This window comes from Mustela nivalis (genome assembly GCF_964662115.1).
Source record: "Mustela nivalis genome assembly, chromosome: 20".
Lineage (NCBI taxonomy): Eukaryota > Metazoa > Chordata > Mammalia > Carnivora > Mustelidae > Mustela > Mustela nivalis.
The window spans coordinates 27756787-27813815 of NC_139039.1; the positions used below are offsets into that span (position 1 = coordinate 27756787).

At 45.0% G+C, this 57029-nt stretch overlaps 2 protein-coding genes across 2 annotated transcripts in view; one reads left to right on the forward strand and one right to left on the reverse strand.

Annotated features, from left to right (window-relative positions):
• The window catches only part of ENPP6 (ectonucleotide pyrophosphatase/phosphodiesterase 6), a gene marked incomplete at its 3' end in the record, with an annotated part of 56633 nt that extends 55111 nt beyond the window's left edge, over window positions 1-1522 (forward strand). The window contains exon 3 of the mRNA XM_082715482.1: window positions 1311-1522. Coding sequence (XP_082571608.1) covers window positions 1311-1522 — 212 coding nt within the window. The remainder of the gene's footprint in view (window positions 1-1310) is intronic.
• Window positions 1523-3877: 2355 nt separating this feature from the next.
• Window positions 3878-54187, reverse strand: LOC309855316 (uncharacterized protein; the record flags this gene model as incomplete). Its single annotated transcript, XM_082715483.1, has 5 exons — window positions 3878-4053; window positions 21024-21135; window positions 52164-52606; window positions 52781-52921; window positions 54158-54187. 5 exons carry the CDS (start codon window positions 54185-54187, stop codon window positions 3982-3984), a joined length of 798 nt encoding a protein of 265 aa, XP_082571609.1. The 3' UTR covers window positions 3878-3981.
• Window positions 54188-57029: the final 2842 nt, after the last annotated feature.

The following is a 57029-nucleotide window of genomic DNA, read 5'->3' on the forward strand; positions in this document are numbered from 1 at the left end:
AGGAAGTGCTGACAGAGGTGGGCGCCTGCCTGGGTGATGAATTTCAGGGCAATGAGAAATCCAGTGCGAGTCCCAGGTTTTCAGCCCCCGTGGGGGCAACGCTGGCTATCCTGCCAGGAGTGGGGCCGCACCGAGGGCAGTGAGTTTGGAGGAAAAGATCATTTCCCCTTGACAGGTCTGCTTGGAGCAGTGACAGGTCATCCAAGAGAGACTGAAGTTCAAGATGGGGGGCGTGGGGGGGAGTGTAAGATGGCTGTAGATTCAGGAGTCACGCCCCACCCCAAGCCAGACTAGGCGCCCCTCCACGGTGCCCACAGGAGCCAGACTCCTTCAGTGGGGAGGCCCTCGGGCTGTGCTCAGATGAGCCGTCTGCTGGTCTCCCTTCCTCACTAGATCTTGGACTCTGGGAGACAGGGCCCAGCTGACGCATCAGGTCCCCTTGATGCCTAGGTCGATGCCTGGGGCAGAGCAGGTGCCCAGGGAGCGTCGCGGATTGCTGAATCCTCCGTGGTGATAGCTGAAGCAGGGGGAGTGGATGAAACGTCGGGGGGAGAGGAGGAGAAGCAGGATGGACAGACTGTTGGGAAATACACAAGCGTAGGAGGGACAGTACCGTCCACAAAACAGGCAGGTCAGACGCAGGACAGGGACAATGCAACTTCCCTGAAGTCCCTCAATGGGCGCTGCAAAGCAGAAAAGGAAACCAGCAAGGACCCACGGTAGTGACAGTCCGAGGGGACAGGACGGGAAAGGTCACCAATGACAAGATTTCTAGTGATTCGAGAGAGAATGCTGTCAGGAAGGAAATACCATGAATAAAGGCAGAACACTCCCCAGCTGTGGAGTGAGGAGGTGCCGTAACGCAGCTCACGGAGAAGCTGAGTCAGGGCAGACTTGTACAGGATCCAAAAGGGGGACCTGCACAGGCAGCCGTAGGAGGCAGAAGGAAGAGGGAAACCTGTGTGATCTCCTTGTGCTCCGACCGCCTGCGGCACTCCCAGCCCACACGACGCAATTTAGCTCTAATTACACACTCGGATCCTTCGCCGCTGCTGCTTGTGTCCTCTCCCCTCATTCCGATGGCAGAAAGACCGCAGGGACTTTCCGGAGTAAATTTTTCGATGAGATTTGGTAGTGGATGGTTTGCGTCCCGTGGGATCGGGGCCAAAGAGAATACAGCCACAGACATAAACACACAGGTACTAACTTTTAAAGGGACACTACTGCAAAAAAAAAAAAAAAAAAAAAAAAAAAAAGAGGCTATTCTTAAAGTCACACCTTGACGTCTCCGTTCCCTCTTTCTCTAACAGCAACACACCGCATTATACCGGAGCAAGGGAATTATCATCCCCCACCAGCCTTGCCGGCTAATTGCAAGCCGACCCCTGCTACTATTAGCTGCGAGTCAGCAGGGGAGGACAGGTGGCTCAGAGCAGTGGCAGCCCCGGTCAAGGCCAAGGTGTCTGCAGGCAGATCCTGTGTGCCGGCTGGGAACCCAGCGTGCACGCGCCCCACAGTTTGAGAAGAGGTACCCCTCTGCAGCAAGATTTTCCAGAAGGGGGTCAGGGAGCTCCCAGCAAGGCCAGGAAGGAAGCCCGACACCCGGAAGCTGACTCAGAAGGGACCTGCCCAGGCAGCTGCCAGCCTCCGCTAAGCTCGTCCTGCTCCGGACCCACATGGGAACAGCTGTGAGCAGGGTGCTCCCGCCGTCCCTGGGATGAACTCGAGATTCCTACGGAGCTGGCACCACAAGGTGGCTAAACACCACGTGTCTCTTTAAAAAGAAGGCAGGACGGAGGTGAAGAGCTCACCCTTGCCCCCCACTCACACGCTTCTGCACAAACCATCAACATGCCTCCATAGGTCATGCCAACCACAGCTTCTGCTGAATAAAACCTCGGGGCTTGCTCGCATGTATTTTGCAATCAGAGAAATCAGCTCTGCCCATTTAAGCACTTTTATTTCCTTAAGCTCGAAGATGCTTACATACACAGAAAAAAAGTGTACGATAAACATACCCATAATAAACTTGACCAAAGATTTTCCCACACGGAGATATTTTCAAAATGGATGCTAAACATATAAACGTTGGTTTTTTTCTTCAATAATGAGCTTGGCTCTCTCCAAGCTACTCTTGCTATAAGTTACATTTTCCAACAAGAAAAAGTGAACATGTGGAAATTACATGAACATTTTCGGGACGCTGGGGTCCATTTAATATAGTGAAGCAACAATTTATCAAATAGGACCCCAGAGTTCAGCCTTATGGCCCCTTTCACATATGCTCAACGACTCCCCCAAGTCAAGTCTATAGACTAAGAATGTGCATCATTAATTAAAGAACTGGAACGGTCTGCACCAACCTGAGAGCGCCCTGCAGGAGGACGAACTTGAACGTACACTGTAATTGCAAAGTGAACACTTGGGATGAGGAGTTTTCCGAATTAAGCACTTGAAACTAATGTGTATGATTCAACTTCTTGCTCACCTAGTGTACAGCAGGTGTGGGAATTAATTCTGTTATTTCCACCTCCTCTCATTTTAACTTGGCCAAATGTTCTGTATTGAATTATTCTACGGGTTTTAGATTAATCACCAAAGGGGGAAAAAAAAAATCAGGGTGAAGAGTTTCTTGCTAAATACTAAGGTTTCAGGGCTTGTCGGGAAACAACAAATCTATCCACGGCACATTTCCTATCCAGGAGACTCAGTCGAGTCTCAAAGATCTGAGATTTCAGTGTTGCCAAACTAGCCAAGAGTTGCCAAGTATTATACTAAATTCGTACGCACATTAAAAAATACTCCCTGTTTATAAACAATCTTCCATATGCGTTGGACAGAAAAGCGCTAAGTTACGATTCACTGGCTGACTTCCGCAATCTGTCATTAATTGCTATTTTCAAGTTAAAATTATCCCATTAAATTTATTTCCAGGGCTCTCTATCAAACCTGTTTATAAGCAAGCTTCCATTTCCCAATGAGATGTCAAATAATTTACCTAATGGTTCCATTTACATAGGATTTAACTTTCTATGTAAACATTTTAGAAAAGCAGGCCTCTCTTGTGCACAGCTTATTATTTTAAAACATATGTTCACTTTGTATAAAAAAGAACAAACTCAACTCTCCCTTTCCCGACCCCTCCTGGCCTCCTATAAACCCTAGGAATCTCCTATGAATTTTTTCAAGGGCTAGAGATTGTAAATTTCAGTTGAAGCTCTCAGAACACATAGAAATCCAGATTAAACCACACGCACGTGTACATGCACCATCTAAAGCTTCTATGTTGTATGTCTGGTCTCTACGTAGGCCTCAGCTGTTAGGGAATCTTGCTGTTGGCTCAGATTGCAAAGTCAATCAAACAGGGGGCAAAGGACACTAATCTAAACATATTTCCCGCGGGCTCATCTGAAGGTACCTTCCTTTGGATAACAAATAGCAAAGTCCAATCTAAGTGATCTATGACAGCGATGAACCAATTCATTCTCCCAAACACTTAAATGTGTTTCATGATGACCTTTCCACAAGTGTCTGGAAGAACGCAAAAACGCATTTATGAGAACCATCTGAACATGGAGAGCAATTGACAAATAATACTACATTTACGGAGAAATCATGAAAGTATGAGAGCCCGGTGGGATAAAAGTTTGTAGCAATGGAGTATCCCCCACCATGTGAAACACACTAATAAGCCTCCTGATGGTCCAGATTTAGGACAAATGAAGTATTAGGATCACTGTCACCAGACCAAAATAAAAAAACCTGTCAGGAAAAAAAAAAAAAAAAACCTGTCGGGTTTTATGGAGTATTGTAGTTAAAAATTCAGACCAGTTCCTGAGTTTCTTGCGTCTAGCATCATGCCCCAGAGTTCAATATACTTACTCTCCAGCGTGCGTCCTGGTCTCTGGTTTTGCGAGCGGTCTGTGACATGTACAGATGGTAATCATCTGCGGCTTCCTTCCAGTCCTGACGACTGCGGCTTCATTCTCCTGATTTCCTCCGGTGCCGGAGCCGTGGTTCTCTTCCAGGGTTACCGCATGTTAAGTGAAACTGCTGTCAACATTTTATTACGTTCAGCGTTTCAGGCTTCCCGATAGCTAACTCAAACATTGAAGACAGCCGTGCTCTGTATATTTTTCAATCTCCTTCTTCTCTTTCCCCTCCCCATGGAAGGGTGCTGCGTCCTCCCGAAGCCGCACAGAGGTTTAAAGTTTCCAGACCGCATTAAAATAAATACGAATGCAATTCATTTCTACCTTCAGACGTGCCTTTCCTTCCCCGGTGGCTCCGACAGCGTTGATTTTCCCACACTCTCCTGTCATGGGGAAGGGCTTGTCTGGGCAAGCGAGATAGCACTTGGGCAGGAGATTAAAAGCCCACACTGAAGTCATTAAGTCCCTGTGGGGTTGGGCCCTGAAACCACTCAACAGAGTCTCCGAACACTGTCACCTAGACTCCAAAAGCAACCAGTAAAGCGTAACAGCTAAGAAAATCTCATCTGGACATTTCCAGACCCTCGAACCTCCTGCATTTTGTATCACAAAATAGTGCTTCAGCTCAGAGTCAGGACGAGGAGGAATTGCCTTCCTTTCATTTCCTTGCACCCCGAAGCATGGGAACAGGGGGTCCTGACCGAGGTCTAGAACCCAGGTGACAAAGGCCCATGCAGCCCAGAACAGTCCCCAGCGTGTAACCATCCCTGACACCGCCTTCCCCCCTCAACACGGGCCTTCTTGCATCAACACTCGGTTACCCTCTCTGTAGCTTTTGACTGCAGTTCTGGAAAGTTCTTTACCATGTGTGTCTGAGAAACTAGCTGACACTCTACCCCCGAAATCACAGGTTCAAGCAACTATTTAGCCCTTCCGACTGCTAATAATTGACACCTTTGTTACTTACACCAAGGCGCTCTTCCATCAACTTATTAGCCAGGTTTAAGTATTTTTCTTTTTCTTTATTAACAGCAACTATTTAGCCCTTCCGACTGCTAATAATTGACACCTGTTACTTACACCAAGGCGCTCTTCCATCAACTTATTAGCCAGGTTTAAGTATTTTTCTTTTTCTTTATTAACAGAAATCCTCAAAAACCCACCTTGAACTTACACAGAAGAATCCTTCACGCCTTAAAGGACAATTCCTTCCAGGCTACCAGGTGTGGTCAGATCATCCCATCTAGAATAATTTCAATGTGGGTGTGACGCAACGCAGAGTCTTCCTTTCTCCCATTTGCCGCCTGATTAAAGCATGAAGGAGATTGTTGCAACATATTCTCCCTTGGACATTTTTAAAAGAAATCTCGTTACAGAATCTTGGGGATAAATAACAATTATTATAATTAGAAATCATAAAGAGTAATCAACAAAAATCTTCATCTGGGGGTTGGAAAAGATGACACTCTCCATTTGTTTATTTATTTATTTATTTTTTGGTCCTTGAAGATTCTGAATAAAGCTTTCAGCATAAGGAAATGCAGATATTCGGGGAAATCGGGTATAACTGAAAACATTAGGAAAGAAAATCCATCAGAAATCGGAGGGATCTGGAAAAAGAATTCATGGGGCAGTAAAACGAATAGGAAACAAATACCACCGGAAGGGCTTCTCCTTTGTGGCACATAAACAGAAACACTGGGCTGAACCCTCTCCGGGCCTCCTCCTGATCCAATCCTACCCCACCATTATCTTGATATGGATGACTCCAGCCCTGACTTTACTCTATGTCCCAAGTTCTAGTCTCCCATGGCCAATACGGACTTTGCCACCTAGGTGTCCCATGTATGGCTCAGGCTCAAGGTGCTTTAGCTTCAAAAAGTGTGGCTACCTGCACATTCCATATTTTTGATAAGCCCAGCCCCCGACTCTCCAGCGCCGGCACCATCTTCCTCTTGCAAAGTCCTATCAATGCTACCTCCAAAATTCTTCTTGTGTCTCTCTCCTATGACGCTACATCTTCTCTGACATCCCAGGCGGGACCCGCTAACCCCTACAGGCAGCAGGCTTGGCCTACTCTCCATTCCCACGACCAATCCCACCCCAAGGCAGAAACCTTTATTTTAACCTGAGCCATTTCCACCCTGGAATCCGACAGCAGGTAGCACAGACCGATGGTCCCTCTCAAAAGTTCCAGTTTTAATCAAACAGCTCCCAGTTCCCTGATCCCAGCCGGTCTCCAAACCTCAAATAGCAGGGCTTCACCTCTAGGCCTTGTTCCCAAGCTCCTATTTCGGCGACTGCCCAGAACATCAGGCTCCTCCTGGGTCTGGGACTCCTGCCAGTTTCCCACCTTGGCCCCGACAAACCTTTCTTCTGACTCTAGTTCAATACTGGGAATCTGCTAGCCCCTGCCACACCGTGTTCCTACCCAGAGCTAACTAGCTGTCAGAGGGCCTAGAGATAGCCAAACCTGTCAGAAACTGCTTGCCAGCTCTCAATGCAGTGTGAACTCTCACCACGCCAAGACCAGAGCCAGAAACCAGGTGCTCCACAGAACCCTATGTGCTCCGTCTGGGCCCTGACATGGGCTCTGGGATCCTGTTCCAGCTTTGGACACACCACAGGCTTTGGCTTATTTTGGCTCTGAATCGACACTTCTGGTTTTACCCGTTATATGGCTGTCTGGACATTTTGTGTTTCCGATCCTCATTCCTAACCTTCCTTCCCCCATAACTATGATAGCTCGCTCCCATCTGGGCATGTCTAGAACAAAGCAGCCAGCCAGCTGCCACTCTTCCAAGCAGCCACCTCCCAGCCTCAACACCTATGACCACCTCCCAGCCTCAACGCCTATGACCACCTCTTCCATTGCCAACTGAATAGCTAGCCTCCTTCTTTCTTCCTGGCTTACTTGACCTTGATCCATTGACCTCTTGACAGACAGACCTTGCGTGGGCCCTAAGGAAAGGGTTGTGGTAAATCCCATTCCTTTTGTCCAGTGACTGACAGGAGAGGGCATGCAACCTATTCTTGGCTAATGCAATATAAGAAGTCTTCTGAAAAGGATTTCTGTCCCAATGTTTTAGAAGTCATCAAGAAAAGGCCTTGTACCAGTCCTCTGCCTTGAACACACAGGAGCTATCTAGAGCTACAGCAGCCACCTTGAGATTAAAAGGCAACAACAGAATATGTAAGAGACAATACTTTAATGATGCTAGAAGAGAAAGACAGATGGGGCCTGCATTCTTGGCAGCATCATTGGTCTGCTTCTCTAGCTCTTCCCTGTCCATCCCGGGTTTCTTGTTATGTGAGTCAAATAAATTCCTATCCGTCTGAACTAGCATTTACCAGGTTTTCTGTGACGGATGACCAAACACCTTTCTGCTAATAGAAGAGACACATGAACTGTGTAACTTGCCAGGAAGACTGTGCTGAGTTTTGGTACCCTGGGGTCGGGGTGGTCAATATCTCCCCATTTCCTTCTCCTTTCTTCTCATTCAATCACTCCCCTCCCCAATTTGTTCTATACCAAAGGTAGTAGAGTCAGGAGGCATTTTGTACTTAGCACATACATGTGTTTTCTTTGAGATGTACAATACTCCTATGGTACATGAGTGACATCACCGGAAACAGTGGAGTGGGGAATACGGGCTAGACCCTCCATGAACAGCTGATAAAAACCGTCAGAGTCAACTTCACCCAAAATCTGGAAACTAATTAAATGTTTACCGCAACCAGGTGAACACAATCAAGAAAAGGGTGTCTAAGTATCTGTAGCAGAGATTTGTGGCATTTTAACTTACCCTAACCCCATGCCCCCAACCTAGCTCAGTGGTGGTCTTGAAGGCACAACCAACTTGCCTGGTGTGGGTTCCTGGTTCCAGAAGGAGTAGCGCAGACCTTCTTTCCAAATAATTATGGTTATTTGTTTCTGGATCTGTCTGGTGGCTCCCTATAGGACTGGTGCAAAGGGTTTATCTTTATTTCCCCTAATCCAGAGCTCTCCCTGGGTGAAGACGTGAGTACCCAAGAGGCATTAATCAAACATATTAAAGGCAAATGAATTTTCTGCTGCCACGAGAGGTAAGGGATACTCTTTGGAACAAATAACAGATGTACCAAAAAGCCTGGAAGAAAAGGCTGGGAATGAGACACTTTGGGAAATAAAGACTTTGAAAACTCTCACATATTGCTGGGAATTCAATAGCTCCTACACATGTCCAAGGCAGGGTATGCTCAGTAAAGACCAGAGAAGGCCCCGATCTCTCACTTCCACCTGACTTTTAGGCCATGAGCAAGCAGCAAGTGAAGGCTCAGGCAGAGTCGTAAACTGCTGAGTGGTGAAGGCAGGCCCCAGTACACAGCCTACTCTGTGGTTTTTTTCTTTTTAAAATTTATTCCTTCTTCTCCTTCTCCATCTCCTCCTCCTCCTACTTCTTCTTATTGTTATTATTACTATTACTATTATTTCTGTCTGCTTGAGGTGTTTAAGGAAATCTCTGTCAAATTGTTAGTTGATCACTAAGCTAAGACTTTAGTGACCTTATCTGACAAATAATGCAAACCTCACAAAAATTAGTGCAAAGAAGTCACTAAGCCACCAAAGGCAAGAACCACTTGTGAAGGAGAAATCTGGTTTCCAAAGTAGCCACACTACAGTACTTAAAACATCCAGTTTTTAACAAATAACTATAAGGCATGCAAAGATACAAGAAAGTATGGGCCCACATATGGGGAAAAAAAGAAATTAACAGAAACTGTCTCTGAGGAAGCCCGGATATTGAACTTACTAGACAGAATTTAAATTAATTATTCTATATATGCTCAAAAATCTAAAGAAACCTTACACAAAGAACTGAAGGAAATCAAGAAAACAGTGTCTCACCAAATATAAAATATCGATAAACAGAGACATATTATCATACACACACACGAAGCAGGGGAGGGAGGAATAAGGAGACAGAAGGAGAGAGAGCAACTGAAAATTCTGGAGTTGAGAAGTCTAACAATTGAAACTGAGGAGCTCAACAACAGATGTGAGCAAACAGAAGAAAGAACTAGTGAACTTAAAGTTAAATGAATTGAAGTTACCTAATCATAGCAGCACATAAAAAAAAATGCAGAAAAATAAACAGAGCCTAAGAAATTCAAAGAACACCACAAGCATACCAACATATGCATAATAGGTGACCCAGACAGAAAGGAGGAAAAGAGGTAGATAGAACATGTGGAGAAATGATGACTGTAACATTAATATACATACTCAAGAAGCTCCAGGGACTCCAAGTACGATAAACTCAGGACCACATTGAGACATACTGTAATCAAAGGACTGAAAAGCAGAGAGAATCTCAAAAGTAGAAAGAGAGAAAGGCTTGTCACACCCAAAGGGTCCATTCTAAGATTAACAGCCAGTTTCTTGTTAGAACCCACAGAAACCAGAAGAAGTTGATGGTTTGACATCTAGGTGTTATAAATGATACTATCAACTAAGAATTCTTTTTTTTTTTTTCTGACTAAGAATTCTATATTCAGCAAAACTATCCTTCAAAACTGACAAAGAAATTGAGATCCCAAAATAACAAAAACCGGGACAGCCTGTTGCTGGTAAACTACCCTACAAGAAATGCTACAGAATGTCTCATGATGAAATGAAAGGAGACTACAGTAACCTGATCTACATGAAGAAATAAAAACACTAGCAAAGGTAACTACATGGGTAAATATAAAAGTCAGTATTGGGGCACCTGGGTGGCTTAGTGGGTTAAGCCTCTGCCTTCGGCTCAGGTCACAATCTCCAGGTCCTGGGATCAAGCCCCACACCGGGCTATCTGCTCAGTGGGGAGCCTGATACCCCCCCCCACTCTCTCTGCCTGCCTCTCTGCCTACTTACAATCTCTCTGTCAAATAAATAAGTAAAATCTTTTAAAAAAAAAAGTCAATATTAATGTATACTTAACTTATTTCCTTTTTGGGTATATGATGTAAAAAAACAACTACATAAAACAATAATTATAATCTATATCGAGAAGCACACGTGGTATAAAGATGTAATTTGTGACAATAAAGCACGTATGCACAAGACAACAATACATCTGCATTAGGGTAAGAGGCCGAGTTCCTAAAGCAATGATGACAACAATCCCCAAGAGAAGACATCCTCTCCATTTCCACATCCTCTCCACTTCACTTGTTACCTGCTTGGTATTTATAGGCATTTGAGTTTCCAAGTCTTATGTTTGAAACTCCTCCTAGATTAATCACATCTCTGCTTGGAGACCCTAAGTGGTCTTCACTTCCTAGGACACAAAATTCAAACTTCTTGATCTGCCATCAAAGTTTTGGAATATGTGTCTCCTTTCCATTGTTTCTGGCTGGATCTCTAAAAACTCCATGTGGCACATTCTGTACCCCAGACAAATGGAACTGCTGACTACTCCTATTTCCAGTCTTCCCATGCCCATGCCCTCCCTGGCTTAAACTTTACTGAAGCTTTCCCAGGGCTGGACGGAAAGACCTTCTCCAGTAAAGCCCATCTAGCCAGGTTCCGGGGGCAATCCTTTGTCCACCCCCTGCCCGGAAGCCATCTCTCCCTCTTCTGGACCCCTCACCACTTCTGCGGTACTTCCCTAATGGTAAGCATTACTTTCTATTTTGTATTTAGCCGCAATGGTCTTAGTGTTCTTTTTAGATTGTCAGTCTTCTCAGTAGCTTACAAAGGTCACCTGATTGGTAATCTAAGGAACTTCATTAGCGACAGCCTTGGGGAGACTACTACGTTTTCTGTGTTTCCGCTTCATCGTTAAAATAAGTGAAACAACATCTGCTTTACGAGATTCTTGTGAGAATTTAATGATGTTATTTGTAATGTGTAAAGTTCATTTTACAGATGAACTTTATCTGTGAAGTTAACATTTTAGCCCGGGGTCAGAGTCCACATTTCAGTCACATTTATGTCTAATAAAATTTTTACTCAACACATAGTAGGTGAGGTGCCCAATAAATTTTTGTGGAATGAATGAGCTTGCTAACTCTGTGGTGAGATGAAGCTGAATAATTTAAAATAATTTAGAGACATTTTTATTAATGATTTTAGCATCCAATCCATAATCTCTACCAGAGGTTATCAACACAAGAATTGTTTTTTAATAGATGCAGTTAAATGACTCACCTTGACTTTTAACACAAGCAACAACTTATTTTACTACTAACATGACTTTTTTTTTGGTATCCCTCATGGTAAAAATTTTCTGAACCCATGATTATTTTTCACAATTCAATAATCAAGTTGTCAAACCAAAGTGAGAGAAGAAAGATAACTGCATTAGGTATAGTGAAAGTTACTCAGTTTTATTTTAAAAAAAAGAAAAGAAAAGACTTTAAATACAAGAAGATTAAATGAGTAAAACTGCTGATTTTAGAGTAAAATAAAGCAATTGTTCACCTCGGTTTCACTCACTACAAATGTCAGGCAACCTACAGAGAGAAATGAGTTCACAGGTTTGTTTTCTAAGAAATCCACTGTTGGTTTCCTGAAGACATTTTTCGGCATCAAAATGTTCAACTGGACCATGGGAATTCCCGAGGACAGGTTCAGAGGGTTCTTCCCCTCTGAAGGGGAAGGTACAAAGTCACCAAATTGCATACTGGTTTTGTTTTTATTAAAAAAAAAAAATGTATTAGCCTTTTTAGAGAAGAAATTGGAACTGGGGGTGCCTGGAAAGCTCAGTTAGTTATACGTCAGCCTTCGGCTCAGGTCATGATCCCAGGGTCCTGAGATCGAGCCCCACAAAGGGCTCCCTGCTCAGAAGGGAGTCTGCTTCTCCCTCTGCTCCTCTGTGCTCTCTCTGTCTGTCTCTCTCTCAAAAAAACAAATAAAATCTTATAATGAAAAAAAGAAAGAAATTGGAACTGGGTATGGATGAAATTAAAGAACAATTTTTTCTCAAAATGTCATGCCTATACTATGTAAAATTGATAATGACAATATGACTTTATATACCTATGTACCTATGTACATATAGACACACACTGCCATGTATCAACATATATTTATTTTTTAATTTAAAGATTTTATTTATTTATTTGAGAGACAATGGGAGCATAAGCAGAGGGAGGGGCAGAGGGACAAACAGACTCCCTACTGAGTGGGGAGCCTGACATGGGGCCTAACCCCAGGACTCCGAGACCACAGATCTGAGCCAAAACCAGCTGCTCAGCCAACTGAACTGCCCAGATGGCCCTCACAACATACATTTATTTTATATCTATAATATATATTATAGATATAGTATATTATATAATATATATTTTCATATAACATATAAATATATATATTAATAATGTTGATATATATTAACTGAGGAAGAACAAATGCATAGAACTAGGAGTCAACTTTAATTACAATTATGAGAAAATACACTGTCGTATGCGGAATGTGGAATGAATGGATTATGAAATAATGGATGGATTTTTTTCCTTTTTGAAAATTTCTCTCATGCTATTAGCCTTATAGTAATGAAACTTCAGACAAGAAAATATAGGATTTTTTTGGTTTGAGGGGGATTTTTTTTTCTAAAACAAAACAAAACAGAACATTTCTAAGCACTCAAGCTAGTACATTCAGTGATCTCCAATTTTGAATTTAAAAAATGACAGATGTATATTAGGTAAGGGACTTTAGGAAAATTACTTTTCTTCTGCTAATGTCACACATAGTTCTTAGTTTATTTGCATTGTTATTCTCTAAATTCTCCCTAAAATTTGAATTTAAGAAGTGTTAAAATAACTGACAAATTATGGTATTTTTTAATTTGGAACAGAAAAATTCCTTAGCACCAAGTTTAGAAACCACCAAGAATACTTGGGTTTGAAGTGAAACTCCAAATAAAACATTGGGTAGTTAATCATCTTCTTTTTAATACTAGTGTTTTTCTATTTAAGGAAAGGATTACAAGTTCGGGTTGCATTTTTTTTTTAATAACCCTCTCTAAGAACCAATTGCTTTTTTATAAATAAGAGAGAAGCACATGTGCTGATTATTTTAACATGTTTACTTTATTTGGTTTTCAGGTAGACAATTCTCACGAAATGTCTTTCCTCTCATTTGCTTGTGTGCTCTGCTCCCTCACTATCCTCAAGAAATCATAAAACGTCAGAGTGTTTTAGCCCCTGGATCACATTAATGTCCTATGCGTCTGTGTGTCACTAAACATTTAGTAATTTAATATACATCTTAACTCTAACAGCTAAACATAAAAGAAATGGCTAAAGTTTCACATACATTTTTCAGATTTTTTTTTTTTATCGTGAAAATCACTCAAAACCTTCCGGGTCTATGGACAACACACTTTGACATCACTGATATTTGCATACTTTGTCCATGTATATCCTTGGCTATGGCTATTGGCTGTCAAATTATATTTATTTTCCACATAAAATGAGGTATTTAAAAATATCTGTTAGTAATCGTGAAAGAATTCTGAAATACTAAGACAGAGACAGAGAGAAAGCTGTACAATGCTACTAACATATGGACAGCAAAAGAGTATTAAATGTTGAATTGGAATTCACCTTTATACCTACTTTTTTTCACAATATCTTTATCTTCCCCAAATTTTACATACTTGAAAATCCACTGAGTCTTCAGCCAAATGAGTTGCTTATGTTTTCTTTTTTTAAAAAGATTTTATTTATTTATTTGACAGAGAGACAGCGAGAGAGGGAACACAAGCCAGGGGAGTGGGAGAGGGAGAAGCAGACTTCCCGCTAAGTAGGGAGCCCAATGTGGGGCTCGATCCCAGGACCCTGGGATCATGACCAGAGCGGAAGGCAGACGCTTAATGACTGAGCCACCCAGGCGCCCTGCTTATGCTTTCTTAAGCCCTTATTTCACCTTGTTAATGAGACTATAGAAAAACATTAGAATTATTACACAACAATACAAGTTCCATGAAAGCAAGAACTTTGGCAATTCTGTTCACCACTATGTCTTGACCTCACGAGACTATACCTGGTATACCCTTGACACTCAATCCATGTTTGTCACATATTTGTTGCATTTGTAGAACTAAATCACAAAAAAATTGAATTTAGGAATTAAAGAATTGCAAATGAAAACGTAATCAATTTTGCCATCTACAACCACAAAAATTATTTTTCACGACTACTTTCTAAAGTTGAATCCCTTAAATTCTGAGCCTCTTCTAGAACCAGATAGAGCATCATTTTCATCAGTGTGGGCTCGCTCACCTTTGCTGACATGCAGAAGTTGCTGCAAAGCCCAACTCAGGGAGTGGGATCCCTCTGGTAAACTGTCATTTAACTCCACTTAATGACCAGCTACTCATCTGTAGGAACACAGGCCACGCCCACAGGTAAAAACTAGCTCACTCCACCTTGGTCTAAACAGACACAGGGCATCTGAGCCTCCTGGTGGATTTTCCGTCTAGCATTGGGAGAGCTCACACTGCCAAGGTGTCCTTAGAGGCTAGAAATATAAATGCACCTTCGTGCCTTTCGCTTTAGTCTCTGCGCACATTATTTGCAACCCCCCCCTTTGAAGTCCAAGACCTGGGCTCAGGGCTGAAGGTCTTCAGATGGCTCCAGGAAACGGTGTCACGTGGTGTCGTTGATTCGCTGCCCGGACCCCCGAGCACCCCACAGGAGGAACTCACGCACCTTCCCTCCCCTGAAATTACTCTCTGGGGCTGATCTGGCTCTCAAAAGAGCCGACCTCTCTGTCTGGAGTAAAAGTGAAACGAAATGCATGAGGAGATCTGCTGTAATGCTGGCTGGGATAACTCTGTGTCACCCTCACTCTGTGTCACCCCTGTGGCTAGTGCGGCTCCTCGGTCCCCACTACCCCCTGCCCGGCACCCTCCCACGGGACCCACCTCGCAGGGGTTCCCTCCATGACACTGATCCAGACAGCAGCTCCTTCTCCCTCCACGACTCTCCCAGGCTGGGAGGCCACTCTCCCCTCCTCTCGCTGTCCTGAGCTTCCCACGCCCGGGGTATAAGCCGTTCGTCTCCAGTCCCCAGTCCCAGACAGAGTCTTCCCTATCTGCTCGGGCGGCAGGAATCCTCCGCTTTGAATCCCCATAACACTTATTCCTGGGCAGGGAGGGGCTCCTTACTCCAGCTTCAACCCAAACATCCCTCTGCTTGTTTGTTGTCTATGTTGGGTTCCCGGGAGGTGTTAATTTGAAGAAGGGATGCTGTCATTAAAAAAATAAATACAAGCATAAAAATCCAGAACCATTGGTCTACAGGGCTAATTTTGGTAAACATCCAGTTACCAGATGATTTCGTGTTGAGTCCTGCCTTGCAAAACAAATAAGGAGGCTCCTGAAGGGCAGAATATACCTTATTCTTGGTAGGTTTCCCTTGGAAGGTAGCATAATGCTATGTACGGGTAAGTATTCTAAAATCAAAGCTGAGTAAATGAACTTTACTGCTAGAATATATAACACAGATATCTCCCTACCTTACCCTTAGGGGTGCCAGGAATTTCTAGATCTCAGTTTGATTGGCTGTCGCATAGAATGTATGTGTGTGTGCATGTACATACATATATATACATATATATAGTGAATGTGCAAGATACATAAAATCATTGAGCCATATACTTAATGCACTTCACGTCTTTCACTGCATTATGTTAGCCCTCAACTTTTAAGTAAATAAACACAACTTAAAAGTAAGAAAAGAACATAGCCACTCCACGGGCATTAATCGAATCCATACCGTATTCCAAACAAGGCACAACGTTCCACATTTATCGCCCAGTCAGTCCCTCTGGTGACTACACACAAGACGCTGAACATGCGTGTCTGAGACGATCGTGGTCCTTACCCTCTCAGGCTTTATAGTCACATGAGGAGGATAAACCCTTAAACACGCAATTGTAGTTGGCAATGATGTGCGTGCACTGAACCAGCAATGCCCCGACAGAAGCGACAGAAACATCCAATTTTGTAACTGGGAGACATTTGGGGCACCTGGGTAGCTCAGTCGGTTAAGGGTCTGCCTTCAGCTCACGTCATGATCCTGGGGTCCTGGGATCGAGTCCTGCATCAGGCTCCCTGCTCAGTGGGGAACTTGCTTCTCCCTCTGCCCCTTCCCTCACCCTACATGCTGCGCTCTCTCTCGCTCTCTCTCTCTCTCAAATAAATATTTTTAAAAATGGAGTTGTGAGGCCAAGTGGCCACCCCTGGGTCCAGGCACCTATATTCCAAGCTTTGATGAAATAAACATACTTGACTTGAAGAATATAGTTCCACAAGAGCAATTCCCAAACTCCAAACACTGTAAGGAGCTGAGCTTAGAAAAATAATAGCATTTCATAAATGGTGAGATATTCTTGGGATAAGGGCCTCAAAAGAGAAATGAATACTATCCTGAGTCTTTGGGAGGCTCAGAAAAATAACTTCTTCACTTCTTGCTTTTTTAAAAATGGTTTTCTATCAGCCATGTTTCTTTACTCTCCTACACAAGTCTCTGCCTCAAACAGTGTTTCAAGAAAGCAAAAGTTAAATTTTAATTTGCTTTATTTTAGACAAATCTGGCCAATGCACTGAATAATTAGTTTTAATCCCCCAATGAATATAAGCTTGTCCCGAACATCCTACAGAATTTAACATTAAATGACAGGGGCAGAACGTTTGACACTTCCCTAGAAGAAGAAAAAATTTACCCCCTAAAATTTCCCCAACACTTAAAACTGAGACATAAAATGGCAAGATCAAATGTGACAGGGCTGGCAGGACATGGGAAGCTGAAGCAGGAAGCTCTGTTATCCAGCCTCAAAGATAAGGTTTAGACAAGTGCTTTTCAACTACCCAGGAGGTTGTAGGAAGTAGCAAGAGGTGACAGTTACACAGGGCTTGAGTATCAGTTCTGGTTCAATCTCAGCTCTGTCACTAACTTGTGATGTGATCTTGAGCAAGTCTGCCCAACTCCCACACTTCTGGCCCTGATCACTATGGGGGGGGGGGGCACAGTCCTATCATAACAACATTAGCCAACACACAACAGCAAATAACGTAACAGTTATCACACACACACACACACACACACACACGACCACACTACTACAACCAAACACCATTGCCATCGTGGCACTAGAGCTGTGCTTGGGGTGGCTGGATAGGACGAATAGATGACAAGTCATAAGATGCACATTTCTGTGTGGAAATTTACCAACAGAAGTCAATTTCAACCTGCGAACCGGCTGGTGGAGCTGTGCCCCTGGCTGCGGTGTCCGCTCATTTTCAATCCCTCTTCCTGTCTTTAAAACCTACCCCTCAGCTGGGAGAGAAACTGACTGGGATTCGCCCTTTTGGTGACAACGATGTGGGGCCTTGACAAAAGCAAATATGGGGACTCACTAACCTTCTGAGTATTAATTTCCATTTTGCTCTTCTATAAAAATGGAAACCAAGAAATTAGTGCTATCGCTTGAATTTTTGTGTCTCCCCCTGCCAAAAAAAATTCCTATGTTGAAGACTTAACTCCCAGTGTAATGGTACTTGAGGAGCAGGATTTGGGGAGGTGATTAGGTTTAGATGGGGGACATGAGGGTGCGTCCCCTACAAGAAGATTTGTGTCCCTATTACAACAGGAAGAGACCAGAGCAGACGCTCTGTCCTCCATAAGAGGACACAAAGAGGACCGACATCTGCAAGCCAGGACGAGAGCCCTCACCCAGAGCCAACCATGCCAGCAGCTTGATCTTGGCCGTCCCAGGCTCCAGAACAGTGGGAAATTAAATTCTTGTTGTTTAAGCCGCGCAGTTTAATGGTATTTTGTTATCGCAGCCCATGAAGACTAATACAGAGATGATACAAAAAAAAAGAAATACATATAGAGTAATAAAAATGATTTTTTTAAGTAGCCATTGTTAACAGGAAAGATTCAAAGGGGAGGGGTCTGGCATTTAAAGGTGGCCAAGGACAGGCCATGTGCTGCCTCTCCTCTCTACCGGACACTCGGGGAGCACACACTACGGGCACTGCAGATGCCCTTACTTAATTCCTCTCACTTAATCCTTGCAGCTGCTCTAGGCAACAGTGCTCCTGTCCCCACGTGACAGGTGAAGGACGCGAGGAGCTGGGTCCCAGTAGAGAGCTCAGGGTCTTGCCAGGGCTGAGCTGCAGAGATCTGGGCCCACCTCTGCCGTGGGGAGGCAAGGGGGAAAAGTCTACCTTATGCCACCATCTTTGAAAACCTCGCACCACACGGGAAATGGGTACCTACCCCTGCTACGGCTTTATAGGTAAGGCATAGAGACTCAAGGAGACTCACGTGGACATTGAGCCTGCATCCTGACAGCCTTCCTCTCCACCCCATACCCAGCTTCTGGCTCTTTCCCCCTCTGCACCTCCACAACCACCGCCTCGCTTAGAATGGCCGTCAACTCTTGATGGACATGTCAACTGCCACCTTGCTGGTCTCTCTGCCTGCTGTCCAGCCCATCGCTTTTGCAGACCATACAACCAGGGCCGTCCTTATAAAATGCTCACAGATGGAAATGTCAGCCCTGGCGCAGAAGCCTCAAATGTTCCTCAAAGCCATGAAGAGAGGATTCAGATCCGTTGCGATCCAAGACACAAGGCCATGTTCATCAACCCGGCACCCTCCTGATCCTTTATGAGTCATTACATCAATTTCATTGGTCGGCATGGGTAATGATGAAAAAAAAAAAAAAAAGACAAAAAGAAGAAGAAGAAAGCAGAATATCAAATATCAGGGTAGCCTGCCTATTCTAAGAGCATTAGTCTTGTTTCAGCTATATGGGTCCTAGCACACGTGTGCACGGGGTCACAGCGCCTGTCTGCACGTGTGTGTGCAGATCCATGGGGCACGGTCTTTTGCTTTCTCTTCTTGCACGTTTCCAACTCTTCTGCACTCAGGGTGGGACCGGAACAGGTGCAGACCGTGTGAGAAACTCGGGAGACCGACCCTACATTTCTCCGGCCTGAGTTTTAAATGTCTCTTAAGAAGGAAACAGAAGACACTGGGGAGAAAGCAAATACTAAATTGAAAATAACAACTTTTTCATTTTGATACCCAGCAGCTGAGCTACTTTGTAACCTAGGTTGATGGCCTAGCACGCAGGTCTATATTTAACTGTGTCTTAGCCACGGACATTTGTGTCAGGAATTAACACAAAGCAGACATCTACAGTAGTCTCAGAACAGGGGAAAGGGGTTGTCAGAACAGCTGAAATAAATGACAAATGCCTTTATCTGAACTTCAACGAGACACATACAACTTCCTCTTTCCCCCGCCCCCCAAAATATCTATAAAGTGACTAAAGCCGGACCCAGCGAACTAGGATCCACACACCAAATCCAGTTCTGTGGCCCAGGATCCAAGACTTGTCTGTCCATCTTCAAGAGGCCGAAAAAAAATCGAAACCCTACAATTTCATTGCATGTGAGTATCATTTGAAATTCAAATTTTGGTGTCCCTAAACAGAGCCTTCTCGCACAGCCACGCTCACCAATCACATAGGTCTGTGGCATCACAGTGGCAGGACTGAGAAGCTATGACACAGACCATATGGCCCACAACACTGACAACATTTACTCTCTGGCCCTTTAGAGGACAAGTTCATCAATCCCTGAATTCACATTTGTTCCCATGAAGGCCCAGAAATGCTTCCGTCCTTAGAAATGCTTTTGCACTCAGACATAAAAACAACTTAATCTTCTATTTCATGGGCTTTCACGCCGAGTTCTGAGGAGTCCTCTAGGTCAGGGCAATGCTCCTGTGGGAGACATGTGGACAAGCTTCTGAGACTCTCCCTTCCCCTTCCAAAAAAGGGGCTTTTGCTTTCATCCTTATAAATTGGGATACCATGCGTCATTTTATTTGAAAAAGGGTTTTCTTGGGGGGTAAAGAGAAAAGGAGTTTGGAACTCACTGTAACCTATTTTATCTGAGAAATGACTGCAAACTCGAGCCAGTTTCAAAGGCCACGAATAAAAAAAAAACAAACATCGTGCATCTAAACCCCACAAACCAGGATAGCAAGCCCGTTAGCCCTCTGTCACGGGCCACAGCGTGGCACCCAACATGGTGTGTTATAGGAAGCCACAATTTCTGTCCTCAAGCGTTTCCCTCCACCTCAGCTTGACCCCACGGGCACACAGCGCTGTAGTATACTTTATTAAATATATAAAATTACAAAGCAATTTGGTTCACAGGTCCGTATTTTTGCCGCACGCCCATTTTCCTGGTGGTAGCCAAATCAAAAACTTTAAAGAAACTACAAACAGCGTTGCAGGGTACCTATAATTTATTTTTATAAGTAATGAATCATTAACAGGCTCTTCAGGAGATAATTAAAGGTAAACTGATAGCAGTTAACCGTAAGGCTCAGAGTTTTTGTGTTTGCTTTTTGAGTAAACCAAGAGTCTTCCATATGCCATTCCAAGCATCTGAAAAATCAGTTCAGTCGTGCAGTAAGGAACTAGTAAACTGATAGGGGCTAGGTCCCATCTAAATAAACTGGGCTAATACATTCTTGCAAAGACACAATCTCGCAGGAAGGCAAGAACAATAATTCCAAGGCGGGCTGCTTAAACACTCCAATCATTGAAGGCAGTGAGAACCACCAGGGAAACAGGGAATTACCTGTGCGTTACATTCTACTGACTGTATGTTGTAATGAGCTCAAAGAGATCGAGTGACTTCATTACCCATCTAGTAGTTGTGTTTTTTTTTTAAACAGGGTTTATATGAGGAAATTAATTACATAAGCCACACACCAGCAAAAACAGAGCATTTGCTGAAAGCGATGCCAGTATTCATAATTTCACAGGTGCATTTTTTCCCCTATGAAGGACGCTCTGAAGTTGCTATGCCTTCGTGGGAAACTAGATGGCCCGATAGACGTGTTTATCCTGCCCATGATTTTTCAAATCTTGATTAGCACAAAACCAACTCGAGTGCTTTTTTCACTGCTCATCCAGTAATAGCTTCTTAAAACAGAGTTCCTCTCCGCCATCCTCTGGTATATATTTCGGAATGCTTTAATGAGCTGTTTGTTTTTCCTGCTCCTGTTTTCTAAACCTCTTACCTGTTTAAAAAGTTGTGGTCCCCATCGCACCGTGGGTATCGTCAAATCATTACGTGTTACTCCTTCGACCCGTGCGAGGCTGTGTGTCAATGACAGCTTCCTAAAACTGGAACTAAATAAACGAATAAAAAGTTGTTCCAAAATAGTGAAGGAAGCAACTTCCAAGTGAATCTTACTTTAAAATAAGAAACAGGGAGCACCTGGGTGGCTCAGTTGGTTGGGCATCTGCCTTCGGCTCAGGTCATGATCTCAGAACCGTGGAATCAGACTCCCTGCTCAACAGACTCTCTCTCTGCTCCTCCCTACCCCGCTCTTACTTGTGCTCTCTCTTTCTCTCTCCCCCCACCCCTACACTAAATAAAAGAAAAGAAGAAACAGGTTGGACAGTTAGGGGGGCTGGGGAGGAACCAGGGAGCTGCAGGGTTCTGATGATCAGTGATGTTGCATTAAAAACTCTCTCCCACGGATCTGCACAGTGTCTCTAAGACATACTGCAATCACATTCCTAAGCATTTCTGTAACCCGATGACTAGATTAAGACCAAATCTCAGGGCACGGAAGCGGGGCATTCAGGCAATTTTGAAATATGCAGAGTAGACAAGCCCCACAGTACTCAAATTTCCACCAAAACTGCCATCTATAAAATCGTTTTTTTTTTAATTCGTTTAAGTTTTATTTAAGTCATGTCTACACCCAGCCCGAGATCAAGAGTCGCGGCTGAGCCAGCCGGGCAGGTGCCCCTTACGTTACAGTCATTTTTTTTTTTTTTTTTAAGATTTCATTCATTTATTTGACAGAGATCACAAGTAGGCAGAGAGGCAGACAGAGAGAGAGGAGGAAGCAGGCTCCCTTCCGAGCAGAGAGCCCGATGTGGGACTCGATCCCAGGACCCCGAGATCATGACCTGAGCCGAAGGCAGCGGCTCAACCCACTGAGCCACCCAGGCGCCCCCGTTACAGTCATTTTTAAAGGACTTCTAAGAAGCCAAGTGAAAACCACGGTAGTTTCATACAGTCAAAACACAACAAACAGCGTCCCGCCACCCACGCACTCACACAGGAGACCTCACACCTGTGCTAGGAAAGCATCACCGAGGGCTCCGCGCAGGGTCCAACCGCGCAGGGCCCGACTGGCCGCTTTTCTTTGCTCGCCCCCTGGTGGGGAAACCCAACCCGAGCCCGCCCGCGCAAGGGGAAACAAACAGCCGCGAAAATCCACTCTTCAGGTAACAAGAGTCGACTGTACAAGGACGAGGACAAAGCAAAGATATTTGAGACAAACACAGAGTTTTCCAAAGAGGGTAGGAAGCATTGTTTTCAATTGTCCATCCATTCTCAAAAAATTCCACCTTTCATACGCACTGCCTACCTCAAACGACAAAGGTATTAGAACATTGCAATCTAGGTACCAAAGACTTGATTCCAAAAAGCAAAATTATTTTTGCCATCCCTCCTTCCCCTTAACTTCCCCATCCCTAACACACACACACACACACACACACACACACACACACACACACGCGCCAGGAAAAAGAAAGGAATCTTTGCCTGTTGAGTCTTTCTGTACAACCAGCCTCCCCTGTTCTTCTAAGGATTTTTTTTTTTTTTAAGAAAAACAAGCAAAACCCCTTAGAGTGTTCACCAAAACTAGCTACGGACCCAATACCAATAGAATTGGGGTATCCTGAAAGTTTATCATTTCATAATTCATACCAAAAAGTTCTATGGATTCTATATTCATATAATCTGTATAATATATATGTGCCATTTCATCATATGTAACGTATAAGAATCAAAAGAACTCGGACATATTTCAAATTATTTCCATGTAATTATTATCATGAATTATCAGTGTATATTCATTATAATGCAACTAGTATACATTTTTGTAATGGCATGAAAGGTAAAGTCAAAAAGCTACAGTTCTATGTCTGGCTGCCATCACTAATTGACTCTGTATCCTTGGGATGAGACTTTCAGGCGTGAAAGTAACTTTCTCAACTGTAAAAGTAGGGACTGGAACAGAGAAATCCCCCCACGGTTTCCTGAGGCACCTCTGTTGGTTTTCTAAAGCCACATCTTCTGTTTCCCTTGTTCACAGTGCCCTCCAGTGGCTCCCAGGAAAAAAATCAAGTAATTAAAAATTTTTTTTTTTGCATATTCTTCTAAGACCCTTAAATTTAGTGGCAAAGACCCTTAAATTTTTAGATCCATGTGATGGTGTCCACTTGGCGAGGGGATGGTCAAACCTAGTCTAGATGTCACCACGATGGCGATTTTTTAGATGAGAGCACTGGCCCTCACTAACATCAGGTCTCATGGAAGGCTACACTTCCTAGATCCCATTGCCCTGGATGCAGCCACATGTCTGGGCTCACCAATGGCTTATGAACAGAACAGATGTCTATTGCTTCTGGGGTGAGGCCACGAACAGCCCTTGAACAACTTACTAGTTGTTCCCCTTCATAGAAAGCAGACTAGAGCCACATGATTGGGTCATGGACTTTGTATGAGAATGACATAAGGCTTAAGACTTTAGAGACACCAAGATGTTGGGATTGTCATATCATCATAAAATAGCCTACTGACCGACACAGACACTCTTCCTCTGCTGACCTCCAGTACCGCTGCCGCTGGGAGCCCCTAGATCACCACCATATTCACCACCTTAACGAACACGCAGCCTCAGAGGATAAAAACCAATCCCAACAAATTAAGATGAGTCCCAGCAATAAATATTAAAAGTCACTGGATCTCTAAACGGACAAAAGATTTGAACAGACATTTTCCCAGAATGGTATATAACTGACCAATAAGCCCACGGAAAGATGCTTGGCATCATTAGTTGCCAGGGAAACACAAACCACAATAAGATGCCATTTCGCACCCTCTAGGAGGGCTAAAATAAGAAGGATGCGCCATCACAAGTGCTGGTGAGGATGTGGAGAAAGGGGAATACGTAAGCACTGCGGGGAGAATGTGAGACGGTGCAGCCGTTCTGGAAAACGATCCAGCAGCTTCCTCAAAATTTTCAACACAGAGCTCCCGTGTGACCGAGAGCTTCCGCTTCCCGGTACCTGCTCCCCATCCACTCCAGCCCTAGCACGAGAAGATGCACAGTTCCTCCACTGCCCCTGTATCCCTGGGCCCTAAAGATGGATGCCTCTTCCACCCAGAACTTAAAGCTCCTTGGGGCTGAGCGCTCAGGCCCTTGCACTGTGCCAACACAGGCAATTGCTTATATTGGTTTGTTGAATGAATGAACGAACGTCTTCCACTGAAATTCAAAGCAAGCAGCTAGTGCTCAAGAGCCTGTGTGTTCTCCTTCCCTTACAGCAGCAGCATCAGGAGACGAAAAGAACTCGGGTTAGAGGCAGGAGTTTCATGATTATTCTGAGACACAATGGAAGGGATTCTAGAGCTCCCCCCCCCCCCAGCCTTGGCCTTTCATTCCCAAGTGCACGACAGAGACACCAGCTCCACACACCCTCCCGGCTCCGCGCTGTCTCGGGTCCAGAAGGAACAAACCGCCAGCCCACACAGGCCTGGGCTGGCCAATGGTTCAACAGCTTTCACCATGTCAAACCTCAGAGATCCAAACTGATTCAGATGAAACATTCAAAGCCTTCAGAAACCCATGGAATTCAATACTACACTATTTGGGGATCCTCCGAGACTGTGACAAGGAACTAACACAAAGACTGGTGAATGCTTTCCTGCTTAGGAGGTGCTCCCCCACCCCGTGAAGAAAAAAAATAACACTCTTGAACCCATTCTACAGAAGGAAAAGTTGAGACTGGACCAGATCAAATGGCTTGTGTCAGGAGGCTCCCAGGTTCTAAAGTGGAGGATCTTGGGACGACACATTCTCCCATTCTTTCAACCTGCTTGGGTTAAGCTCTTGTATGCCTGGGGTGGGAAAAAAAAATCCAGCAGAACGATCTTCTTCTGTGGCACTTACCTGGGGAAATCACTCCATGAGAGTGATTCAACAACCCCGTCACCCCAGTGGCATTATCAGAAAATACAGTCGGACAGGGTTGGATGATTCTGGACCCAAGTGCTCCACCAAGGAACCCTGAACGGAGTCTCGACACATCACATAAACACGGATCCCACTACAAAGCACAAAAGCTCCCATAAGATCAGAAAGCGATTTGGGGCCTTTAGTCTGGGCCTGACGTTTTGCAGGTGGTTATTAGCTGCAGCAAAATGAACTTTAGCTAAATTTTAAGAGATTTATTAAGAGCTAAACGCAGCAATGCTAAAGCTCACTGAACCATACCCACCAGAGGGGAGAAATTTTAGGAACACAGTCACCCTGGATGATCTGAATCTGGTAACAAATTAGCAAAATAATCTTAATGATGGACTAATCTTCCAAAGTCATTTCAGATGCGAAAGAGACAGTATGGCACAGCAAAAAGTTTTAAAGTAAGGGGGACCTATCATCTGCCTGGCAGAGGTGCAAGTACAAAGAGACAGAGTATTCCTTAATCATATGTACTGGTATTATGCATGACATTGACCTTGCCTTCATTTTCACTGAGGAAAGATTCAGGGGGAAAAAGTGTAATGACAGTAAAGGTAAGAATCAAGTCATGGGCTGGTAAAGACCGGCACAGTCTAGTTTTCTGGAGTTCTCAAAAATGGCATGAATTCTTAAACTCCCTAGATTGTTTCAACAGGGTCATCTCTGACAGGGATCAAAGAAGATTAAGTGTCCGAATGGGTAGGGATAGGTAAAGCCATTGTTCTCTAAAGCAAACAGAAATCAACAAGTTCCAGAATTGGGGGCGTTGTCTCCCAGAGAAGACTGGGGGCCGTACGACGTGAGCAGAGCAGCAGGAAACGGGCAGAGCCCAGACTCAGAGCTGGGGACAGGGTGCTTGGGGCTACTGAGAAAGTGACAACGAACTGGGTTAACACATTCTGTTCAATGTCCCTCTCGTTACACAGTACAGTTTTCATTGAATAGTGGATTCATTCTTCACTGTATCACCAGATTCTAACAACATGACAATATACCTAACAATGTATTTCTAGATCACTCTTTTCCCCATGATCATAAAACATTCACCTATTTCCAAATTTTCCATCTGGGTCCTCAAACGCTGATGTCCACGATCCACCCAATTATTAGCATTCTCAGGAACCGTGTGTGACCACCTGTTTCCTGACAGCGGCTGGAATTTGGCCATGTGAGCAAAGCGAGGTTCCAAGTTCAAGGCAGGAGCAGGGGGCCAGAAGTGAGTGCCGGCAAAGGAGCCAAGCTTCTGTCCTGTCGAATTTTTCCTTACACTTGGACAATTGTGGGTGTGTTTTTCACAGGACAACCTTTCTAACCTTCCATATCCTGCCCCTCCTGGAGACCTCTGACAGCAAACAACTCCCACTAAAATCCTGACCCAGAATCCCTGCACCCTCCTAAGGCCGCTCTCCAGTGTGATGGAAACAGGAGAAGGTACGGTCTTTACACTGAGAATAATTTAATTACATGCAACTGACAACAACAACAAACTAGTATTTTCTTTTCTTTTCTTTTCTTTTTTTTTAAGATTTTATTTATTTATTTGACAGGCAGAGATCACAAGTAGGCAGAGAGGCAGGCAGAGGGAGAGGAGGAAGCAGGCTCCCTGCTGAGCATAGAGCCAGATGAGGGGCTTGATCCCAGGACTCTGGGATCACGACCTGAGCCGAAGGCAGAGGCTTTAACCCACTGAGCCACCCAGGCGCCCCAAACTAGTATTTTCTAAAACCATAGACCTGCCTGTGACAAGAACCTTTCAAAAACTTTCTGCGCGGCTTTCTTATTCAGTGGCCCCCTATTACCATGACTTTCCCAAATACGTCCGTGGTGGATCTGGTGACACGGAAACCATGACAAATTTCCTGTGCTTGGAGGCGGAGCCTTAATGATTGCTTTTCAGGTGGGAGTGAAGCTCATGACTAATTTCTTTTCATTGAGCCACTGGCTTGTGCGGAAAGCTATATGCGTGCCACTCCGGCTCATTTCAACCAAGAGGGAAGCCTTTATGTCACCGGCAAACACTCTCATCTAACCTCCCGAGGAGGAATGACAAACGTCAGGCAGACCAGCCCTGCACACATGGAGAGAGCAGGGTTGGAAGTGAAGCCAGGGCCAAGGTCAGACACAACACAAGGTCACTGCTTCTGCCCAGCCCACCACTTGGACCTCCGCTAGACAACTTCCTTTCCCCCAAAGGACAAAGTCAACCACTCTAGCCCTGGGGAATTTAAGAAGCAACGTCCCTACCCATAGTTGTCATGTCTTGGTACATCTAGAAAGTACTCCAGCCAACGTAGAATCTAATACACTACATCTGCTTGCCTTTGTCCAAAGGGAGGAAAGCCCTTTTTTAATTCTAGTCAGAACATGAAGTTGTATTTGGCCCAATTTTCTACCATGTGCAACAAAAACAAGTTGGCCTTAAAGCAAATAAGAATGTGCCAGGTGACCCCAAATCCCTAATATTAGAATAGGGGTGAGATGAGTTCTCACACAGACATTGGGAAGAGCACCGCCTCCCTGAGGCACGGGGCCCAGAATCAGGTAAAAATCCACCAGCAACAATGGGAAAGGCAGTAAAAAGGACTTTGCCAGTCCCATCCACATCACTCATAATTGCATGAACAAACGGACATTAACTGTGCAGGTAAACAGGCCCAATCACGTCCAACTCTAGGATCAACTAAGACAACATGAAACACCTCGCACTGCCAACACACAGCAGGTGCTCAATAATTGTCCACTTGTCTTCTTATCTCTTTGGGTCAATAAATTCCTTGTCTCAGAGAGGAGAACGGCTCTGTTTCATTTCCAACATGACCCAGAAGATCTGCTTGTAAAGTTCATTACAATTAGAATTAGTTAGGTGTATTTGGTTGCAAGTAACGAAACCCCAAGTCAAGATGCCTTAAAATTAACATGGAGTTTATTGGCTCATATTATGCAAACTCCAGGGGTAGGGATGGAATCAGGAGGGGCACAACCCGGTGGCTCAGAGACCAATGTACATATATGAAATTTAAAATGTGTACTGCAACTTACCCTCGTGACTCATACTAGAACCAAAAACACAAGAGAATGAGGAACAAAAAGTAAATCTTGCTTGCAGATATTTCTCGCTATAAGTAACTTTCTAATTATATGTAACACTGGTGGGTTCTTGAGGTTGCAAAGATCTACACAGTGAGGAAGGCAATGAAGTGATAATGGACTAAAAGTTACACAAAAAGGAACAGGCTGCTCCCAGGTTTCCTCCTCTCTGCTCTCTGCTACTATCACAGCTCACGATCCCACAGCCGTCCGAAAGCATATGGCATATAAAGATTAATATTTGTAATATTTCATAACTCAGAAGCTGTATGCTTGAAGTTAAATTCAAAGTGCAGCAGATTAACTTAAATGGTTCACCAAAAAAAAAAAAAAAAAATATCCAGTAGTTTCATGATGCACTTTGTAAAATACCTTTCTTTTAATGAGTTTGAAAAATGATTGACAGGCATCAAATAGAGTATCTCTAACCAAAGAAAAAGATGATAGTTTTTAAAAGACTGAATACCATCTCTTTAGACAGGTAAAAAAAATAATAAAAGTTAATTTCTAAAATCTCTTGTGTCTCAGTGCTGGCAGGCAAAATATCTGTGGAGGAAATTAGTCAACTTTATAAATGCTATTTGAAACAGCCGAAATAAGCAAATTGCTGCTCTAATCTCCTGGTTGGCACCAAAGTCAAATTGCTTTCTCTTGTTTGCCTGTTTCAACTTCAATCTACTTGATGAAACTCATATGGGTAGAGCAGATTTTTATAGCATGCATATGACTCGCCATCGAGTTTTTAAAGTGTGTTCTTGGTTAAACACCAGAAAAAAAATTCCATCAAACTTAAGGTAAATCACAATACTTTCCTCTGAAGTTAGTAAGGACCCCAAAACAAAGAGATGAATAATTTCAAAGCAAACAGAAATACTTCATAGAATTTCACCTTTCCCGTTCTCTGAATGCTTGCTCATTTGATGAGGCATTTTCTAGGACGTTAGAGCCAGACTGAACAATAAAAGCATATATCTAGAAACTTCAATCTGTCACCACCGGGATTATGCCACTGAAGTGTATGGATTGACCCCACCACGTCTATTAATTTTACGAAAAGATCTTGTTGTTCAGCATATCCCCCAAATTTCTATCAATTTTTTAAAGGGGAAGAAAAAAAGCCAACGTAATGACTTCCCAGTTGCCATTAAAAGAAGGATCAAGTGTAAAGGGAGAGATGGAGAGTTGAAGGCAGAAAATACTCATGCAGGACAGAATGTGATTTTAGATTCTAAATACGAACCACAAGCCAAACCCATTGTATTTTCCTGGGGCTGTTTCTTCCTTCCACCTGCCCTATCTCTGTCAAGAGTTCTCCTCCAGCATGACCATCCAAGCTTATAACCTTGGGGGCAAAAGGAGCCAGTACCATTTCTGACTCCAGTCAGCTACCACACCAGCCGACAGCTCCTTGGAAATATCCTTCATCATCATCAGACGGGGCCTTGGGAAGTGCAGACACGCGACATTTGAGCGCTAAATGAAGTCCAAGAAGGACAAGTTTTCAGGTACTCCGCTTTAAAAGTCATCACTAAAAATACGCTCTTTGTCTGGATCCTCATTTAAACAAATGAACAGTAAACAATGTTTATGTGGGGCATCTGGGTGGCTCACTCGGTTAACCATCCGGTTCTTGGTTTCCGCTCAGGTCATGATCTCAAGGTCGTGAGATCGAGTCCCACATCGGGCTCCTCGCTGGGTGTGGAACCTGCTTAAGATTCTCTCTCCCCCTCCGTCTCTGCCTCTCCCCCTCTGCCTCTCTCCCTCCCCCTCTGCCTCTCCCCCTCTCCCTTTCTCAAAAGAAAAAAAAGAGAGAGAGAGGGAGAGAATGTTAATGTGACCAACTACAGACTTTTAAACACAAACTGGAGAGTTGATATTAAGGAACAATGGATAATACTTTAAAGCGTGATAATAGCATTGCAATTAAACTAAAAAAAGCATCTTTTAGAGTTACGTACATATGTATTTACCACGAAATTATATGATGTTTGGGATTTGCTTTCAAAATAACTTGTAAGGGGTGGGGCAGACGAAACAGGACAGGCCACATGTTGATTATCACGGAGACTGCGTTAATGGAAATTCACTAAAACGTTCCCTCTGTTTCTGCAGTATATGATTAACAGGTTTTCCAATAACAAAATGGGCTTTTCTCTTATTCAAGTGCAGTAAAATACAGAGATGGCCACCAAACTTTCCAGGTTCAAATGCTGGCTCTGCTACATAGCAGCATTCTCTCTCTCTCTCTCAAATAAATAAATAAAATCTTAAATAAAATAAAATGCATACATTTTTCTCTCTAAAGTTTATCTCACACCTCAAACAAATAGAGTTTTTGTTAACTAGTTGGTCGAGAAGAATTTCTTCCCTTTTTTTTTTTTTTACACTCACACAGTATAATATTTCTGTGGTTGTTGATTTGAGAAGCTGTTGAAGATTAACAAGAGGGCTGGCTGTTCCATTTAACTCTCTAAGGGGAGTTTTCATAAATAGTTGTAACTGAAATGTAACTAAAGGAACTACCCAGGGCCCCTCGCCCAGGAAAATAAAATAGGCTAAATGAAAGTTGAACATAGGTGAGAAATAACTTTGTTAAAATATAGGGAATATTGGGAATAATAAAAAATATTTTATTAGCTTTATGATGCAGGAAAAAAAGTAAAGCTTATTATGACAGTATGCCTGTTTAAATTCTGCTATTCTGGGGCACCTGGGTGGCTCAGTAAAGCCTCTGCCTTCAGCTCAGGTCATGATCCTGGGGTCCTGGGATCGAGCCCCGAACTGGGCTCCCTACACGATGGGGAGCCTGCCTCCCCCCTCCCTTTTCTTCTCCTACCACTCATGCTCGCGTTCTCTCTCCCAAATAAATACAATAAACTCTTTAAAAAATTTAAAAACCAAATTCTCCTATTCTGGCAAGTCTAAATGTATCATAAGACTGTTTTAACCTCAAAATTATTTAAAGTGGGTAACAGTTTAGAGGATGAACTAAACAAAACCATTACATAAGCCTGTCAGAGTTCTTTAACACTTCATGACTTCTCAAGTTCGCACGAACACAGCAAAATGTATCTTGTTAAAAACCACTTCTCGTGAAAAGTGTGGTAGCCGATTTTACAAGGTACATGGCTACACACGTCCTCATATCTGGGAAAAAGATCGAGACCCGAGGCTGCATTTAAAGGACAAGGTTGTTTTGTTGTTACATCTTTTTTAATGTAAGGTGTACACAACCCTTTACGATAGTTAAAATGCGCCGAAGACCAAAATCTTTGCCCTGGAGCATTTACCGTCTAGAGGCGCTAATGGAAAGAGCCGAGGAAAGCCCCAGCAAAGCTGTGGAAGTCACTGGAATTGAAAAGCCTGCTCAGCTAGCAAGTCTTCCTTCCAGCCAAAGCGGTCCCGCAGACCCACCTGGGGGCACTATATGCTTTGGGCGCCAGGCTGGCTCAGTGGGTTAAGCATCTGCGTTCAGCTCAGGTCATGATCCCAGGGTCCTAGGATTGAGCCCTGTGGGGAGTCTGCTTTTCCCTCTGCTCGTGCTCTCTCTTGTCTCTAATAAATAAATAAAACCTAAAAAGAAAAAGAGGACCCTTATTCAATTATTATGGTGAAATTGATATTGGAAGGAAAAATTGATTGAAAAGCTCTGAAGAGCATCTGAAGGTTCCAGGAGAACCAAAGAGGCCAGGTCAGAAGCAGGGGAGCGTGGGGGCAGAGGGACACCCTGGCAGGGGGAGAGCCCGGGGGGGAGGTCTGGGCTGTGGAGTCCAGTAGGTCAGAGCCTCAGCCCTGCCACTCTTGATCCGTGGGATAGCGGGTGACACACTCGCTGTCTCTGAATTTCAGCCTCTTGGAAAGCGGAGGGAAGCAGCAGCTGCTCAGTGAGTTTCTGTGCAGACTGAACACAGCCACATGTACAAATGGGTTACTTCTGAGTCTAACATACAGCAGGTTTGCAATAAAGAAAAGCTTTTTCCAACCTCATTCTTGAGCAACAGTGGCCTCTGCCGTGTCCACAAGGGCACAGGAATCCCCTCCAGGCTCGTAGTGTGTGGGGATGGAGGCGTGTTGGAAAAGCCATTTCACCGTCAGCTCGGGGATGGTAAAGACACCCTCGTCCAGAGCCTGGAAGCCTGGCGGGGAGGGAAGGGAGTCTGCGGAGCATCCTGTCCGGAAGGCAAAGCTGAGAGCCCCGGGACACACTGGCTAGGAGATGCTAACACCAGTCCGATCTTTCTACGCTTCCATTTCCTGTTGAGCCAAGGGCAGGCCAAGAGACCATGAATCCTGAGGTCCTGTCTGGATCTCATATCCTAAGCTCCAACTCTGTGACCCAGACCCCCAGCCTGCCTACAAACAGACCGCTGAGACAAGGGGGGCATCAAGCCTGACAGGGACAGGAGTGGGGGTGCGTTGTCAGCTGGGGAAGGGGGAGGGGGAGGCAGCCTGTGCCTGCGCAGGGGTCTGCCAGGGGCCCTGGAGGGCTGGGGGATGGGTACTGGCCAGCAGTGAGGAGTGGGCACTGCCAGGCCTCACCACCGTGACCTCCCTGCCTATTAGCCTCCCTCAACAGCCCCCCCGGCCCCCGACCCAACACCTGTGACATCACAGCAAGGAACACAGGAAGGGCTGAAGACCACTGACCTTGAAAGCAAGGTCACCCTCAACTCTCTTCAGAGTTATGGGTGACATGACCAGAAAGAAGAGAGGTACGATATCTGGGCAGATTAAGTCTGTTGTGCTCTGGCAGGAACAATCCCGTGCGATGCTTTCATCGGTACTTTGTACAAAAGCTCTCCTACCTGCTCGCACAGGTTCCTACCTATTACAGCACAGACGAAAATGAAGCCATTATCTGCATTCCACGAAGTACCATATGGTTACACACGGGCACCCGACCAAGGGAGGGCTCTAATGAAGCCTCTGTGGACAGTTCAAAAGCAAAATAAAGTCGTCACGCTGTATTGGATTAGCGTCAGGAAAGGAGGGCCAGGCAGGCAGCAGAACCCAGAGCAGAAAAAAATTCCTTGGTTTCATTTCTTTCTTTCTTTTTTTTTTTTTTTTTTTTTTTGTAACTTCTAGTTTTGGAGTTACCTTGAGCTTCTCAAAAACCACAACTGGAACTCGCCACATTTTACTCTACCGACAGCCTGCTATTCGATCCGCACACTTTGAAACCAAGTATGAAAAATTCAATCCTTGAGGTGCCTGGGTGGCTCAGTGGGTTAAAGCCGCTGCCTTCAGCTCAGGTCATGATCCCAGGGTCCTGGGATCGAGCCCCACATCAGGCTCTCTGCTCCACAGGGAGCCTGCTTCCCTCTCTCTCTGCCTGCCTCTCTGCCTACTTGTGATCTCTGCCTGTCAAATAAATAAATAAATAATCTTTTTTAAAAAAAATCCAATCCTTTGCAAGATCCAGAACCAGTGAGACGCTGTGAGACACCTCCTTATCAGAAAGGACCTTAATAATAGGGACTTCTGCAGAAACAGAAACTGAGGGACATGGTAAGCACAGGCACGTCAGTCTCCCGGACACTGCTTTAGTAATGAAATGAAAATAACCCGAAGTTTTCAGACTTTATTAACTTTGCAACTGGACCACACCTCAAAGTCAGAAGGATGAGGGAACAAAGCAAATCAGGTCTAACCACTAATACTGAGACTAATATTGAGTGGGGTTTAACTTTATTTTTTTAAGATTGTATTCTTTATTTGTCTCAGAGAGAGAGAGACCACAAGCAGGGGGAGCAGCAGAGGGAGAATAAGGCTCCCAGCTGAGCAGGGAGACTGAGGCAGGATTCGATCCCAGGACCCCAGGATCATGACCTGAGCCGAAGGCAGACACTTAACCGACTGAGCTACCCAGGCATCCTGGGGTTTACCTTTAATTCTGAAACTTATCATGCCACCAACTGCATTTCCTAAGCAGTCCTCACCTTCCGCTTTATTGTCAAACTGTTTCTAGACTATTTGCTTGCCCTGTTTAAGAGCATAACCCTCACACCTTCTCTTCCTAAGACAGTTCACACGGGGACAAAACCACAACCCTAAAGTAAGCAATGACATGGAGGAAGAAGTTGACTTTCCCACTTGTGACTGACCGTGGCAAAATTTCACAGCCATGCCTCCTTTAGTAAACATAAAAACCTCACTCTCTTTTAATTGTACTGGGCGTGTCAAAATTAAACATATTGATGAAAAGTGTCACAGCAATGGTATTTTTCAAAGAAAAATATTTATAGTAACCTTGATATATACATAGTTTTTCCTCATCACACAATTTTTTTTAAGATTTTATTTATTTATTTGACAGACAGAAATCACAAGTAGGCAGAGAGAGAGAGAGGAGGAAGCAGGCTCCCTGCTGAGCAGAGAGCCCAATGCGGGGCTCGATCCCAGGACCCTGGGATCATGACCTGAGTCGAAGGCAGAGGCTTTAACCCACTGAGCCACCCAGGCGCCCCCAACACGATGTTTTTAAAGGCTGTTGGGGATGTTTGCTCACCGCAAGAACAATGACAATCACTTCATCATCCACGTGTCCTGCTTGTTCTCAGACTCCCCAGCGAAGGAGAAACCCGGCCCAGCAGATGTATGTAAATGAGAGAAACAAGCTCTCACCTGGAAAAGTTGTTTTAATACGAAGAAGGCAATCACCACAGTAAATCTGTAAAGCCCAGCGGACACCTGAATCAGATCCCTTTCCAGAATTCCTCTTAGTCGTCTTCTCAAGAACATCAGTGAGAAAAGGTCTCCCCTCAAACTCACGAGTGTGACTTACTAACCAATAGTACGTTACCCAGATTCACCCAGCAGACAGCCTGAAAGGAATCAACTTTTCGAAAACCACCTGCATGAAGCCCGGAGGGTGTCCTCAAATTTAAAAAAAAATTAAAAAGCGACAGACGCCTGGGTGGCTCCGTCGGTTGAGCATGTGACTCGTGATTGTGGGTTGGGTCGCGATCTCGGGGTCGTGGGATGCTGCCTCCCGTTGGGCTCTTTCTCTCCTTCCGCCCCTCCCCCCGATCACTCACTCACGCTTTCTTAAATAAAAATTTAAATGTATTATTAAATTATTAATAATCATTATACATAATATGTAAACATGTATTATAATAACAAAACATTAATAATTATAATAAATAATTGTGAGTCATTATTAATTTATTAAATACAATTTAAATAAATAAGATTTTAAAAATAAATAAATAAAATAAAGAAATAAAAAGATGGCTTTATGTTTTAAAATCAGCTATAAATGTTGGGTCTTTATCCCTTGAAGTTTCCACCTCTGTGTATTAGAGGGTCCATTTTTTTCTACCGAATATGCAAGGCTCCAACTGAAAACTATTCCGAAGCACAAAGAAGTTGGTCTTTTCCCCTGGAGATCCCCAAATAAAACTACTATGTCTCTGGACTCACGAATCCGGTGAGCACATTTCCCTCGGACAGCCCAGCCAAGCACAGACCCTGGGATCAGCATTCAAGGGTTTTCAATGCAAGGTACAGCATCTGGTGCTTAGCCCATGCATTTGGAGGCGAATAAGGCCCTGACCCGTGGGTTAAAGTCTTGTAGGTGCTGAGGACTTCTGGAGGCCACTGTTTCCTAATTCAGCCCCCCAAATAGGGTTTTTCTTTGGATTCAGTTCACCGCCTTGTAAGAATGTTGACCCTCGAAAGAGCTCTCGTGGTAGTCTCCTACCTTGAAAAGGACAGACTTCATTTCTTCTCTCATGACAGTAGGGATCCATGGGACCCAGAGCAGGTGAACATGATTTCAATGACCAGAGCGGACACCAAGAACCATGTTGGATCAATGGCTACACTGGAAATTCAGTAGCTTCCCCTGGGCCATCATCAGTTCCGCGGGTTCCGCACTTGCCCTCAGACTGGCCAACGACATCGTCTGGAATTCCTCCTCCCCTTCCTCGCCAACGAAGCTGGGACTGATGTAAACATCTAGTTTTCATGAGACTATCTTTAATGGGGACTTTTTTTTTTCCTTTTCAACGAAGGGGTGATTTAAAATAAAACGTTCACGGTCTTGGTGGATTTCTGGTTATCTTCCCCACTTCCGTCCCACCTCTTGCATAGACGTCAATGCTCCAGAGGAAAAAAATGTTTGCCATTTCTTTAAAAACATTTTTTTGTCATAACTAAGGCTAAATAACATCATTACTCAGCATTTAAAAATATATACACTATTTGGGGCACCGGAGTGGCTCAGTCGGTTAAGCACCTGACTCTCGATTTCGGCTCATGACATGATCTCAGTTTCCTGAGCTCAAGCCCCATGTCAGGCTACACGCTCAGGGGGAGTCTACTTCTCTCTCTCTCTCTGCTCCCCTCACCCCTGCTCACATGCTCACGCACAAGAGCACACAAACACTCTTTTTCTCTCTCTAAAATAAAGTAGATATTTATAAATATATATATGCAATATACACCTTCTTCGTTACAATATACATTTATGAATCCAAATGTGACTTATAACTCATGCAATTATTTATGATCTTCTGAACACACCCAGGAATTCTGAAGACTGGCCAGGCCTACAAAGGGAAGGAGATATTGACCTTACACCCTGGAGGCTGAGGCTACTCGGGGCCCCCTTAATGTGCGCACACCTTCTGATCATTTCATGTCTCCTAATAAATATGAAAGTATCAAATCACTCTTTGAACACTCTTTTTAGGATAAGCACATTCGACTTGTCTGGCTCTGACATCTTCCTCTGTCCTCCTAAAAAAAAGAAACTGGTCAGCACTGCTTTCCTCTTTTGTAAGGTTCCCCACTGTTACTCCTGCCTCAGGGGTGACCCAACATGGCAGCTCTCAGTGACACAGAGACCGATGAAAAAGGCCGTGTGTTGACCTCCCCAGCACGCCTGTCACTTGGCTGCATGTTAACAATAAAGTCCATTATTTCCTGTAAAATTATGATCTCATTCACACCCCTTCCTCCCAGCTATGAGAAAAAGAACCTTTTTCCCTTTGCTTGACAACAAAAATATGCCGTGATCACAGTCTTCTCTCTTGCTCGTCAAGATGCTAACCAGACCAGTTTCTCTGGGGCTTTGGCTAATCATCCAATTTATTTATTTTCTTTCTTAGTTGAAATACAATGAACATACTACCTAACTTATTTTTTGTTTTAATCTATGGTTCCGGTTGTATCTTCTAAGGCACCGTTACAATACAAACAAATTTAATATGTACTGTTAACTGTAATCACCATTAGACTGATGTATTTTGTAGTATCTTGCTAATATTATGCCTCATTTGGACATCATTCCATTTTTCTCACTTATGCACCCTCCGAATGGACTTTTAAAAAGAAGCAGCATATAACACCCTCCCCCCAAAACGGGAGATGCTTTAAATGAAGTGTTTTATTCAACACTGTCTTTGTTAAGGGCTTATACTCAAAAGTAACATCACTTCTCACTGAAGAAAATCTGAAAAATGGAGGGAAAAAATGAAATCACCCTTAGTCCCATTACCTAAACTCAACCATTATTAATATTCACTAATTAATATTCAGTGTATTTTTTTACACGAGTGGAATTTGCAGAGGGTCCTAAATGCCAGCCATAGGCTGGCCACAGAACCCGCCTTGCGTGTTAGAAATACAGGCTCCTGGTTGTCTGGCTGGGAATCCTGATCCATCAGATCTGGGATTAAGCCACAGAGTATTTATTCATTTATTAATTCATTTAGTTATTTAAAGTTCCACAATGCACAGTCAACTTCGTGAATCACCAGTTTGAAGCACACATTTTGGGTCCCACAGACCTGGGCCCATCACTTAATATGGCTGAGCAAGATTATCCAATCTCTCAAGGCTCAGTTCCCTCATCCATAAAATGGGTGCATCCAAGACCATGTATAAAAATTCAATAAGAATAGGTACTTGGCACTGTGCCCAAAACATACTCATCATTCAGTACCTGGTATTTACTGTTATTCTTTCTCATTTTTTCCCACGCACCTGGTTTGAGATATTCGTTCTGACTTATATTGCTATGAAACACCACACACACTTGCACGTGTGTGGCATAGACATTTCCACGTGGTTCCATTACCATCAGAGACCTGAGAACAGTTATCTAATAGTCACACAGTACACAGAAATATAATTTACTGTCTACTCATGATATTTAGGTTACTTACAATCTTTCTTTTCTTTTTTTTTTAAGATTTTATTTATTTAAAGAGAGAGAGAGAGAGCACGCACACTGACAGCAGGGTGGGAGGGGTGGGGGGAGACGGGGCAGAGACCCTAAGATCATGACCTGAGCCAAAATCAAGAGTAGGATGTTCAACCAACTGAGCCACCCAGAAGTTGTACGATGAAGGCACCTGGGTTGCTCAGTTGGTTAAGCGCCTGCCCTTGGCTCAGGTCATGGTCCCGGGTCCTGGGATTGAGTCCCGAGTCAGGGTCCCTGCTGAATAGAAAGTCTGCTTCTCCCTCTCCCTCTGTCCTCCCTCTACTCATGCTCTCTCTCTCTCTTAATCTCTCTCAAATAAATAAATAAAGTCCTTTTAAAAAAATGTATAATGAATAGTGTCCTACACACAGCTCTCTGTAGTTTGGATCCCTACCTTAGACACAGTCCTCAAGAGAGAACTACCATATCAAACTACATGAATATTTAGATGGCTTTTCCATACATACTGAGACAAGATGCTCTCCAAAAAGAATTTTTTTCAATTTACAATACCACTGGCAATATATTAAGGTTATCAAACTCATCTTGCCTATACCAGGCCTGAGTCCTTTTTTTCCCCAATGTTGAAATCTATAAAAGGATAAATCAAGATACATTACGTTTTTAAAAATTTACTTGAGTGAACAATTCCAACTGGACACTACCGAAACCAAAAAGGGGTTGGAAGTCTCCCTGGGGGAGCAGAAGTATTTATAGAGAAGACACAGAAGCAAAGCAAGGAAATTACTTAATTGGCTATAATTTAAATTTTTGTCTTACTTGGGAAAATTTTCAGCTGTTATGATAGTTGTTCTTAAGTTCCATTTTCTCAGAGTCAATAAAGTCTAGTTGACTCTGGGTTTAATCTGTTTACATAGGCTACCAAAGGCGTATAGGCTTTCTAATGGCCTCCTTGTTCAACTATTTTATTAAATGGGACTTTAGAAATAGCCCCTAGCAGCCGGTTAGCATTAACTATACCTATAAGTATACTTATGTTATACTTCTAAATCCACATTACATAGAGGATTGGACTAGGACATTAGAAACTGAAATCTACCGTCTCCATCCTCAAAGAAGTTACAACCTAATGCGAAAGACACATTCACAGGGATGTGCTAATAGAAGCAAGTAGAACTCTCCTGCCGATTCTTTTAAACTATGTGATTATAAAAATGGTGATCATGTCAACTTTTGTGACTTGAGAAGACAGTATCTTAATTGAAATGCCTGAATAATCTTTTTGGCGTGAGCACAAACTTGGCACAATGACCCACCTTCTTAGGAAATTAAATATGTTAGCTATATTACAGAGGACTTCATTCACTCATTTGAGCGCCCAGGCTTAAATCCGCGGATTTAAGTACCCAGGGTCAGGGCTTAGAGAAAAGGACCCACATTCTCTCCGCACAATTGCATGTACTGTAAATCCGTCTCCTTGAAAGCAGAAGCAGTTTCTGAGTGGGTCATGCTCTTCACCCTCACACTGGCTAACACAGATTCACACTGTAACAGAGGAGGCAAATTTCCAGTCACTGAAATCGTGCGAACTCACCAATTCACATCGAACGGGTCTTTAGAACAGTCTTCAGTTCACATTGTGTTAGCGTGTAAATGATCCCTCCCCCTTCTACTAATAAATTTCCAGAAATTTTATAGGAGGGGGGGAATAATTGAAAGCTTTGCTTATTTCAGCAAAGCTTCCCTTTTTTTTCAGACCTGAAGTCATTTAAAAAGTGTAGACACATTAAAAAGCACGATGCACAATGGGATTTTATCAACTACTCATCAGTTTCAGCCCATACACATTTAAAATATAGTTTATTCAAATTATATGTAAATTAGCAAATGTAAATTACATTCGCTTTTACACTTTCAGTACAAGTGTAGCTACATACAGCTGGACTTTGAGGAATCCAGGCTTTCTTACTTCCGGCCACTTTAGGAGGAGCGGTCACCTACTTTGAAACAAAAGAAACTGGTATTATTTATTTTAAGAAAACAAAGACATTTGGGGTGCCTGGGTGGCACAGTCAGTTAAGCATCTGCCCTCTGCACAGGTCATGATCTCAGGGTCCTGGGATCGAACCCCACATTGGGCTCCCTGTTCAACAGGAAACCTGCTTCTCCTCTCTCTGCCTCTCCTCCTGCTTGTGCTCTCTTACTCTCAAACAAATAAATAAAATCTTAAAAAAAAAAAAAAGAAAAGAAAAGAATAGAAAGAAAGAAAAGAAAAGAAAGGCAATTGGGAGTTTTCTGAGTCTTATTTCTTCCCTAGTGCCAAAGAGATATATAAATGCTCATTTTTAAAAGAAAGAAGGGTGGGGGTGCCTGGGTAGCTCGGTGGGTTAAAAGAAAGAAGGGTAGAAAATCATAAGATTAAGTCTTTTCTTCACAGGAAACCTTTTATCATTAGTCACAAAGACTGAATTAACACCACCAGCAATTTCCATCTGACTGTGTCTTTGTGGGCTTCTACAGGCTGAAGACTTGCTTCCGCGCGACAAGTTTCTAGTCTCTTTCTTGTCTTTATTTATTCATTGATTCGGCATAAGTAGCTTCACACAGAAATCAATCTCTTCCGCAGGGAAAATCATGGAGGATTTACAACAGCAGAGGAGAGTGACAACCACCAAAACTGTCCCCCAAGAGAACAGCAGGACATTCCACACGCAGGGCCCGGCTCGAAGACCCGGTGCTGGCTGGAACATCTGGAAATCTCTCCGCAGAGACACCGGAGAGCTCTGCCTGCTCTGCGAGCCCACTGAACTCAGAACAACGCCAACACCACTCACTTTTCTGCCTTTGAATACTGAATCCAAGATACTTGCACAGTGGGAACAAAAAAAAATAAAATAAAATATCTAGTTTCCAAATGACACTGAGGTAGCCTCTTTAGAACAAACAGGTGCCACTGCCCGTGCTCCCCCTCCTGCCTCCCTGCTCTGAGGCCTGGTCCAGCGGGAGCCTGGTCAACTTCCTCTGGTCCCAGTCAACACCGCCAGAGCCTGGGAAGAGAACACTCTACCCACTTGCATCTACATGGGCTCCTTTCTGGAAATTCAAGGTACCAGCTGTGACTTCCTTTCTCTCTGTGATGGTGGAGAATTTGGGACTCACTAATCTGTAGAATAATCAGGTTTGCAAACCGTCGCTGTAGTTACAAGGTCCAAAAGCAAATACCAAAGAAGGGACTGAATTCTTCCTTTGAGAGACTAGCGAGGGAGCCCTCAAGAGTCACCATGCCCTGCTCCAGCACAAAGCAAATGATTTCTAAAAAGCTGACACTGTAGGGCCTTCCAGATAAACATAGAAGTTCCAAACAAGAACAAACGTATCAGTTACTACAATACGGTTAAGGGCTCAATATACCTAAAAGACAAATACTCTTCACCTTGAGTTAAAATTCAAACTCTAACTCTATCTTGCTTACAAAACATACACCAAAGCAGAAGGATACAGAAGATGAAAATGCTGGGCATGGAGCTTGCATTAAAACAAAAAAATTCACAAGAGGACTTGGGGCGCCTGGGAGGCTCACTCAGTTGTGTCTGACTCTTGGTTTCAGCTGAGGTCAAGATCTCAGGGTTCTGAGATTGAGCCCCACATCGGGTTCCACGTTCAGGTGGAGTCTGCTTGAGATTCTCTCTCTCTTTCTCCTTTTGCCCCTCCCCTCTCCCCACAGTGCACACTCACGCGTGCGTGCTCTCTCTCGATCTCTGTCTCTAAGAAACAATGAAAACCAAAAGATTAAAAAGAAAAAAGAGGCAGTGATATACCCACCAAAACACAGAGATGGCACCATGAATCCTGGAAAAAAGATTTCAAGGTAAAAAGGATGAGAGAGCACTATGTGTTAAGTGTATATTTACATGTAATATAAATGTACATACACTTACATGTATATGTGCAAATATATAATTATATATATATTTATATGTCTATAAAAGGCAAAAAGTTAACAGTAAACAGATGTGTTGGCCATCCCCTGACCCTGAATCTTAAATATCAAGAATAGAGTCCTGTTATTAAGACTCTGCTTCACCTTTTTCCTGGGATATTGTCTCATGGTTTAAGGACATTTCGCAAATCGTAATCCAAGTGAGACGACTTCGTTTAACATTCAATTATAAGAGAAATAAAACTCTCAATGATAAGGAATGAAGCCAAAACCTGCATCCAACAGAAATGACAACCAATTTTGCCATATGACTCCACTCGTATGAAGTTCGAAACAGGAATGAACACATATTTGGTGAACTTACAAATGACAATCAAGGGAAGGAGTGACAGAAATTTCAGGATAATTATTATCTCTTGCAGAGAGAGAAAAGGACACCGTGGGAGAAAAGTGCAAAGATGCTACAGCCGTTCATGCAACATGTTATTCTTAAATTGGAACATGGTTGCACATACTTTGTTTTAATCTTATTACATATGTATGTGCATACATATGTATGTGTTTTGTATGTAGAAATTTTTTTTATATATACCAGTTCATATTTGGAAACGTTTATAAGCTAGATGTATTTATTAGTTGGGGTCACTGGGCCAATGTCGTACGGATATATTCTAACAGGATATATTCTAATAACCATACCCAGATCTGGAGCAGACTCTTTCATTAAGCTCACAACACTCTGTCGTTCAGCACCTGTCATACTTCAGAGTTACATGGGGATGAGACAGAAATTCCCATCCTGAATCTTTCAAGTCTTTGATAGTGGTCTTAGTTCCTGTGAGCCTCATCTCCAAAGGCAAAAAAGATTTTATGACTGTTTTACTGGAAGTGGAGAGACCCGGAGCTGCCACAAGGCTCTCTGCATCAGAACGGTCCTTACTTACTCCAGAGTCAGGAAGCTAACCTGGAGATTCTCCCAGTGGCTGAGGACATCAGTTCCAACTCCACATCCATGAACTAGGAAATAATTGCAGGGTGATCTGGCATTCTGCGAAGGTAGACTTGGTTATGAACTCCATTGATTCCCTGACAAAGCCCAAGTTCAATCAATTAAAATAGTCTGATTTTTTTAAAAAAGGAAGAAAGAAATGACAGCCAGCTTTTTAAAAAGTTGACAGCTCAGACTCTGGAATCGGATTACTGGGTTGAATTTGAAATTGCTTGTTCATGCAAGGTTACTCTCTGAACCTCAGTTTTCTCTTCTGTGAAACAGAAATAATGTTAGCACTACCTCTATACGGATTAAATGAGACAATGTATCAAACAAAGTGTTTGGAACAATTCCTGACCCTGATACCAACTCTGAAGCACAGCCAGTCAATATTTAATAAAATGAAGGAGCATCTAGCATAAAGATTGTGTTCTAGAATGTTCCTTCAGCGTAAGAGGAAATGTTAAAGATACAGGAAAGAGTAGAAGATGTTAGTGTAACCCTCACTCTCTGGGAGCATTCAGAGACATGGTTTCTGAAGTACTGATTTCTTTCCTCTACATTAGCGCTTCCCCGTTACTAACTAAAAGCCTCTTTCTTATTTTGAAACAAATTAATAACCAGATTCTGATGAAAGGAAAGTGATCAACCCAGGCAAATGTGCAGGTCATAAAGTCTCCTGTAACAACCAATCGATCATCTCTCCAGAGATTCCGTACTAACTCCAAAGTCAGCAGGCTTTCCAAGCCTCTCCACGCTGGGCATGACCAAACGAGAAGGGAACCAGGGGGAAAGATGGGCCATCAGAACCGAGGGTGTTGGAGGGCATTTTGGAGGGAGCCGGTTTGAGGATCTGGAGGAATATGGGGAATTTGAGACCCCAGCATACATCATCAATGAGATGAAGAGTTGGGATTTCTTTCCAGAAGGATAGCAGTGCTCATGGAGCTGTCTCAATGTTTTCTGCCTCAGGAAGAGTCTAGAAGTGTCCGGCTGGTTGACCGGAAGCAGAGATTTGAGGGAAAAGGCCAAGGTGTATTGTTCAGTCTGGACAGTCTTCTTCACACAGCAGGGGGAAAGCCCTCTACCACAGGCCCCCACATTTCAACCCATGATCCTCCCCCAGGCCCGCATGAGACTGACACAGAGAGAAAGCACAGAGCTCAGTCCCCGACGGGGACAAGAAAACTTCCAAGAGGAGGACCTGATTCGCGGCAGAACTGTCCAGTGGGAACCCAACCTGCACCTCGCCTACACCAGACGGTCTTCAATGCTTCCTTGTGACCCCCATGCCCTGGCTTCCCCCTGGCACTCCGTGTGTGTCAGCCATGGACCCGTGGCCTCCTGCACACTCCCAGCCTCCCCCTCACACGCACGCTCCAACCCACACTGCTGGGGTGCGGCTCCTCCCGGCTCTATCTGCCTCCCTAGGGCCACTGCCAAGCAAGCAAAAGGAGGAAAAAACTGAGCTGGAAGGCTAGTGGGTCTGTGACTTTAGGAATAAAGGACAGTTGCCCCCAAGCTGAAGTCAAAGAGGGAAGGAACTGAGAATTGGCACGGAAGTGGCTGCAAACACGGACGGCATTCTGGGGTGGGCATGCAGACCCCTTCCGCTGACAGGGCTTGGAACCGCACAACCCATCCCCCAAGTAGGACATAGCCTCAATGGGCAAGAGCCAAAGGGTGAGGAATATTTGTAGATAAATAAAATTTTGTCTTGAGAATCCTATCAACCCTCCAAGGGGTTCAGGATGTAGACCATTCTCCCCCCTCATGAAGGAGTCAGAAAACTGTCTAGGACTCATGAAGGTCACTTTCAGGGGTGGCACAGTGGTGATGGGGGCAGGGGGCGGGGAAAGGGAGCCTGGAATTTCTGAAGATCAAGCCCCTTAGAAGAGGAGGCGCTGAGTTCTATTATCTTGTAAATGGATTCCTAAGGGGAACTTGAGTTTCCAGAAAAATCTGGGGGAGAGCAAACTACTCAGAAAGGAAGAGAAGGAATCAATCTACCGCGGCAAAGGTGTGAAAGGGGAAAAGGCCCATACCTTGGAGGGAAAGTTGGGGGGTGGGGGGTATCTGACACTGCTTTGGAGGAAGTGTGGCAGCCACAGAAGGAGAATGCTAAGAGACAGCAGCTTTCCCCGAGAAGGACCAGAGCAGAAGCCTGCAGCCATCCTTGCGGCCAGTGTCCCCTCAGCGCCCCGGGCTGACTGCGAGGACACAGGCTGCAGCGATCTCAGGTGGTAAGAAGATGAACTCCCCGCGGACTGCACTGCGCCCCCTGAAGATATTAGTAAGCCCTTAGGGACCCCCAGGGCCCTAGATTCTTGAGACGATGGTTCTTTTGAACAGACTACTAATCAGTTCATAAGCAGCAAAAGTATTTTAGGGGCTTCGCAAGACACTGAAAAAATACAGGAATTTATTGTGTTTCTTCGTGTCTTAGGCGTGAAACTGACAGCACGGAGGTAGGCTTTCATACTGTTAACATCATAAGAACGCCTTAAGACCCGGTCTGTTCCACACGGTGTCCACAGCCCTGGGGACCTTCTCTGCCCTCCTAAACAGGCTTACCTTCATCTTTGCCCCAAAAAGACTCTGATGGATCCTCTTTATCGAGGTCACTTATCCAATTCTTCAAGCTGCCTCTAGTTCTATTCCTTGATAATGTCCTAATTTGCTGTTCTCTATCAAGAGAGATTGACTGTGGGGCACCTGGGTGACTCAGTTAGGCATCCGACTCCTATTTCAGCTAAGGTCATGATCCCGGGGTCCTGGAACCGAGCCCCACATTGGGTTCCTTGCTCAGTCAGGAGCCTGCTTCTCTCTCTCTCTCTCTCTGCTGCTCCCCCTGCTTGTGTGCTCTCTCTCCCCAACAAATAAATAAAATCTTAAACAAAAATAAAGTAAAAAAAAAAAACAAGCCTATGATTATATTTATAGCTATAATACAGAAAGAAAGGTGTCAAAAACTTGTATTAGGAATGCATGAACTAAGCAGAATAATGACTCAGGTACATCTGCAAACTTTAAAGGGACTATGGTAAAGTCATCCACGCCATCCACATCAAACCCCATGCACATCAGCGTATGAGATCCTTTAAGCAGGATGAAACCTTTAAAGTTATTTGCAGCAAGTAGTCTGTTTTACCCCAAAGCACTGGAGTGCTTATACTCTGGGACAAGAGAACACGGACACCTTTCGGTTTTACACTCCTTTTGAAAGAACTTGGGGATAACTGACAAATTTACCTCTTAATGCAAGAGGGAGAGAAACACGTGCTCCGGGTAAAATTCACAAACGCCTGCCAAGCCTCCTGGTTGTCACAGCAAGCCCGTGAGTCCCAGAAGTTCATTCTCAAAGCTTTATTACAATGAAACTGACACGCCTTTGCTGAAAATATCTTTGAGCCAGAGTGAGGTAATTCATAAGAATATTTTTTGTGACCAGCCAGAAATAAAATTTGAAATGCACCATCTTTCGCTGTTTTAGAGTTCATCCTGAGATTTTTCACATGAGAGGTAAGGTTCTCTAAGAGTGAGGCCCGTGTCTGAGGCTCTTCTGGATATTTTCTGGATTTTCTTCAGAAGCCCTACCGGTGCTCTATGCTCACTGGATGCTCAACGCCTTGTCAGCTCGGAAGAAAATCGCAGGCCTCCAGGCCCTCCGGCCTCATCTCCTGGGCCGCCTTCCACTTCCGTTCTGCTGCTGGTTCAGCCAGCCGCCGCTCCTTCCTGTTCCTCCAGCAGGTCAAGCTGATTCCCATGTGCTCTCCTGTTGTCCGCAGACCCATCATCACTCAAGTGCTCCACGAAGGAGCGGTTCTTACAGAAGGGCGCTAGCTTCACCGCAGAAAGCGAAGAAGTCGCTCTCCTTTGCCTAAGCACCTTTGGCAACCGCACAAAGTAATGAACCTACCCGTTTGGCCCAAAGGAAGCTCAAACATGATGGTCTCGGGCAACACCCTCGACCCCGACACTGGTTTCTCCTTTCCGCTGTGTCGTGATAAGGAGGACGCAGCCCCTTCCAGCCAAGCCGGCTGCCACTGGGCCACCGGCCCCCTGAATTGTTGGGAGGGTGCGTGTCTGTCTTGGAAGGAAATTTTGGTCACGACAACCTCACCAAAGGGAAAGGAAAAAAAAGAAGAAAGAAAAGTAAGAAAGGTAGGTAGGAAGGAAGAGAAAGAAAGAAAAGAAGAGAAGGCAAGACAAGACAAAACCCACAGTCTGGCCCCAGATCCCAGCTCTTTCTCTTACTAACTAGGTATCCTTGAAGCAGTGCTTGTTTTTTCTGTCCCTCAGTTTCTTTGTTTGTAAAACGGGGGAAATAGTGATACCTAAATGGGATGGCTGTCTTAAAGATCCCGTGCTATCTTTAATATGCGATCTTTAATACGCTAATATTTCAGATGCTAAGTGAAGTGAGACAGAGAAAGCAAAATACTGTATGATTTCACTTATATGCCGAATCTAAACAAGACAAACAAATTAACAAACCAGCAAAAAGCAGCAACAGCCCCATGAACACGGAGAACAAACTGATGGTGGCCGGAGAGGAGGGGGCGCGGGAAGGGCTAAATGGGTGGAGGGGGATGGGGGGCGCAGGCTTCCAGGTAGGGAACGGATGTGGGATGAGAGGCACCGCGTAGGGAATATGGTCAATGGTGACGGGACGGTGTTGTACGGGCACGGATACGAGCTGCGTCTGTGATGAGCACGACAAAGCCCACAGACTTGTCAAATCACTATGTCGTACTCCTGAAACTCCTGTAACGCTGTGTGTCAGCTATATTTCCAGTTAAAAAAAAATGTGTGAATAAAAATAAAGTACTTAGACAATAATAAATGACAGATAAACACTGACTACTAACCTATTTCTCCTCCTTGGTCTTTATTCTAGCACCTGCCTCAATTTTACCGCACTTGGGGCTCTGTGAAATTCTTCTATCTTTGTTGAATTTTTGAAATGTCTGCTGCCCCACTAGAAGGGATCTTCCAGAAGTACAAGGGCTGTGTCCGACCTGTTGTCTACTTCCGTTCCCAGAACAGATCCTAGAAGTGGTAGGTGTTGCAGTTGCTGGATGAATCAGTCACTTTCTTTCAAAAAGCTTCGTAACACTCATGAAGCAATCCCCACCATCTGTCTCTGAGTGTTATTCAATTTGAAGTTGACTTAAGTAAAATAAACCTCTGGGGGGGTATATACAAAGTTTTTTGGGAGAATACGTTTTTGTTTGGTTTTGTTGGTGTTGTTGTTTGAAGGTTTTATTTATTTATTTTAGAGAGAGAACAAGAGTGGGGAGAAGCAGAGGGACAGGGAGATGCAGACTCCACACGGAGCCTGGAGCCAGATGTGAGGCTCGATCCCACAACCCTCTGAGATCACACCCTGAGCTGAATTTCAAGAGGTGGTCACTTAACCAAGGGAGCCACCCAGGTGCCCCTGCTGTTGTTTTTTAAATAAACTCATAACTCCAAGATCAAGAATCACATGCTCTATGAACTGAGCCAGTCAGGCACCCCCATGAGAATATATTTTTTTAAAAAACAAACAAAATAGAAAACTCTTCTGGGAGCACCTGGGTGCCTCAGTCGACTAAGCGTCTGACTCTGTTTGGACTCAGGTCATGATCTCAGAGTGGGGGGATCGAGCCCCGCAATGCTCCACACTCAGGACAGCGCCTGCTTGAGATTGTCTCCCTCCCTCTGCCTCTGCCCCTCCCTGCCTCCCTCTTATAAATAAATAAATACATATATGTGTGTGTATGTGTAAAAGACAAAACCCACACAATTCTGTCCTAAAATTCTACAACTTGGAGACACCACCATAAGAGAGCAACTTCTTTTGAGAAAACCAATAAACATACTGAATTAGAATAAAATCTTGATGCCCATAAGTTCTAAACAACTTTATAATATAAAACACAAGTTCTGATTTAGAGTCTAAAAAGCATACAGCATCTTTGGTGCCAAGCATTTGGATATCGAAGGATGAACTGGGGAAATAAAAGGAACCACTGGCAGGGACAGAGAACTGAGAAGTGAAGTCAGGAGACCCCACGACATTGACCGCGGGGTCTGACTAAGGCTGGCAGGTGGGAAAACCTGAGCCCTCGGAGGAGGAGTACGTGAACTGCACACAAAGGTCCGTGAGTTAGGAGCTGGGACAGGAAGGCCCTCCAGACATAGCCCAGATAAATGGTATCTTCTTGACCATGGGATGTACCTTAGAGAGTGACCGCCCTAATACAGCTCCCATCACCTCTCCCCACAACCGTGCCCACGAACTTAGCTGGGGTTCCTGTGTCTGACCCCCTTCCAGTCCCATCCCCTAATCCCACTGGCCCCAGAACTTTCCTTATACCAGCAAGCAAATCATGTCACCCCTCTTCCCGTTCAAAAGCCACCAGTGGCTTCCACATGGGTACACCTGGGCCTAGCCTCCTTTCGAGTTGTTGGATCACACCCTTCTCCCCAGCTGCCCGCACCAGCCAGTTTCCAAACAGGTCATGAGCTCCCCAACCTGGTAATTCTGCTCCTGCTCCTGCCTGCAGAGAAAAGCTGTGGTGTTCTGAATGAACCCCATGCACCCCCCATCCGCACGCGTTCTAGCTCAAGCCTCAGCTCTGGGAATCCTCCCTGCCAGCTCACAAGGCAGAAGAACCTGCTCCTCACTCCCTTAAAAGCCCTGCCCAGTTCTGTGAAATTTTTTCTGAAATTTTCTGAAATTTTACAGTTGGTGAGAACCACATGGTTTGGAGTTACGGGCCAAAGCCATTTGAAATTGCTTGCACCTTCCATCCTGCGGCAGACACCGAGGCTCCCACAGAGAATTCTTAGAGCAGATAAACTCTCTCCAACAACTCAGCATTTTACAGTCATTACTGAAGCGCCACTGGAATTCCAGTAGAAATTCTGAACCCCCAAATCAGCTCAAAAGAAAGTGACCACTTGGATCCCAGCAGACATCACTCCTGCTCCTTTATCTGATGCTCCTGTCTGGGGAGGCTTTTTCTTTGCACCCCATCAAGGTACTGAGTGTGTGCGTGTGGGGGGGGGGGTTGAACAATGCAGGGGCTGCGCCCACCCAGTCAGCTGGAGACGGCCCAGACTACCCAGCCGGATCGGGACAATGGTCAATCCACGACAGCAACTTGGAAACTTCCAAATTGCCAAAATATTTCTCTTTGGTTCATAGAAGAGATCCCCAATTCCTACAACTTTATAAATTCTGCTGAAATGAAAAAAAAAATATGAACTGATATTTACAAGTCAAATGCTATTGAAACAATGTCTGGGATTTCAAAAGGGCATTAGGTGGGGAACAAGGGAGGAGGCGAAATCAGACTGGCCAAGTCCTAATGTATTTCAAAGTTGGATGATGGGTACATGGGAATTCAATGTAAGATTTTTGAATTAGGCTACCTTTCTATGTTTGAGATTTTTGAAAATGAATAGGGAAAAAAATTAGAATGAAGTCAAGTTTAAAAGAAGACTATTAAATGCTGTCATCTAGACAGAGTATAAAAATAATTGCATATATCCCTGCTTCCTGGTGTGTTGCAGCCGAACATCAAGAGCAGATGAAGCCTCAGAGGCATTAACCTTGGCCCTTTACTAAGGCAGCTTAATTACAGGTAGTCCACTGTGGGTTTTGCTAAAGTAAAAAAAAAAAAAAAAACAAAACCTAAACTAAACTAAAGCACCTTTTGAAATTTGGCATGGGTTACAAAACACTCAAGATGCAAGCCTTCCTGGTTTTTTTGTCTACTCAATTCAAAGGAAGCTTTGTAAAGATTTCTGCTATGCAAAAACAGACAAAATGCCACTAAATAAAAAATGCCATCGATTGGCGATAGGCATACAGGAATACACACGAACAGGTACAAGCTAATCGGTCAGAGGAAGCCGCGTAGCAAGAGTGGGCAACGAAAAAGGCGGTTTTACAGTGTTTTCGCGTTTGAACTTTTGACCTCCTCCCAAAACGTCACGAAAGAATTCCTAAACCGCGGTACTAGAAAGAACGCTTTCTTTCTTGAAGTCGTTGCATCAAACATTACTATGTTACCATGCACGTTGTTAACCACTGGGCCCAAGGTACAAAACTGAAAAGTATATTCTAAAAGAAATGCAATCTGGATCAAGAACATAGGAGAGCAATTACAAAAGCAAACAGCAAGTCGGGCAACACTGGAAGCGCGCAGCGACTAAACCTTTGGGGCTCTCCCCCCACACACACACTCTTCTTTTGTTGAGGACCAGACTGTTGCCTGATTTCCTCATGTCCCTTCTTAAACCTTCAAACACACAAAACTAAAGAAAGACGTACCGGAGGCAAGACCTTGCAAACGAAATCCACAGCTCTGTCTGGCACAGAAAAGCCGGCGCCCGACACCCACGCGCCCCAGAGCCGCGCCGAGGGTCAGGGTGGTCGCCCGCGGAGAGGACGTCGAGGGACGGCGTGGGGGTCGCCGCGCACCTGAACTGCCCGCCGCCGCCTCCCGCGGCGGAGCCCGATGCTACCTGATGCGACCCGAATGCTCTCCGGACTTCCCTCGCGATCGCTCGCCTCCGCGGCCGGATCCCGGCAGCGCGCAGCAGGCAGCACGGCAGAGCCTCCCGCGCCGCCCCTACCTGGCCGGCCCCAGGCACCGCCCCGCTGGAGCGCGCGGCCCGCGCCGCCGGGAGGCTCCGGGGGAGGAGGGGGTGTGGGGAAAGGTACGAGTCCCGGTTTTAGGTGCCAGGAAGTTCCCCAATCCCGCGCTCGCGGAGGCCCGCCGGCCCCTGCCCCGGCCGCGGCTCGGAGGCGGAGGGAGGCGCGGGGCGCCCCCGGGAGCCGGCCGTCCCCGTCGCGGGGCCCGACGCGGGCTCTGCGCGGGCTCCGGGCGGGACGGCGCGGGCGGCGGCCGGACTCACCGAGGCAGCGGATGTGGAAGCCCGAGGGCGGCCGCAGCGCCCGGCGCGTCCAGCCCTCGCGCAGCGCCTCCAGATGCTCCTCCTTGCCCTGGATCAACAGGACCTGCTCGTCGATCCAGCCCAGGAAGAAGGTCTCGGCCACCGCGGCCGTGACCTTCTTGTTCCAGAAGTGCTGCATGTTCTCGGCTTTGAAGTCGGCGAAGATCTCGTAGCCGATGTGGTGCCGGGCGAGCTGGCGGGGCTGGGCCGAGGGCGCGGGCTGGGCGGCCCCGGACCTCTCCCCCGTGGGCCCCTCGGCCGGGCCCAGGACGATGGCCAGAGAGTGAGGTGCGATCTGCAGAAACTTCTCCATCTCCCGAAGCAGCCGGCGCCCCCGCCGCGCGGCCCCCGCTCAGCGCCGCCGCCGCCTCCCGCCGCTCCCGGGAACAGCCGCCGGAACGTCGCTGCGCGACAGGCGGGGAGCGTTAGTGCCCCCACCCGCGCCGGGGCTGGCCGCGCCCCCCTCCCCAGCCCCGCGCCCCAGCCGCCCGGGACCCCCCGCGTAGCCCCGGGGTCGCCGCGCCGGGAAGGGGACCGTGCGCGGAGCCCGCTCAGGCCCCAGCCCTGGCGCGCGTTACCTGCAGCTCCCGGCCACCCTCCGGGCACCGCTCATTTTCCGGCGGCGGCACCCTGGCCTCCCTCGGCGCCCGGCGGGCCCGGCAGGGGGCGGAGACGCTGGAGGAGGAGGGCAGTGGCGCCGAGGCCCGGAGCCCTCTGGGCTGGACTTAACCGAACTCTCCAGGAGTCCGAAGTGGATGGTGTTCGAGGTGGCCCGGAAGGCCAGAGGTGGGGGGTGCGTTTAGGTGGCAGGGCTCAGAGGAGACCTAGAGGCTCAGGGCGCGCGGGGGAGAGGGGGGTGACGCACAGCGACACTTGGAAGGCAAAGATTCCCGAGCCGAGTGTCGCTCCTCCCCACGCTCCACCCCCCACCTCCCACCTCTTGCTGGAACAAGTGGATTAGCTAGTTGACTGGTTGATGGGCCCTGGGAAGTCGCTTTTTAAAAAACTTAGACAAACCACACAAACGTGTCATCAGTCCCTCCTCCCAAACTTGTGGCACTCTCCTGTCATATCTCCATCATGCACCGTGGGACTGCTACAGAAGACACCTAGTAATTCCCTGTGTTGTCTACACAACACTCCCTTGGTGAAGAGAACACAGATATTACCAGGAAAGGTAACCATCATGCTTTAAAAAGAAAACAAACAAACAAACAAAAACCTTCGTTAAGGTTGCTTCTCTACAAAACTGTGTTTTGCTTATTTTTCATTGAGAAACACTATACATAGTTGTCATATATCTAAAGAGATGATTAAAAAAAAAATAAAAGAAAGACTATCAAGAGGAGCATAAGGGTTAATGCTCCATGTGAATGATTTTTCCAGAACAAAGAATGTTTCCTAGAATACACAAAGGAATAGTATATTCAGAAAGCTAACTCTAGAAAGATTGCTTGAAGCTTTCAAACAACGGGCTTTCCAGCTTCTGCTCTCTAGGCTCAAAGGTCTTAGAGCTATGTTTTAGTCAAGAGTAAGACTCAAGCCTGCCCTCTCCTTGCATCTGCAGGGAAAGCCCCTTTTCCCAAATGCAGGCCTTAGGAGTTCACTGGAAGATGTCTGGACCAGCCCTGTGGGCATACCCTTCCCACATGAGGCTCCCAGGGTCCCTATCTTCCTTGGGCAGTAATCTCCCTTGATGATAGAGCAAAATTCATTCAGTGCTCCTGGAATGCAAGGGTCTTTAATCCTCATAACAGCCCTGTAAGTTAGATATTACCATCCCCATTCTATGGAAGAGGAAACTAAGCAAAAAGAATGTAAGTAAATGGGACACTTGGGTGGCTCAGTCAGTTAAGCGTCTGCCTGCGGCTCACGTCATGATCCAGTCCTGAGATGGAGTCCCTCAGTCCTGCACCAGGCTCGTTGCTCAGTGGGGAGCCTGCTTCTCCCTTTACCTCTGCCTGTCGCTCCCCATCCTTGTGCATGCACGCTCTTTCTCTCTGACAAATAAATAAAATCTAAAAAAAAAAAAAGAATGCAATTCGTCTAGGTTTTCCAGTCATAACATAGTAGAACTGCAGTCTAAACCTAGACAGTTTGTCTCCAAGGCTCAACCCCTGCGCTTTTATATCTGTTCCATTTAGCCAACCAACCACTGGCAGACAAAATTTTCAAAAAAGTCCTTCAGCGGTGCTTCTTGAATAAATGATATTTTACGTCTGTAGTAGGTATCTATTGTGGTATAATAAATCACCCCAAAATGTAGCAGCTTAAAACAACAAGCATTCATTATCTGACACTTTCTGTGAGGTGGGAATCCGGGCATGGTCCAACCAGATGCCTCCAGTTCAAAGTCTCTCTACAGTTGCCGGCAAACAAGGCTGTAGTCTCATCTGAAGGCTCGCTCGGTGTGCATGCTCTGTCAAGTTCACTCGCATTGTAATTGGCAAGATTCAGTTCCTTGAGTGTGGTTGGACTGAGGGTCTTAGTTCCTCCCTCTCCAGAGACTTACTCTTTTCCTAACAATATGAACGTCTACATAAGGCATCTCACAACATGCTAGATGCCTCCCCTCAGATCACCTAATTTGGAAATCACAATCCAATCCTGGAGATGACCTCCCATCACCTCCGTTGCATTCTGTTTGCTAGAAGTGACTCACTCAAGCAAATCCCAACTCCAAGGGAGAGGATTACACAAAGATATGAGGACCAGGATGTAGGAATCGTCTTAGAGGCTGTCTACCAATGAAAAGGTTTCATTTTTACGAGGTTTGCAATAGTGTGACAAATTAAAGGCGCAACTTCTAATATAAATGCTCTCACATACAGCTAGGAAGCTCTTCATACATGTGCACATACGCACACAAAACACTACTGATCCTCTGAACACGTAGGGTCACATGAGAGTCTAATACTATCAGAACTCAATGACATTAGTCTGAGGAGCTATCTAATCCATTCTTACCACTATCCTCACCTGCATGATCAGCCCCATTAGCATTATTAGGGGCATTTATGATTACATTACACTGTGATGTGCTAAGAACTTTTTATGTATGTGATATTATTGTGATTTTTTTAGAGGATAAACACAATGGCAATAATATCTTTGAGATAAGTAGCCCAACACGTTTTCATTTTCAATAACCCTGTGTTCCCAGGTATGCATGAGCTCGATTGCTTGTGCTCCACGTCAGTTCACCAAAATCTGTCCACGAATATAGCTTTCTTTTCTTCCTCTATCTTCCTCTCTCTTTGCCCCCCTCCCCAGCCCCAATTGAAGGTGCAAACGTTGCTCAGCAAGGAACTATTTCCTTTCCTAGATTCAGTTTTCGTGACCTTTATGTTGACCCAAATAGCATGAAGATTTCATGGTTATTTTCCAAGGAAGGGTGTTCAACATTTATCAAATGCCTCATTCTTACAAAATTCAATGTGGAGGGGTGCCTGGTTGGCTCAGTGGGTTAAGCCTCTGCCTTCGGCTCAGGTCATGATCTCAGGTCGTGGGATCAAGCCCCACATCGGGCTCTCTGCTCAGCAGGGAGCCTGCTTCTCCCTCTCTCTCTGCCTGCCTCTGCCTACTTGTGGTCTCTGTCAAATGAATAAAATCTTTAAAAAAAAAAATTTCAATGTGGAGAAACAATTATTATTTCAATTTTCCCATTGAGAAAACTGCAGTTCACAGACGTTAAATAATTTGCCTAAGGTGAAACTAATAGTTGATCAATCCAAAATTTCAACCAGACCTATGACTCCAAAATCCATGCTTGTTCAGTGTTCACTGCAGCCTCCAAGGGAACTAAGAACCCACAAGACAGACCTGATGTTACATCATTCAGAAGAAAGGCTTGCACCAATTTCCTTGAAAACACTCAGGAAAAACAGTGAAAAACTCTTTGAGTACTAATCAAATAAGAAACCCCCAAACCCAACTCCAACACTGGGGAGAACACTTGCCTCGGCTGTCTCAATCCTGAGGTTCAAGATTGAGTGGGACTTGTGCAGGAGGAGAGAGCGCTGTGAATGAACTTCTCTGTCAGCATTTCTCCCCACTGCCTGCAGTCAACCGCCTGCCATTCTGGTGGGGAGAGAGGGTGTTGCTGAACTTTCTCTTGTCCGGGCTTATCAATTGCTGATTGTCCGCTGGGGTATAACAGAAGTTCAGACAATCATCACTCAGGGAGGTACATTCCAGCCTAAGGGCCTTCCCTTTGGAATTTCTGCTGGTAGCCCGCAGTGTTTTCTAAAGACAGCTGCCATGATATTGCCCAGGTACGTGCATTTCTGTAATACAACTTTGCCATCCCTCAGCAAGAGGTAGTGTCTCTCTCTCTCTCTCTCTCTCTCTCTCTCTCTCTCTACCTCCTTGACTCTGGCCAGGCCCTGTGATTGCTTTGCCCAACAGAATAGAGCTGAATTGATACTGTGCCAGCTCTGGGCATGGACCTTATTGGATTCATCGTTCTCACTCCCGCCTCTTGGAAGCCAGCCACCATGTAACAAGTGCAACTCCGCTGAGATCATCATGTTGTGAGGACGCCTGAGCTAGCCACATGAAGAGGGTATGGAGAGAGAAAGGACTGTGCCTGCCAACTCCCAGCCATGCTTGCCATCCCAGCCCCAGCAACCAGAAACTTTATTCGTGGGAGTAAAGGAGACATTCTAGTTCCAGCTGACACCAAGTGGAGAAGAACCGGGACCCCAGACTGAACTCCAGTCTAGACATGTCCGGGTCTTTAAGTCACTCTGGCTGAAGCATCCAACTTAGTGTAGCACAGGTGAGCCCTACCTGAATGTCTACCCCACAGAATGGTGAGCACAATAA